This window comes from Plecotus auritus (genome assembly GCF_963455305.1).
Source record: "Plecotus auritus genome assembly, chromosome: 1".
Lineage (NCBI taxonomy): Eukaryota > Metazoa > Chordata > Mammalia > Chiroptera > Vespertilionidae > Plecotus > Plecotus auritus.
The window spans coordinates 68402854-68456803 of NC_137770.1; the positions used below are offsets into that span (position 1 = coordinate 68402854).

General features: G+C 41.0%; 1 protein-coding gene across 2 annotated transcripts; it reads left to right on the forward strand.

Annotated features, from left to right (window-relative positions):
* Positions 1–3710: 3710 nt before the first annotated feature.
* SLC30A4 (solute carrier family 30 member 4) lies at positions 3711–28772 on the forward strand. Of its 2 annotated transcripts, XM_080685316.1 has the most exons (7): positions 3711–4521; positions 10786–10932; positions 20041–20194; positions 21645–21846; positions 22734–22839; positions 23628–23762; positions 24376–28772. In XM_080685316.1, the coding sequence occupies exons 1-7, from the start codon at positions 4131–4133 to the stop codon at positions 24528–24530; spliced, it is 1290 nt and encodes a 429-aa protein (XP_080541442.1). In that variant the 5' UTR covers positions 3711–4130; the 3' UTR covers positions 24531–28772. The 2 variants fall into 2 exon arrangements, with proteins under 2 accessions (XP_080541442.1, XP_080541443.1); XM_080685317.1 differs by lacking the exon at positions 10786–10932 and having other exon boundaries at positions 4014–4521.
* The last annotated feature ends 25178 nt before the right edge of the window (positions 28773–53950 follow it).

A 53950-nucleotide genomic window follows, 5' to 3' on the forward strand; every position in this document is an offset into this window, starting at 1 on the left:
ATCATTGAAGAAGTGCACATTAAAACCACATAAGATATCACCTCACACCTGTTGGAATGGCTATCATCAATAAATCAACATACAACAAGTGTTGGTGAGGATGTGGAGAAAAGGGAACCTTTGTGTACTGTTGGTGGGGATGCAGATCGGTGCAGCCACTGTGGAAATCAGTATGGAGGTTATAGAGTAATGGTTCATTTAAGAGCCAGGGTTCTGAAACCAAACTGACCTGGATTGAGTTTCTGCTATTTGCTAGCTGCACAACATTGGCCAAGTTCCTTAACCTCCCTAGGACTCTGTGTCTTCATTTACTTAAAACAATAGTAATAGCTGGCATTGATTGAGCCCAGACTACTTACATGCTAAGTTTTACATACATTATCTTATTTAACCCTGACCATGGCCCTGTGAAGTAGGTGCTATTATTATCATTTAATAGCTAAGAAAATTGAAGCACAAAGAGGTTCAACAGTCTGCCAGAGATTATATGACTGTAAATGATGAAACTAGGATTCAAACACAAGCGGTCTGTTTCCAAGAACCATGCTTTGAATCACTTCTTTCTTCATTTGAGGTTGTAAGGATTAAATGAGCTAATACAAGTCAGGGCACCTGCATAATGCCTGGCACATAAACAAGCCTTAAGTAAATGTTAACTGTAGTATAATTTTTAGCATTGTCATTTGTTCCAAAAGATATCTGGACCAGAAAACAGGTTTTGACATAGGGTATTTTGCATTCATTGCAGTTAATTGCCCCAAGGTATGTGTCTTGCAATTTAACTGACAAGCCTCTGTTATTACCCAAATAATCTCTGTATTATGGGTTACCTGGTTAAGAGATGGGCTAAATGGCTGGCAACCTTTTTCATTTTCCCATGGGAAAAATCCTTCATACTAGGAAGAAATATGAAGTCACTTATGGAAACAAATGGTGTCCTGAGCAATAGCTAGCGGAACTGCAGGCAGTACCCAGATTGTGAAGTTATATTTCAAAAGTACATTTGTCTATTGTTATAAGCTCTGAATACATAGAAATAAGATTGAAAATAGTGGTTAATTTCCAAACCTATTCACAGAAGTCTATTTATTTAGCACATTTTAAAGTTCAATGATAAAAAATCATGCCCCTAACCCAAAGGTAGGCCTAGGGACAAGAGACCATGTGATTAAAGAATAAGAAAAGTATCTTTTCTGGTACAAAGGAAAGTTGACATAGAGTCTATTAGTTATCTGCTTCTCTGTAACAAATTACCCCAATGCTCACCATATTAAAACAATACATATCTATTATCTCACAGTCTCTGTGGGTCACCTGGGAGTGGCTTACCTGGGTAGTTCTGCTCAGGATCTGCTCAGAATCTGCTCAGGGTGAGGTTTCAGTCAACATCATCCAGACTGCAGCCGTCTGAAGGCTTAACTAGGGGGATCTGCTTCCAACATTGCTCATTCACATGGCGGTTGGCAGGAAGCCTGAGTCTTCATGACATGGTAGCTCTAGCTTCCCCCAGTCCAAGTGATCTTAGAGTGAGAACAAGAAGGCAGTTGCAATGCCTTTTGTGACCTAGTCTTATAAGTCACACACTGTCACTCCTGCCAGAGTCTGCTCATTATGACCCATAGGCTATTCATTAAGAGCAGTCCACACTCAATGGGAGGGGGAAGTAAGCTTCACCTCTTGAGGGGGGGCATATCACAGAATTTTTGAACCTATCCTAAAATCACCGTGGAGTTTTTGGCTGCCCTCCCATCTCTCTCTTTAGGTACCCAGTTATACAAAATAGTTAAAATAAATTGGAATGCAGAACTTCCCAACAGAGTTTACTGTAAATACTAAAAAAAAAAAAAAAAAAAAAAAAAGCTCTCGCCTCAACTTTTCTAGAAAACATCTCTCCCCTTTCTTTATAAGGAATCTCATTTGAAGAATTTATACTGGAGAGCTATCATACTCCTGGAATATTTGCTTCTTCATTTGTATCATTAGAATTTCAGGCAGTACAATAAACACATTAAAAATAACAAATAACCTACTCCCAAATGGGTGGATTAAGATATTTGGAGTTAGGAAAGCAACCTTCAGTAAGCTCTCTACCTTCTGCTGATAATGACCTAAGTGCCATGAGGACTGAATATTTTGGGTCTTGGGGACCATGGAATCTCTGATCGAGGTTTTCTAACCTGACTCGCATTGCTACAGTGCTATAAGAATACTGTGGGCCTTCAAAAGCGAGGGAGTATTCTGGAATCCAAAAGTGGTTGGTACTCTGGCACCTGAGACGCAAAATTCAAAAGTGTCGTCTGAATCTTCACAGGAAAATGATGTTTCATATGAATTTTTGTTGTATTTTTTGTAACTTGAAATTTGGTGATCCATGTAGACTACTGTTAAAATAAAACATTTATACTGGGGGGTGAGGGCATGTATGGGAGTGGGGTGAGGGGGGGCAATGGGGAGATATGGACACATGTAATACCTTAATCAATAAAAAAATTGAAAAAAATACAACATTTATAGCCTTGCCGGTTTGACTCAGTGGATATAGTGTTGGCCTGTAGACTGAAGGATCCTGGGTTCGATTCTGGTCAAGGGCATATAATCGATTTGTCTCCCTCATATCGATGTTTCTCTCTCTCCCCATCCCTTCAAATCTCTAAAAATCCACGGGGGGAAAAGTAACAAACAAACAAAAATACAACATTTATAAACACTGGATAAATAGGAGTTTGCACTATAATTCAACTCCAAGTAGAAGCTAGGGTTTGACCTAAATGATGATTTCTCCTGACAGTGTTTGTTTTTTTTTAATTATTATTGCTGTATTAAATCTTATTTGAGATTTAACCCAATTTGAGAATATGATGAAGCCTAAGGGACTTACTGAAGAAAACACGTATGTCCACAAAATTTTGCTCATATGTTTAAGACTTCCCAAATTCCTAAAATCCATCCAAGGAATCATCGTGGTGGTGGTGGAGGGAATGAAGCGATTGCCATTCCATTAAAATTTAGATCTAAATTTGAAGCTTTTTCTCAGAACTTAATGAATTTTAACTTCTTGTAAACAGAACTAAGGACCAGAACAGATATTTCTACTAGATTTTCTCTGGTTGGGTTTAGTCCATATTGTGACTACTTGGAGGCAAAAGGAAGGTGGAGTGAGCACAAAGAGAACAACGCATATTTGATTTTTAAAAATAATAACTATACATTAGACACAGAGCAGCTGACGATCATATAAACCTTGCCCTCTCCAAGTTGACCCTGGCCAACTTGCCAGAGAGGCAGCAACTCGGGAGAAAAAAGCTGCTTGACTTCCCACTTACAAAAAGAGCTAAATTGGTTTCCTGCTGAGTATCCCCGACCAAGATCCGACCCTCGATTTTTCCGAGGCCCTCGTTCCGTAGAGCGAATTCCCAGCCCTCGCGGGACCGTTCGGCTCGACCCACTGACCCACGGGCTCCATCATCTGTCTCACAACGAGGGGAAGTGGAAGGGCCGCGCGGGACTGGGGCTTCGCCCGTGTGTAGCCCTCGCGCAAAGGCGGGCGCGCAGGGGTCGGACAGACAGGATCCGGGCGAGGGTCCTGGGGACGCGGCGCGCGCCCCTGCCCGCCCCTAGCGGCCGCCGCAGCCCTGCGCGCCCGCCTGCGTGTCCCCGCGCCGACCCCTCCCTCGCGCGCCTCGCCCGCGGCTGCTCCGGCGCAGGCGCGCGGGCTCGTGAAGGGCGGGGAGAGGTGGTGGCCGCGGTCGCCCGGTCGTAGACCTGTCAGACCCGCGGAGCCGGCCTGGAGCTGCGGGCGCTGCAGGCGAGATCGGCCCCGCTCCCTCGCGGCTCCGGCCGAGCCGAGCGGTGGCGGGGAGATGAGCGGCGGCCCCGCGGCGGCGCCCTACATAGACGCGCCGCCCCCTCGCGGAGCCGCGGCGCCTCGGCGCCGGCCCTGCGCCCCCCGCCGCCCGGGCTTCGGAACTTGTGGGCTGTGATGGGACGCCTTTAATATCTAATGTGTTTCGTTTCCCACAGGATGGGGAGGGACGCGCGGCGGCGCCATCGGGAACCGGCGCGCCGGTGAAGTAGGGGCCGCCGGCTGTCCCTGCAGCGAGCCGTTCCGCGCGCGGCGCGCAGCCTCTGCCATGGCCGGATCCGGCGCGTGGAAGCGCCTCAAATCTCTGCTGAGGAAGGACGATCCGCCGCTGTTTTTAAATGACACCAGCGCCTTTGACTTCTCGGACGAGGCGGGGGACGAGGGGCTTTCTCGGTTTAACAAACTTCGAGTTGTGGTGGCCGACGATGGTTCCGAAACCCCGGAAAGGCCTGTTAACGGAGCGCACCCGGCCCTCCAGGCCGACGACGATTCCTTGCTGGACCAGGACTTACCTTTGACCAACAGTCAGCTGAGTCTGAAGGTGGACCCCTGTGACAACTGCAGCAAACGGAGAGAGTTGCTGAAGCAGAGAAAGGTGAAAACCAGATTGACCATTGCTGCCGTTCTGTACTTGCTTTTCATGATTGGAGAACTTGTAGGTGAGTTGTGTTGCCAACTCACTTGCCATTTTCATTTTGTCCAGCTTTAGGTACACGGGATTTGAGGTTTAAACTTTCTTTTCAGGAAGCTTGCTCTTTATCAAGATACTCATCTCTTGTGATGTAAAAAGTCCACACAGTTCCAAAGTGCAGGTCAATCTAAGTACAACATAAATTTATTGTTTACCTTCATTGTACATCATGTAACTTTCTCTTTTCTTCAGAAAGAATTGTGATAAAACACCAGGTTAATTCTTGCAACGTTTAAAATAGTAAAAAATTCTAAAGTTACTTAGAACCATAAAATTTTACGGTATGAAAGGACCTTACTGAACACCTGCAGGCTCCCCCTCTTTTTCATAGGGAATCTGAGGGCCTGAGAGAGGTTCAAGAAGTTGCGAGGAAATAGGGTGGTTAATGGAAGAGTCACACCTACAGTCCCAGTCTCTTGACTTTTTTTCTCTACCTTTGACTTGGGTGGTCTCTATGCTACTTCCTATTAGATTTATATCCAAGAGATTTGCAAAATTAAATACTACCAACTAACCTGAAAGTTTTTCATTATAAGGAGAATCTGAAAGGAACCAGAAAATGGCTCCCCCGGGGTTTATGAACTTGCTTTATTTTTCATTTTTTAATTAAATACATTCTCACTATAAAATACATTCTTTGCTTAGGGAATTTCACAGTCACATTAGTGTAACTGCTAACTTGTCTTAGTGATGGTTTACAACGTGACATTAACACAGAGAGACCATTCTCCCATGGTGTCTCTTAGTGGTGAACCATGATGAGAACAGGTGGCAGTCCAGATTTAAGGTGCTGGTTGGAGGTTAAATGTAGGAAAATTACATGCATTTCCTACCTCATTTCCTACCACTCCTCCCCGGTGCTCACTTCAGCCATGCTGGCCACCTTTCCCCTATAACTCACAAAGCTCTTTCCTGCCCTTGAGGCCTTCACAGATTATTTTGAGGTCACTAGAGTAAGAAATACAGTGAACACTGTGACTCGTGTAGGTGTGCATCATACCTATGTATGTATGTACATATACACATGTATAAATACATATGTATAACTGAAACAAGTTTTATTTCATGTGATGTCTTCTAATATTTTTTCAATTGTGGTTCCACCCCACTTAAATTGATTTCATGGGTCCACAAATAGAGCAGGGTCTGCAGTTTGAAAAATACTGCTTTATGTGGATTGACTTTTCCCAAATCTTCTCTTGGCAGGTTTCTTGTGATTCATGTCTCATCTCAAAAGATACCTCTGAGAGACTTTTCTGACTAACTAAACCTCCCTTCTCCCCTGTTCCCTCTCCAACTATAAAAGCCCTCAACAGCTGAGATTATCTTTTTTGTATATTTCCTTGTTTTGTATTTACTTGTGTAACATCTTGTTTTTCTCCACTGAAATATAAGCTGAATTCCCAGCACCTAGAACAATGATTGGCGCAGAGTAGACACTCATTAAATTTTTGTTGAATTCGTTTTTATTGTGTTAGAGAATAAACAGTTTGGCTGCAATGTAGTAAACAAGAGGGAAAGAGGCAGGGGAACCAGATCAGGTAGGTCCTGTATTAAATGGACCGTATTAAGTGAGTGTAGTTTTTAATTCTAAATACAATGGGAAGCCAGTGAAGGCTTTTAAGCAGAGTGTGACATGTTAGGATTTACCTTTTTAAAAGATTACTCTGGCTCTTAAATGGAGAATGGAATGGAGGGTGCAAAAATGGAAACAACTATTGCAGAGATCCAGACAAGAGATTATTATGGCTTGGACTAAAGTGGCTTGAGAAAAATGTACTTACTGATTGAGAAACATTCTAGAGGTAACATTGACAAACTTGGCTAGTGGTTTGGATATGGTGGTGGATGGGAGAGCAGTGTCAGCAATGATTCTGAAGTTTCTCACCTAAGCAGCTGAGTGTATGGAAATGTATGTCATTTATGAAGCAGGGAGAAAATATAGAGCAGGATTTAGCTATGGTTGTTTTAAACATGTTATCATATGTACATGAAATAGCCAAGTAAATATGTCTAGTGAGCATATGAGTCTACAGTTCAGAAAAGAGGTCAAGGTAGAGATATAGTATGTAATGCCATGAGAATGGAAAAAGTCACCTAGAGAGCCCAAGTCTGGAGGAACTCCAACTTTAGAAATTAGGCAGAAAGCAAACAGGTATCTCAGAATCCAAGAAAAAAGAGTATTTCAAAGTGGCAATAAATAAGTTGAAGCTGCAAGAGGTCCAATAAGATGAGAACTAAAATATCCTTGAGTTTAATAACAGTGTTATTGATTACTTTAACAACTGCATTTTTATTGAAGTGAAAAAGTTTAAAAAGTGAGTGCAAAGATGGTAAAGATGGCAAATGAACTCATTCATCTAATTGTACTCTCTCCTGAAGCCTCTCTTAAACTACTATGGATATGGATATGGATATGGATATGGATATGTAGTAAAGGGATATGTATATCCACACAGATGTGGAAAACTGGAGAGGAGACAAAAACAACACAAATTTGGGAAACTATATAAGAAACTGATAAAGGAGGTAACTGACTTAATAGGTCCAAGGAAGCCAACTCCTAAGCAAGCAATAGGGAAAGCCAAGAACCAATCAAATATATCAAAACACCTAGAGAACTTAAACACAAACTCTGGGCCAGAGTTTCTATTTAAGTAGTTCTGGGATCTGGCCTGTGAGTTTGCATTTCTAACAAGTTCCCAGGAGATGCTGATCTTGCTGCTTTATAAAATAAATTCGGGGGGGGGGGGGGAGAGGGGGAGAGAGAGAGAGAGAGAGAGAGAGAGAGAGAGCTTTTAGCCCTGCCCGGTTGCTCAGTGGTTAGAATGTAGGACCGAAGGATTGTGGTTTGAATCGCGGTCCAGGGCACCTGCCTTAGTTGCGGGTTTCCAGCCCCAACCTCGGGTGGGAGGCAAACAATCGATGTGTCTCTCATGTCAATGTTTCTCCCTCTCTCCCTCCCCTCATCCTCCTTTCCTTCCACACTGTCTAAAAATCAATGGAGAAAATACCCTCAGGTGAAGTTTTTTTTTAATCTTTTAAACTATAAAAACACAAAAAATATTTTTAACACCACAGAAAAGTTGGAAGATGAACTAAGGTAATCTCTGACAAGAGGAGAGCAAAAAAGTAGAAATGGATAATAGGAGAAAAAAGGCAAGAAAATTAGTATATTAGTCCAAACGCCAAGTAATAGGAGTTTGAAGAACAAAGAAAGCAGAAGGAAAGAAATCAGCAACATACAGTAGTCCTCCCTTATCTGTGGTTTTACTTTCCACAGTTTCAGTTACCCGTGGTCAACCATAGTCCAAAAATATTATATGGAAAATTCCAGAAATAATTCATAAGTTTTCAATTATGCGCCGGTTCTGATTAGCACAATGAAATCTCACACTGTCCTGCTTCATCCTGCCCAAGACGTGAATTATCCCTTTGTCCACACTTAACATCCTGACAGTCCCTTAGTAGCCTTTTTGATTGTCATGATATCCACAGGTGCTTGTCTTCAAATAATCCTTATTTACTTAATAATGGCCCCAAAATGCAGGAGTTGTGGTGCTGGCAACTCACATATGCCATAGAGAAGCCATAAACTTTATCATAGGTATCTGTGTATAGGAACATAGTATATATAGGGTTCAATACTATCCACAGTTTCCAGCATCCACTAGGGGTCTTAGAATATATCCCCTTCAGATGAGGGGGTATTACGGTAGTTAAAAAAATGTCCGCAGAACTGAAAGGTATACTTTTCCAGATTGAAGGAGTCAACAAAAGCCCAGCAGATTGGGTACATTATTTTGAAATTTCAGAACACAGGAACATATTGTTATCTATTGCCTCTGATTGTTTTTGCACAGGGCAGAACTCCAAGTCAAGTCAAATAAAAACAGCCTGGAAAGTATGGTCTTCCAGGGAACCATGAGACAAGGTCAAATAAAGACAGTGCTCTGGGAATGGGGCTCTTAAGGAGCTCCAATCCTATTCTATCCCTTGCAGTGGCTGCCCTGCTGAGGTTTTCCCTGGGATTGCCACTTGTTGGTGTTCAAGGTTACCAAAAAGCTACATACAGGGAAATGCCACAGAGCTCACTATTCTTACCAAGATTCAGCCATTTCCCTTGAATAAAAGCTACCTATAACAGCTTTCAGGTAACTTCCAGAGTTTTAAATAAGCTGATTTGTCCATGTTCTTATTGCTTTTATGAAGATGATTTTCAGAGGTCCCTACTCTGCTATTTTTGCTGATGATCACCAACGTGTGGCTCTGTAAATTTAGGTTAATTAAAATTAAATTTAATTTAATTCAGTTCCTCAGTTGCATTAGCCATATATTAAATGTTCAAAAGCCACATGACTAGTGGCTACATATGACTAGTGGACATATAGACTGACATTTCCATCATCTCAGAAAGTTCTATTGGACAATGTGGCTTTAACATATCCTCCTTTTATAGATAATGAGGATCAAAAATGTTAAGTAACTAGCTTAGAATCTCTGAGATTCCAAAGCCCCATGTTATTAACCAACCTGTATTTTCTCTCGGTGATTTTCAGCATTTCATGTCAGGGAATACAGGCAGTCCTTGGGTTACGTCAGACTCGACATACATCATTTCGTGGTTACGTCGCCATCTCCCATTTACAGTATTTATATAAAAAAAAAGTTCCATCATTTCAGCATATGTACATATGTGCTTTATGTTTTTTATTATTTATTTACCACAAGTAAATGTCAGGAATTGTTATCTTTTAAATTTTTTTTACTGTTTCACTTCATTACTGCTGTGTATGTGCTCCATGTGAGTGATGTAGGTGCTTATGTAGATGGGTTCTGACTTATGGCAAATCGCGTTACATCTCGCCATAGAAACGGATCTCCGACGTAACCCGAGGACCTACTGTACATAAAACATTATATTTGTATAGAACACACTGGAGTACATGGATGTGACTACAAAATCACTGCCTTCAGTTCTGCTGCTTTTGGCTCTGCACAATCATCCTAGAAATACGGGGATCAGCAACCCAGCACACTAGTATGTCAAGACACCCTGACCATGAAGTTCCACTATCTATATATATAAAAGGCTAAGTGACCAACTTACCGTCGGTCCAACCATCCAACCGATCAACCGGCCAGTACATATTACACGCACTGGCAATTTAAAATAAACATACATTTACTGATTTGATACATATAAAGCTCTTGCTGGTGCCAGTCGCATGCATGTGTTTCAGTCTGTCATTGTCAATCATGAATTTTGGTTGACATTCTATTATAGAGAAAAAGCAAATAGTGATATTAAAATATTTCTTAATTTTCTTTCAATGTGCACGAACCACTAGTACAGTATAACAGTGATTCTCAAAGTGTGGTTCTAAGCCCAGAAGCATCAGCATCACCTGGGAACATGCTGGAAATGTAAATTCTCAGGTCCCATCCAGACCCACTTAATTAGAGATTCTGAGAGGTCAAGCAATCTGCAGTTTTACAAAACTTCCAAATGATTTTGGTACCCATAAAAGTTTGAATACTCTGTATTATATTATAAAAGCTTACACAATGAATGGTAATAGGAAAATTATATAACCATAATGGAACAACATATATTTACACACAGAGACATATATGTGAAATTATGTGTGTGTGTATATAAAATGTCTAGAAAATCAATATAAAATTTAAAATTGTGTATTTTAAATACCACCTTTTGTCCCTCTATTATGAGACATTGCTGTTGTGTATCCAAATGAATCTGTTATTTGTATCTTTTATTTTAAACTAATGTACATTTTATGAGTTTCTTCAGTTTAATTTTATGTTCAAACTCTCCCAAACAAGTGAGTACCTACCTTTTCTTCAGCTTTATTGTAATATGTAGATATTGTGGTTATTAATTTCACTGTCTAAGAGTAGGATAGTTGGTTGAGTGAAAGCTGCAGTGCTAAAATTCTTCTTTATGTGTTAGCCCCAGTTTAGTGATTCTTAACTTCTTTAAGGTTGTTGACTCCTCAGAGAATCTATTCATGGAAATGGACATTCTCACTAGAAACATATATGCATATTTAATGTTTTGCACAAAATTTCAGTTACCTTGATTTCATTATAATAGGATAAAGATTTAGTTATAAGTTTATGTTTTGTAGGATGTTACATATTTTTGGCTTTATTACTTACATTTATTTTAGTTAACATATTCCTTCTTCCCTCTTATCCTTACTCTAAGGTGGATACATTGCAAATAGCCTAGCAATCATGACAGATGCACTTCATATGTTAACTGACTTAAGTGCTATCATACTGACCCTGCTTGCTTTGTGGCTGTCTTCAAAATCACCAACCAAAAGATTCACCTTTGGATTTCATCGCTTAGGTAGGTAATTGGGAGGTGTTTTTAGAATATAACATTTTATGGTAAACCAACAACGTACTATAACCTTAGATTAGCTGAAATCTTTCTGGTGATAAGCCTGTTGAAATAGATGAACAAAGCAAATGAAAACGGGTGAACAGGATTTATTCAGATACATATCTTCCCATGTACTGAACTTCAGCCCAGTCAGCTGAACAGTTTACACATATAAAATTGTAATCATTAACTTGTAAATGGTTTCCTTATGTCCTAATGATGTTATAAAAGAAGTTTACCTTCAGTTTATTGAATCAAGCAAAATTATGTAAGTGTAATTTATTAATGAACATTAGCTTCTTTCTTTTACTTCAGGTTATTTCAACCAAGGCTACTGTGGCCAAGATTTTAAGTGTTACTGTAATACATATAACATATACTGTGTGGCTGACCTTCATTGAGGCCACTGTATCAACACAATTCTGAAAATGCTGACAAAGATTCTTTGCTTCATCACATTTTAGTCAGTCTCCTGAACCTTCTCCCAAGCCTCCCACTCTCAATATCTTACCAGTTATCCTTCAGGTGATATCTTGCCACCCCAGCCTGTCTTCACAAGAATTCTTTTCCGTCAGTTTTATCAGAATCCCCCTTACTCCTGATGTTTTCCTCAGTAATTTTCCACCCACAGACTCCCAACCTGCTTCTTGGCTATAAATTCCCACTTGTCCATACAGTATTCAGAGTTGAGCCCAAACTCTCTCCCCCACTGCAAAATACCATTGCAGAGGTCCCTATGCCTATTTCAACAGCCTCCCCTCTTGAATAAAGTGTTCTTTACCATGTTGTAACAAGTGTCATGGATTTTTTTTCTTTTTAACAATGAACACATTTTATTTTACTATTTTAAACAGATATTAATATTTAATTAAGGTTAAAATCATATAGTCATATACAACTGCTTCTTGCTATGTTACTATTTTTTTAATTTTTTGCTTATTTTTAAAATACATATAAAATAATTGCCTTTACTATTATGTGAAGTGCCATATGACCACATGTCATTTGCTCAGAACCCAAAAGGTGACATTTAGGTAGCTTCAGCAAAACCTGTCTTAAAGAACCAGAATTAATATATTGTTTTTTTATTTTGTGTAGACACACTCTTGGCTAATATATCAATCAGTTCCTCCCCTTCTGTGTTACTTTTTGACTTAATATTAACTCAGCATCTAGGTCTTCTAAAATGTAATCACTGGGTCTTCTAGTATATAACTTGACATTTTAGCTGAATAGCTATATTCCAAGTAGCTATCCAAGCCATCAGGCTGGGAAACTACCCGGCATCTCCACCCTTCATCACTCTCAACTGCTATACAAGGGAACTAAAGCCCTGAGTGAGGTTTTTCTGTTATTTTTTAAGCCACTACATAATGCATTTGGATGTGTTCCTAAAAGAAGCCCACTACTTTCCAACATATGCATTCATTTGTTAATTGATTGACTTGAGGATTTTTAACAACTTTAAAATTGCCCTGACCTGATGGCTTGGTTGGAGTGTGGTTTCATACACCAAAAGGCTGTGGGTTCAATTCCCGGACAGGGCACATACCTAGATTGCAGGTTTGATCCCTGGTCAGGGCATACATATATGAGAGGGAGCCAATCAATGTTCCTTTCTCTCTCTCTCTCTCTCTCTCTCTCTCTCTCTCTCTCTCTCTCTCTCTCTTTCTTTCTCTCTCTGCCCACACACACACACACACACACACACACACTCCTCTAAAAAAATTTTTTTGTTTTCCAATTTTATTGTGATTTAAACACCTGCAATTTAAGATCTAAAACATAGCATCCTAGAATGGGGATTTTTGCCCTCTAGCACTATTTGAGAAAGTATATTTCATTTAATGAAGTCAGTGGCACTCTATCCCAGAAATATGCAGTAATACAGCATAGGAAGTCCTACATATAATAAAAGCCAATAATCATGAAAATTCTATTAAATATCAAAGAAGTACTTGGGCTCTCTAGTGAGTGCAAACTATATAGTATTTACCTAGATGGTCACTTTGTTTCTTCATAGTTTATAAGCACTGTGAAAAGATGAGAGAAAATAGAACTGACCGGTCCTATTGTATCTCTGAAAATTCCTACAGACTGCCAGATACTTCCCTTTCCCTACAAATACTAAGTTCAGGATGGTGGACTAGATATCAGCATTTGACTCCTGTCTTTCCTGAGAGTCCATTGAAATAAAAAGTATCAAAACAACAAAGAGAAGTCAATGCTGGGTCACCAATAAACAAGAAATTTCCAGAAATCTCTGAAAGTTAGAAAGTAGATGGGAATGGGTTGAAGGAGAAAACAAGCCAAGAAGCTGCAGCCTAGAGTACGCCACGCTAGGAACTGGGTCAGCCCAACAGATCTCCAAAGAAGGCTCAGAACAGAGCATCAGAAGTGAAAATTGGGGCTGAAAACAAGGAAATTAATTGAATGACTATATGACCTTATGGAGAATGATTTAATTCCTCTAAGTATGAGTTTCTTCTATAAAATATGGATGATAATACTTACATTGCAGAATTGTGAAAAATACATAAGGTAAGGTGGTAAGGTATAAGTACCTAACAGGATACCTGGCACAGAGTAAATTTCCAATAAATGTTAGTTTCAGTCATATTTTCCTTCCCTCTTCTACTAGACTTTATATCTCTCAAAATGACCCATGCTTCTAAATTGCCTGCCTTCCCTTCTTTCCATATCAGAATTCTTATTCTCTCAGCATAACTGTCTCAGCTAGGTAGGAGAAAAGCAAAATGATTCAATCTGATGATTAACAATTTTAAAAGATGTGCTTTTTGACTTGGGTCTTTGGTAACATTTTTGGCAATACAACAATATTTTAGCAAAAATCATCCCATCATGGTGAAAGAAAGGTAGTATAGATTTGAAGGGTAAACCCAAGAGGCTGTCCCAGGAATCAGTACCAGTCTGTTGGTATTTTCCTTTCCTTCGTGTGAACTCATAGATTGTGTAAAATCATTCAGGACTTTCTTTTTCTTGTCTTTATTCCTTTCAGTGAGCTACAGTGGCAGCTCTTTTGTGGGAAGAGGGAGAGGAGGGTAGAAACCACATGAGAGTTATTTTTAAGTGCCTGCATTTATTTGACTGTGGGTGGTTTGCCCTCTCATCCTGGAAGTTAATAAAACTTAGAACTTAATGAAACCACACTGTGGGGAGAAATTCCACAAACCCTTAGGCAGAATGGCACTATCTCCCAGATCAAGGGGACATGCTATTCTAAAGAGAACATCCCCTTGCTTGCTTGCTTTATTCCTTCTCTGAGGATTATGAGTGTAGTTGACTTTATTCTTTCATTTCTGGGGCTGAAGAGGCTGGATGGATTAGATAAAGATAGCGATCATGTGAAAGGACTGTAGAAGGCAGAGTTGTCTGCATTTGAAAAAAAAGCAAGATCTATAGTTTGGTAATGCAGCTCATCAGCCTAGGTTAGTGGCAAAGTGACAGTGTGGGAGTCTTGTGTAGTATGTAGTTCTAAGCAAAGGCCTTGGCAGATCTGACTAGATGACTGTTGTTCTGGGATAGGTATATGATAATAATGCTAATTCTACCTAGTTTGTTATTTATTCCCTGATGCTAAAGTATTTAGCAGAGAGTATTCAGCTAAAAATTCTCTTCCCCCAAACATGCAGCCAAAAAAAAAATCTCTTCTCTCTAGTTAGTGATTCATTTTAATAACTTCCTCCCCCTCTTATATGAGTTATGCCTACTCATTAGTCACATCTTAGTGAGAATTAATTCATATCACATGTACATCTCTAGGAAAAGAATAGGTACTTCCTAGAATTCAGAGTTTTTATTGAGGCAGAAGAAGACATGAGTGAGGTAGTCAATGTTGGCTAGCCAAAAGTCAACTTGGAGTACTGGGGGCACCTTGAGTATGGATAGAGGGAGCAGTAAGAAGGTAGAAAATAGGAGATTACTTAGAATAGGAGGTGAGAGGATCCAAAGACCAACTTTGCAGTTTAGCTTGACATTCTGGTGGCAAAAGTGGGCCACTGAAAATCCTATATGATGTCTTTAGCATGAGTGTTGTTGGGTTATCTTTGGCTGCGTTGAAATACAAAAATTAGATTAGTCCTAGGCAGATCCAATATAGCTCACTGATTTTTTTTCTGTTTTCTTCCTATATTCTATTGGATGAAGGTAGAAAAGAGAAATAGCATAAAAGGAAGTGGAGGAGAGAATATATCTCCACTTTCCTTCCCTATTGATTTTTATAGACCTCTGAAATCAGTTTTAGATGTGCTATGTGTAGTTCCTTGAGGCAATAGAAAGACAACATTATGTAATTTAAGGGAAATGTATTCATTATTGTCATCGCAGTGTTAGTCAAGTTAACAGTTAATGTAGGCCAGTGCATCTAGGCAGCACTCACCCAAAAATAAATGTGCGGGGACTGAGTGTGGTTTTACACAGTTGAAACAGATTGCTACTCATTCACTGAGTAGGCACTCAATAGGTACTTGTTCAGTGAATGAATAATAGTATAGTGTGGGGAGACAGGCAGTAAATATGTACCATAAACATAACATAATCATAAATTGTATTAAATGCTACAAAGAAAAGAATAAGGTACTATGATGGAGAATAATAAAGGATGGAGAAGAACTCAATATTTTTCATATGAACATTGAAAACCTCTAGTTTTGGCAATTTATAGATGTGTTAAAATGTACGTAAACATTTTTTGTATTTTATGGTACCAGCAAAACTGAATAATCATCTATGTTTTCTCCTAATTAATTTTTTCTTTTACCAATTTATTGGCCATTCAAACCAAAACTCTTTATTCACACTACTCCAATACTAGTTCAGCTGAGTGTAGTGATTTAATTATTAGTGCATAAAGTAGTAAAATATGTTAGAACTACTATAATAATAGGTTTTCAAGAATTTTCATAAAAATATCTTTTGAGAGTTTTTCGTTTTTGCTAAATTTCCATTTAGTCAAGTTTTCCGAAGCTAATGGGGTAGTAACTTTAACAGAAATCTAGGGTTTTAGTTGTGAAAGTTCCTGGGTCTCCTTTAGAAAATGAATAGTCTGTATATGTTATGCACTCCTTTTGTCTTGAAAAACTTTATTATACATTATGTGACCAGAGACCAACCCAGAGCAAAAATGAGAAGATTGGAGCAAGTCATAATTTCATTGTTGAATGAAAATTTCCCTCTCTGTTAAACGTTGTTGGAGGAAAAAAGCATCTTGCCTATGTTTATCTGCATTGCATCATGTTAAAAATACTAGGCAAAAATGTTAAACACTAATTAGTCCTATTCATATTTCACCAAAGTTTCATTCACAATGAAAGAACTTTTTGTTCATTTTATCAGAATAAAATGGTCATATTACTATTATTAGGATTTTTAGCTATGTAGAATTATATATGCCTTATACTTCTCAATTATAAATCTCAGTCCTAAAAATTTACTTAAAATTCTGTGTGTTTTTTTTTCTTTTCCATTTATGTTTTCTAGCTAGAAGACATTTTTACAGTCAATTAGAATAAAAACTAACAAATGAATGTCTTTGCTTTCACCAAGGGAACTAGATGTGAGGCATATTCCTTATGAATTGCTGGAAAAGGGATATCATTGTTGACAGCATCTTAATATGTCATTTGGGAATTTCTAGGAATCAGCTGAATTCCATTACTCTTAACTGTGGGAAGTCATTGGGATCCCTTTTATGCTACTCTCTGGGTGAAAACTATATTGTGAAAAACTGCATTTTCAGCTCCTAGTAGGCTGGGAATCCTCCTTGCCAAAGAACTCTGTTTATGCTGTAGTTTGACTTTCATTTTACTTTATTCTGAAGGTGGTTTTGCCATATCTGAGAATTCACAAAAAGGTAATTTTAAGTGTTCAGGTAAATTATTACTAGGATGTGGGCTTACCAGATTTAGCTCATGCATGCCACACATTCCCTCTTTCTCTGAAATATTATATGATACCCAATGTGTCAGAAATATTGCATGAGACATAGTTGTATTAAAATAGTATTTGTTTTTTATCTGAAATGCAAGTTTAACTGGGCATCCATATTTTATCTGGCAGACCTACTAGAGTAACTATAGAACTTATCATTTAAATCAGGACACTTTTGAGAGTGAAATGGAACACTTTTAATAATTATGCCAGGACAAAGGCATAAATTGGAACTATCCTGGGAACACTGGAAAGTATGGTCAACCTAATAGTAGGGGGTTTTGAAAGTATTTTAAATTATTGATTATAGATTTTTATAAGCAATCACATCTTTGTGTCTTTAAATATAAATTATATTGCTTTATAATTTCACATTTAAAAATGTTATTGAGGCACCTTTTAAGCTATGGTGGCCTAATTGCTAGTACAGCCTTGACATTGTCTTTTTATGGAAGAATTTGAGTAGGGTTGGTAACTTTTTTAGGATTAATATTTTTTAAATACCAATTTTAAAGAGAAAGTTCTTTTTTGGTGAGTAAAATGAGGCTATCACCAGTACATAAAATTTTACAGTTTAAAATATTTTAATTATTTCTTTTTTCTTTATATTATTTATGTGTGTATTTTACCATCAGCAGCTATAACGTAAGACAAGAAATTCATGTGTTTTATGTCTTGTATTTGGTTTAATTCTTTTAACCTATTTACTTTTTCTTTGGGGTTATATAATAAATAACCCTTATTCATAGAGGATATATTCCAAAACCCCAGTGGCTGCCTAAAACTGTGGATAGTATCTAACCCTATATATACTGTGCTATTTTCTATACCTATATACCTATGATAAAGTCTAATTTATAAATTAGGCACAGTAAAAAGATTAACAACAATAATAATAAAGTAGAAAAATTATAACAATATACTATAATAGAAGTTATATGAATGTAGTTGATCTCTCTCTCTCATAACGGATCTGATAACTGAGAAGGCTATTCAGTGACTAACTGTACCATGGTTTTGAGTAGTAATTGTGTTTATTTGTCTTATTCCAACATTAGTTCTGTTCATGTACAAACTTTTATTGGAATTTCACCTACATTAATGAAATGTCTTCAGGAAATAGTTTCTAACTTCTAGATAATTTTTCTGTATTGTAAGTTAAAGGTTGGAATAAAAATGTATCAAAGTCCAATATACTTGAACTACCTGGAACCTTTGAGCAATGAGTCAACCCAGATAACAGTTTTTCAGATTCTTTTACCTTTTAACACTTAACAGGATTAATGTCTGGTGTCTCTAAAGGAAAATTTTTCTTTAAAAGTATTTTCTTGTTTTGAGTGTCAACATTTGTTTTATGTAACAATGTTAGTTAGTTATTTAATATATATTTTACATCGCCTATTTTTTGTTATTTTGAAAAGATATAAAATTATCTGTACTTTATACTCATATGGTAGAAAACTTATCTGGTATGAAAGCATATATAGTACAAAGCCATCCCTGTCTCCTCACCCATTCTCCTACCAGTTTTTTATCAGTATTTTGTACATCCTTCCAGATCTGCATTTACAGATCATTATTTATGTACTAGAGGCCCGATGCACAAAATTCGTTCAAGAGTAGGCCTTCGTGGCCCGGCTGCCTCGCGGCCCCGCTCCCCGCCCACTGGTCGTTTGGAAGGTCGTTCTGCTGTCCGGTCTAATTAGCATATTAGCTCTTTATTATATAAGATATTATTTTTTCTTTTCACACAATGGTAACACCATACACAGTTGTGTTCTTTGCTTTTTCACTTTGTATTTTGGAACTCATTCCTTGTCAGTACATAAAGAGCCTTACTCCTTTTTTACAGCTGCACAGCATTCCATGTTATAAGGCTTCTACTAATAACATTTTTATTGTTTACAATCATTTGCTATTTATACAGTGCTTGATGAATAGCTTCATAACGTACCACATTTTGCACATGTGCAACCCAATTGGCATGAGTGTGTATGTCCTTCCTAGAAGAGGAATTCCTGGATCAGAGTACATTCATGAATACTTGAATGCATAAAAATTGTTTGTTTTTATTTAGTCTAAAGGTAATACATGTTTGTGGTTAAAAACTTGAAGACATTTTAAATATTACCAAAAAAATAAAGTTAAAAATAAATTCTCCAAGCTCCTCCTCCCACTTCCCAGATGTAATACTTTCTTGTCTATCTTTCCTATAGTTACCAATGTGCCTATTTTTTTCTTTTTTATACATAAATGGTTCTATGGTATCCCATTATATGTATATGCCACCATTTATCCATTACGTTACTTATTGGGGAACATTTAGGATGTCTCCAGATCTTTTTTGATACTACCAACAAAGCCGCAGTGAAAAATCTTGTAGATATCAGATAGATTCCTAGAATCAAGGAATACATGCATTTTAAATTTTGATTAATTTTGGTAACTGCTCTCTGGAAAGATAGTTTTATTTGATCCTTCCATCAGTATATCCTTGCTGACACTGTCTATTATCAAAATTTTTAATCATTGCCAATTTAGTAAGGGCCAATAAGGAATCCTACTGAATTTACTGTATTATGATTGATTTTGATAAATTGGCCATTTCTGTTTATTTTCTGTATATTACTATTTATGCTTTTCACCCATTTTTCTGATGAGTTGTTCACTTTGTTATGATTTGTATATGTACTTGCCTACTAGGAAATTAGTCTGCGGTCATACACGTTACAAATATTTTTTCTCAGGTTTTCTTTTTTGCCATGTGTTTGGTCTATAAATACACATAATTTGACCCTAAAGAGATAAGGGGAAGGTAGCAAGTGGTAGGAATGAGTTAGTGGGGGATTCAGATCAAACGACTAAACCCTTTTTAAATAAAAATATACATAGTATACCTGAAACTAATAAACTATTATATGTCAGCTATACCTTAATTTTTAAAAATGTTTCATATCAAGCTTTTTAAAATAATTTTAAAGAAAAACATGACAAATGATATAGTGCTTTTATCTTCTTAAAGGAAAGGAGATCTAAATAAATAAAAGATTGTACAATATTTAGTTTGTATGAGGTGTAATAACCATGTTCCAAATACATTTGTTTTTTATATTTTCCCTCCAGAGGTTTTGTCAGCTATGATTAGTGTGCTGTTGGTATATATACTTATGGCATTTCTCCTATATGAAGCTGTCCAAAGAACTATCCATATGAAATATGAAATAAATGGAGATGTAATGCTCATTACCGCAGCTGTTGGAGTTGCAGTCAACGTAATGTAAGCTCTATTTTTTTCAAAAAAATTTAACAGGCTTTACTCTATAGAGCAGTTTTAGGTTCACAGCAAATTGAGGGGAATGTACAAAGATTTCCCACATACCCTCAGCCCCCACACATGCATAGCTTCCCCCATTAACAGCATCCCTCACTACAGTGATACGTTGTTACAGTTGGTGAACCTACACTGACACATCATAATCACCCAAAGTCCATAGTTTATATGGTTCACTCTTGGTGTTGTACATTAATGGGTTTGGACCAATGTATAATGTCATGTATCCAACATTTTAGTAGCATACACTCTACATTGTTTTCACATGAAGAGTCTCAAATGCTGTGAACTTAGAGACTATACATGCATTCAGTAATATGCAGTGATATTTTAATATATTTATAAATTATATAGTACATCTGTTTTTCTTATAAATATTAATAAAACACTGTTAGAATTATAAATTCCTCATTAGTTCAGTTATACTGAAGTTTGACTAACAATCAGAAATTTAAGTAGGACAAATTTTTTTTAATTTAAGTTTTATAATACTTTTATGTTGAGATTTTTTTTTAACTACCAACTTTTTTTCCTAGAAACTATGAAGTTTTTAAGTTAAATACGCAATCATTTGGATCAGGGGTCAGCAAACTTTTTCTGTAAAGGGCTAGATAGTGAATATTTAGGATTTTAGAGCCATACAGTCTCTTTCTCAGCTACTCTGCTGTTTTAGAACAAAAACAGTCATATTCAGTATGTAAACAAATGAGTATGGCTGTGTTCCAATAAAACTTTATTTACAAAAACAGGCTGTGGGCCAGATATGGTCTACAGACCATGGTTTGCCAGTCCCCATCTAGTGGTTTCTATTCTGTACTTAGAATAAAATCAAAAGTCCTTATCATGGCCTTTTAATATTATCCTGTGTACCACTCCAACTCATGTCCTAGCACTCTTGCTGACTTTATTCTAGCCACAGTGGCTGCCTTGCCTTTTTTAAACACATAGAGCACCTTTGCATCTTAGGGCCTTTACCCTGGTATTCCTTCTGCTAGAACACTCTTCCACCATAACTTGCTTCCTGGCTTCATTCAAGTCTCTGCTCTGATGGAATCTAAGGGAGGCCTTCTCTGACCACTCTTCTCATCACTCTCGGTCCCCTAGCAATTCTTTACTTTTCTTCAACGCATTCCCATCGTCTAGCAGTACATTAGGTATTTATTTGCTAACTTCTCTGCCTTCCATACTAGAACATAAGCTCTAAAGGGATAGGGATCTGTCTCAGTCACTCTTTTAACCCAGCACCTAAAATAGTACCTGATACATAATAGGTGCTCAAATATTTAGTAAATATTTAGTTCCATGTTGCCTCATTCATGTCTGATTACTCATAAATATTTTTATCAATAGCATTAGGAAGAATAATAATGTTTTCTTTTCCTTTTTTTTTAAACAGAATGGGGTTTCTGTTGAACCAGTCTGGTCACCATCACGCCCATTCCCACTCCCTGCCTTCAAATTCTCCTACCACAGGCCCTGGATATGGGCACAACCATGGGCAGGATAGCTTGGCAGTGAGAGCTGCATTTGTACACGCTTTGGGGGATTTGGTACAAAGTGTTGGTGTGCTAATAGCTGCCTACATCATACGATTCAAGGTACTATGATTGCTAGTTTTTCTATTTTAAAATATATTTAATTTCAACATTAACACTAAAACTGATTGGCCCTGGCCAGTGTGTCCACGTGGTTAGAGCATCAGATAGAGCACCAAAGGGTTGCAGATTCGATACCCTGCCCGGTGGGAGCATGTGGAGGAGGCAGCCAATCAATGTGTCTCTCATATCAATGTTTCTCTCTCTCCCTCCCTCCCTGAACCCTTCCCTCCTTTCTATCCAAAAATCAATGGAAAAAATTGATTAATCGGGTATGGATTAATTTTTTTAAAAAAACCTAAAACTGATTGTCTTTCATCAGTATACTGGACACCAATGCCACTCCTATTCATTTTGCACTTACGCAAACCTAATTGAGCCACCAGTCTATATAGCTCTTTTGTTAGCACTGAACACCATGGTATCACATCATGAGGTAACTTATCTGTAACTGCTAGGTACTAGAATGTGCATGTAGTGAAGTCCAGAGATCTGGGTTCTAGTGTTGGCTCTGCCACTAATGCTTTGACCTTGAGCAAGTCCCTCAAATCAAAATTTGAGGTCCCTCCTCTTTAATATGAGGGGCTTAAATCCACTTGATGACTGCTAAAACTCCTTCTAGCTCTGATGTTCTATGGTTCTGGGTAGACGATCTAGAGAAGGCACAGAGGAAAAGAATAGAACAAACCATTAAACAGCTGAAAATAGATCCCACAAGGAAAGGCATTTAAACAATCCAGGAAAGAGTTTCTCAGATGCAACGTCCCGGTTTCAGAGGTATTCTGCAGTCCTGCTAGAGGACAGGGGACAGAGTATTCCTTAGTTTGCTTTATAGTCTGTTATATGTCTATCAATATTTAATCACACAATTTTGATCTGTCACCTCACAGCCAGAATACAAGATTGCTGATCCCATCTGTACATATGTATTTTCATTACTTGTGGCTTTTACAACATTTCGCATTATATGGGACACAGTAGTTATAATACTAGAAGGTAAGATCTCATTAATATCCCCATGGTGGATGTATTCCTAAGTCAGATTGGGGGTCAGGGAAGACTCTGGGGTAGGAGCCATGTCTTTTCTTGTTTTTACTGATACTTACTAGGCTACAGTAACACCACCTTACATGTATAGGACGTATAAGAATCCGTGAACTCTCCCATATGTTACCTATTTGATCCTTATAATAGCTAAGAAAAGTAGGTAAGGCAGACATTATTATCCCCATTTACCAATAAGAAAATTGAGGTTCAGAGGGGTAGCATAATTTAAGGCCATGCTGTTACACAATTACAGCTAGGACAAGAATGCAACTCTTTGATTCTTAATGCAAGTATGTTTAGTGGTTTATTAATTTATTAATTTCAATTTAACTTGCTGCTTTGTTATATTTTCAGCATTCCTGCCTTACCAATATTACATATAAGCATGTAAATATAAGTTCTCAACACTAGGTTAGCCATCATGGGATGTTCCTTTCCTTTTATTTTTTATTATCCTAGCTTATTTGTTAAATGAAGTAACCTGGGCTGGTTAACATTCCTTTTTAGTGAGCATGAACATTTTTAAAGTATTTATTAACCTTTTGTGTATATCCTACTATATGTGTGCATGGTTTATCTTAAAGTACTAATGTATTGGCAAGTGTTCATTTTAAAATGAATTTAGCAAAGCCAGTTGTTTGTTTGTTTGTTTGTTTTTTGAGGGGAAGTCCCCCCCTAAGATAAATTTTTCCTCTAAGATAAATTTTACTTACAAATGATATATTCTGAACTAATAGGTGTGCCAAGGCATTTGCATGTTGACTATATCAAAGAAGCCTTGATGAAAATAGAAGATGTCCATTCAGTGGAAGATTTAAATGTCTGGTCTCTCACTTCAGGAAAGCCCATGGCCATTGCACACATACAGCTAAGTATGTTGCTGATGGTAAATACTGGGGTTGGTGGACTTCTGTCTTTGGGATTAAACATCTGTGCTTATAATTAAGTAGGAAGACTTCTGGAAAGATTTGTTTTAAGGGAGGGTGTGGGCTTTTCAAAAGATGAGTTGCAGGTCAATGTTTATAGCAGAGCAATAATTTTTATCTTTTTGAGATGAGATGTAACACAGAGATTTTTGCCTTCAGATTAAATGCACTGGGTGTATTTACCATGCTTTTTCTACATAAAAAAGTTAGAACCTATGTTTTTATTTCTTTAAATCATTTCATAGATCGATACTTTTTATTTGATTTTTTTATCAAAATAGTACATACATGAGTTTTATTTTTAAAAGTACAAAAGATGAAAGACTTGTAATTGATGTCTAGATCTCTTTCTCTACCCGAGAGTGGACTGGAGAGATAGGGATAACGAGAAGCTGATCTGGCTTGGCAAACTGACACTTCTCTAACGATAGCTTCAGGAGGGTAGAAATCAAACTAGTAAAAATATGTTCAAAGTATACTAAGGTTGCTTTCTCCCTGGGTCTTATTCACTAATGTGTAATGTACAATGAATAGTAATGATATGTTCTTGACATTGCAGTTCCTGGAAGTTCATCTAAATGGGAGGAGGTACAGTCCAAAGCCAGGCATTTGTTGCTGAACACATTTGGCATGTATAAATGTACTATTCAGCTTCAGAGTTACAGGCAAGACATGGACAGAACTTGTGCAAACTGTCAGAATGCCAGTTCCTAATTGAAGATGTCTGGGGGACTACTGCCTTATTTTACCCTGCAGTCACAGACTTGAGAGCAATAAATGACACGTGAATGGGAGAATGGAATTCCTGACAGCCGTGCCCATGCACTGGCCTCACAGTCAGCCTGAGAGTGCTAGTTTCTGTCGAATGGTAAAATGAGACTTCACCATGATTTTCAGATGAAGATGTTTCCAAAACACTGTTTACAGAATGAGACGTGACTCTACAGATACCTCAGAGAAGACAATCGAAGACCGTACTTCACAATCACAACAGAGTATGTGTCATAAAGGAAGCATCAAGAGTTCTGTATTTGCATTTAAAAATCCTTTTTAAAGCCCATTTCTATCAAGCCAGAGCTGGAAAACTGATTTTTTAATGTAATCTTGATACCCAGCTCTGGAATTTGACACCCAGCTCTCTCTTTTTACAGAAAGTATTTCTCAACAGATTTCAGAAAGTACTAGTAATTATCCAGAGTGGAATAAGCATGTATTCCTAAATGTTTCAGAAATGTTTTATTTCACAAGTAAGTCTCAATGGTATTATTATACTTTATAAACAAAATTTTCCAGATATTACAGGGTTTTGAATCTCAAAATTTTGGGTTATTTGTAATCTTATCAGAACCAAATCTTTACATATTGTGGTCACTGTCATTAAATTGCTTAGGAAATATTTTCAGTATTATTCTGAATGGCAGAAGTTAATCTTAAACTGAAATTACTATATGATAATTTGAACAAAATATAGGAGCAAGGATGGGGTGTGGAGTTTCAGATTTAAGTCTTTCTGAAATCACTTTTATTGTCCATGGAATTTATCTTTGCTTACAAACAGCAAGCTACGCAAAATGTAAACAATGATGCTCTGTCCTTTTAGAAACGGCCTTATGTTTTGTACAGAAAGTTTGCTTGGTACCTTGCTTCCTGCCTCCATACCAGGTCATCTGCCTATGCCTTTCAGGGTAGAGCTGTAGAGGGCCAAGGTTCAATGTTAATACCCGTCTCTCTCATGCAGAGTAACTACATTTCTCCAGAGAGAATTTCTGTATAATGATATGAATTAGGAATCCTCCACGGGCTCCAGAAACCCTAAGATATAGTTTTGAGGCTTTCCAATAATACCATAGCAGAAATGCTGAAAGGGATTGGGGGAAGACATGGTTTTGAGAAGACAAAAATTTTAAGGGTTTTGGAGTGTGTGTGTGTGTGTGTGTGTGTGAGCGCGCGCGCGCGTGTTAAAGCACTGTAATAGGATGGACATTAAATCTGTGTGGTAGGGAAGTTAAGCATAAAGTTTCCAAACAGAAGGCAACCTAACTGGTAACAGTTGTATTAAAGAGGCAACTGTGAATATTCATGTCAACTGTTGGCTTGGGGATTATATTTAGTGCACGTTAGGAGTCCATTTCAGCAGAGAATCAGGATAAAGTAACATGTATCAGACAGGCTGTGAGATGAAGTCCTAGAGAGGCAGGCCAATGACTTAAAATGTAAGTGAAGAATAGGAAACAGATTTCATCTTTCTGCCAAGGACCTCACTATAAGTAAACCTAAGATAAGACCTGGATTCACCTAAAAGAGTGTTAAGAGTTGATGGTGTCCAACAAAAGGTTTGGTGAGTGTTCATGGTACCTAATAAAGCCCAGAATTTGTTGAATTGATGTGAAAATTTTATGAGATTCTTATTGTGAATCCATTTAAAATAATGATTTTAATTTTTAAAAATGTTTAGGAACATATAATAAAAAATACTCTTTTTTATTGTATAATGTCCTGTATTTCAAAAAATAATCTTAAATGTAGAAGGCAAGTGAGAATAAACGAGAGGCATGTCAGTGCACACCTGGGCACTTACGAACTTTGGACACCTAGCAGAGAAAGGAAGAGAATGTGCCTGTGTGTGAATAGGTTTCTCCATATTTGCAGCTGTTCCCATATCTACTGAGCTCGTTTCTTGTAAACTTTCTTTTATCTTAAATAAGTTTATCTGACTTTCCACATCGACCTGTTCCTTGAAAAGTTATTGAGTAAAACAGTCTGAAATCCATTTGAGATTGAAAAAGGATCCTTTTGTAAAATGGAGAAACACTGACAACTTTTGTAAATCTTAATTATGTTCTGTTTAAAATTAGGTACACATGAAGTTTTCTGTGCTTTGTTGTTTTGTGTGGGGTTTTTTTGCAGCAACTACAGATTTTATACTTGTATTTTACTGTGTCTGTGAGATTTGATAATTGATAGATTTAACTCTTTGTAACTTGACAAAACCTATAGAGAAGGATGTGAACTTAGCAGATGGGAGCAGGGGCTGCACGGAGTCTGACACAGAGACACAGAGCGTGGGGTCTGTGCTTCACCCCTTGAGCTGCAGCCACCAGCTACACAGCGCAGCCAGCCCTCAGAGGAAGAGTCGTCCATTGTCCTGTGAAAAGCACAGCTGAGCCTGGATAAACACCTACCATTGTTCACTGGGAAAACATCATAACAAAAACTAGGCAGTTCTTCAGTGCAATGTGTTTTCATTAACATTTGCAAAATAATCAAAGTTAGTTGTGTACATAAACCTGTGTTTCACAAGTCTGGCCAGACCAGCCTTCAGATTTATCTTAGGAAAAGGCCTATTGTTTCGTTGATGACTGTGCTGCCTTAGAAATACACTGTGGGGAATGCAGTTGAATAGGGCATATTTCAGCTTTGAAATTCAGAACCGAAGTTGAAGTCATTCCCATGCATTTTCCATTAGCTCTGCCTGTGGAGCGTGAGCCCAGATTTTCACAACCTGCGGCTCCCGTCAGTTTTATGTGCCAGCTCACTGGATTTCTTATCTTCCTGTTTCTTTTTCAACTCTGGATGCCATATTTCCATTTCTGAACCGAAGTTTCCTGCTCTTAGGAGTCTCAGTGTTCTATTTCTGTCTGTTGAACCCAGAGGTCCTCACTGACAGTGTTTATCTTTGGTAAAATTTTCCCAGAATAGACATAGACATCAGCTTCCCTTTCTTTTTAATGTGAGAAAAAAACATCTTTCAGAAACAAAGCACCACTTTAAAGATGCTTCTGGGTGGGTTTTTCCAGCAGCTGATTGTTCTGATTCAGAATCTCTGCACACAGTGCGGGCAGGAGAAACAGACTACACTGCAGACGCGAGTGAAGGTCATCGCTAATGAATGCCAGGCTGTGCTTCTTGAACTCCCACTCCTGTGGAAGGGAGAATCGTTCCCTTCTGAAACAAGACAATTCGCTAAATTTATTTTCTTCTTATGCATTTATGTTCATTGTTTCGCCATAAGGAATAAGGTGTTCTTACAGAAACTGAGCCTCTGTAATACAAGGTTTTAGGCAATTTTCCTGTTGACTACTTTTCATACAGTAAATTTAAAGTTACAGAATATCTTCCTAAGTATAAGATCAGTTCATTTGGTTCAGTTTGTCTTTGAACCACGCTTAGTTCATGAGTCATTTGGGTATTAGTCACAAATGAAGTGACATTTCGTTATGCTGTGTTGAAGGGAGGCAAGTCTGATCTCCAAGTAACTGATTAAGCTTAATATATTTCTAACCAAAATGCCTAACCACAGATCTGTTACGTGAATCGCCAGGCAGGGCTTCAGATTTTTTTCAGAGATTACCAGGCAGGGACATCATTTGTGGTGGTGGTGGGAGCACAGAAGTTGGAGGGGATAACTTGTGGGAGCTCCTCGGCATGGAATTGTGTGCGCGCGCCTTCGGCCAGCCTGTCATTGAGTTCTGGCTGCAAAGGGGTTAACCTCTTCTTCTAGTTATACTGTGAGGACCAACAGTTTCTGATATTCAGTGAGATGGGAGAACATTTATGGGGACTTTCTCTGACAGTGTCAATTTACTGCAATTACATATTTTCTGAAATAACTACAACAGAAAACTGGGATGTGCCAGTGTGTCTGCTTTGCACATGGAAGATACTGCACATCTGGAAAGTTTGTGCTTTTCTAAATAGATGTTGCTAAGTAAGCCATATCGCAGTTTAACAAGTTGTATGTACTTTTCCTTATACCCCTTCAGAAACCAGTATTTTGCATATGATTGATTTTAGAAAGATTTGGAAGCTGGTGTTTGTCCATGTAATTTAAAATCAAAGTATAGTATACGTACTGTATTTACAATTTTTAAATTGTAATTTCCTGTACCTTTATTGAATAAAGTATTGTTTTGCCATGTGGTTTATTAAAAATGAAAATGTACAGTTCCTTAAATTAAATTTCTGTGTTTTTATTGAGTAAGTCATAGTAGTAGGCCTTAAAACATATCTTCTTAAAAAGCAATGGAAAATAGATGATAACCTATCTAGTTTTATAATCTCAGATTGTAATGCCCTCTTAGATGTTTAAGAAACAAGCCTGAAAAAAATCTTCCAGATAGGATAAAAAGATATTAAAAAACATTCATCTTTTTATTTTATATCAGTCACTTTTAATGTCCCCCCAGCCCAGCAACAACGGCAGAGAGGAAAGAAAGAAGCCCCTGAGAAAGTAAGATTGGTGAAGACACGGTGAAGTTGGAGAGCGAAGGCCTAGTGCAGTGGTCGGCAAACTCATTAGTCAACAGAACCGCAATTTGCCGACCACTGGCCTAGTGTCTCTCCAAGAACGTAGATGGGGGTCAGCAAACCTTACCTCACGGGCCAGGGCCAGCCTGCAGCCTGTTCTGTGTGGCCCAAAGAACTGAGAATGGATTTTACATTTTAAAATGGTTTTTAAAAATCAGAATTATTATATTTTATTATGTGAAAATTCTATGAACTTTAAATTTCAATGCTGAAATCCCAGTTTGTCTGTGACCACTCAATTATGCCTGTTGTCCTGGCATAATTATTAATAGCATCTCCTTTTATTCTCAAAGTGGCCAGTTTATGATAATAAGTGATAAGGTCACCCTAAAAAAAATGTCAGTGTCTGTAAATAAAATGTTAAACACAACCACTCATTCAGTTATGTGTGGTCTGGCCACTTGCATGCCGCAGTAGCAAAGTTGAGTAGTTACAACAATATAAAGCGTGTACCATCTGTCCCTTTTGAGAAGGAGTTTGTCAACCCCTGGCAGCGGTTCCCTGTTGCACCCTTTGAGGCCTGGCAGCATATGTGGATGCAGCAAGCCCTTCGAGAGCCCACTTAGAAGCTGCTGGTCCCTTGGAGGCTACCTGAGTTACCGAAGGCTCTTTTCTTCCCTTGACCTATTTTCTTGTCTTTATCCCCCTTGAAGTTTGGGCAGAAATAAAGGAAGAGAGTAGCAAGTTTCGGATATTACCTGTGCACCATATGCTGTATCGAATGTTCACTAGCAAAGCAGTTTTCTACCCAGAACAACATGATCACCAGAATCATCTAATAATACTTTTCATCATAAAGCTTTATTCACTTGATTTTTAATTTTTTACTAAAGTTATGACAAAAATAAAGGAAATAAAAATGTATGTATGTTGAGTACCTTATGTAGTTTGGGCCAACTGAAAGCTCACAAATGAAAAATAACACTTTATCTGCTAAATAAGATGTTTGTGAGGTTTTTAAAATAATGTTCGTTAAAGTTTTCTAGTTACCTAGGAAAAGACTCAACTATTTTTGAAAATAGTACTAAAAGTTTTAAATAAGTTATTCTAGTAAATAAAGAGACATTGCATATTGTTTATCTACTTATGTACTTAGCTATATTTCTGTTTTGATGTGTCATTTTTTTGTCCACGTCAGATGCTAAAATAAATTCTAATTTGGGGCAACAGCCTTGCAAGCTCTTGTTTATGCTAAACTTTCAGCTTTACGTAATATATTACTAGGATATGTTTTTTATTATAATTTAGTTCCAACTATCATCTATTATAATTGCTATAAGCTATAAAATAGACTAGACAAAGTATAAATAGGAAGCCTTATGACTAAATATCTCCTCTAATCATGTATATAAGATTAGAAGGCTTAAAAATCCAGCCTCAATGAAATATCACCAAAGATCTCATCATTTTAAAGCAGCATTCTGGTTTAAGGCCCTCATGTGACTTTGCAAAACAAACTATAAAGTTGAGCCTATGAGTATTACCCAGTATTCCTGAAGATTATACTCTATAAGTTACCAAATAGCTCTCATGTCTCCTGTCCTTGACTTTTCAAAAACTTGTTCTGATTAGACTTTCAAATTCCTATTGTCTGTGTTTCACTTGCCAATTTCTGCATATTGGTTTATGGGTTGTTGTTTAACACTTTTGGTCACTTTACCAAAATGCTGACACCATGGGAAAAAAAATGGTGATTTTTCTCCCAAAATATATTGAGCTACTTCTTGGTAAGAGAGTAAGTGCTTTTTTTAAGTAGGAGATTTTTAGAGACCTCATGAAAGCAAGGCCAGTCCTAGACAAGCAGACACCTCTGTTCCCTCGACTGGCCTGGGACTGAACATCTATCATCTTTGCCCCACTTCCTTTCCAGAGGAAACCTGCCGACAGGCAAACGGCTACAGGGATATTTGCCTCTGAACAGTGATTACAGTACATGTGTGATCTGTCAAGGCGTGAAGAAGTGAAGACAAGTGTTTCCTGCCCCTCCATTCATTAAGTATCATATGCACCTGTGAATGCTGTAGGGCCTACACAGCGGTTCTACAGCAATGGTTCTCAATCTGTGTGTCGCGACCCACAGGTTGAGAACCGCTATCAGGGTCGCCTAAAACCATCGGAAAACACAGATATTTACATTACGATTCATAATAGTAGCAAAATTACAGTTATGAAGTAGCAATAAAAATAATTTTATGGTTGGGGGTCACCACAACATGAGAAACTGTATTAAAGGGTCGCGGCATTAGAAAGGTTGAGAACCATAGGGCAAAGCCTAGTTCTAAAAGGCTCTTAGTTAAGCTTGACTGGAGTTTCAGAATAATCAGAATATAAACCTATTCCACCCTCTCTGCTTTTTTTTTTTTTTTTTATGGCAAAGGTGGAAATTTATTGAGAAGCACAGACTCCCACTTGCTTTTTTGTGTAAGAATGTTTTCCAACGCCCAGGATTGTTTTAAGCCCCTATGATAAAAATAATACAATTTACAATGTTAACCATTGAAAAATATATATGTCATTCTTGTCTTTTAAATACCATGATATTGAAATTGGGGACATCTCAGAAAGTTGGTTCAATGATTGAAAGTAGTTTTCTCTAAAGTGGACTGAGACTACTTACAAATGCCATTCATTTTATTCAACCACTGAACATGTTATGGAATGAAACATAAAATTCCTATGTATTTATAAAATTAAACAGGAAATGAAATAATATTATGTTTTGGGGGAACATCTTGGGCTATTCTTCACCCCTACAGATAGTTCACGCTCCCATTAGGGGTGGCTTGAGAAACTGCGGCCTATAGGATAAAATCCATCATCTTGTTAATGACATACAAAACCCTTCTGACCTGGTGACTGCTTACTTCTCCACCCACAGTTCCATCCTCTCCACCACCACTATCCTGCCTCCCACATATCAGCCATACCAAACAACAGTCAACTTTTGGTTTACAGAGGAAATATTAATTTTAATATTTATTGAGCCCTTACTGCATTCCAGACACTGTATTGTGCACTTTATATGTATTATTTAATCTTGATGGTACTTTGAAGAACATTATAATCTTCATTTTGCAAATGAAGAAACAGACCAGGAGAAGTTAAGTGACTTGCCCAAAGTCATACAGGTAGAGTTGTACTGAGGAATAGAAAACTCTTAAATATAGTAAAACTGGTAAACATGTTAATACAAAAGGGATCCAATGTAGACTAATATAGTTAAAATCACAACCAATCTTTAGCCCAGCCAGCGTGGCTCAGTGGTTGAAGGTTAACCTATGAACCAGGGAGTCACAGTTTGATTCCCAGTCAGGGCACATGCCCTGGTTGTGGGTTTGATCCCCAGTGTGGGGAGGCGTGCAGGAGGCAACCCATCAATGATTCTCTCTCATCATTGATATTTCTGTCTCTCCCTTCTTCTCTGAAATCAATAAAAATATACTTTAAATAAATAAATAAAATCACAACCAAGTTTTAGATAATAGATGTATAAAAGCAATGGAAGTGTAAAAGTTTAGGAGCACTTGACTTTATACAATTACATTTCACTGCCTCCACTTGACCAAACTACCTCCCCTAAGGACACGGGTGCTCTTCTAAAAGCCCCTGAGCATGTTTTAGCCCTTTAAGCGGTTATTCCCTATGGAGGCCATTCAAGGGGGTTGGGGTGGGGGAGTAAAAACAAAATGTTTGTATAGGGCAAGAATTCTCAGGGCAAAGAAGGAGAGGCAGACCCCTCGGGGAAGAATCTGAAATATGTAGAGATATTTTGCATCCCATACCTGCTTTTAGCCTTTCCTGAGTTTCTATCTTCTTTCCATACTTTTGCCTATATTCTCCTGGTTAGGAATTCCACTTTACCTTTCCACCTTTAACCTTTTTTATTTTTCACTTTACAACTGAAGTGTTATGTGGATTTTAAGTGCTCAAATTAAAGATAAGTTATCAAAAGTAAATATAAGCACCCCGGGTCAAGAATATAGCATGTCCAGCCCCAGAAGGCCTTCTCATGGCAGGTCTCATCTCTGCCTATAGATAATGCTGAACAATTTTTCAGTGTTGTATCAACGTGTGCTCTCACCAGCAGTATATGAGAGTACTCATTGCCCCACATTTTTGCCAACTTGGTATTGTCAGTCTTTTCATTTTAACCATTCTGGAGAGTAGTATATGGTGGTACCTCCTGCATTTCCCTGATGCATATTGAAGTGAAGTGAAAGACCTCCCCCTAGTGGTAAGATCTGAATTACCTGAGAGATTTTTTTTTCACAGCATATGGTCTTCACCATACCTAGGCCGCCCTCCTCCTCTTTTCCTCCCCTGAGTCTCCAAGAATAAAAAGTTGACCATCTTTCATAAACTTATTGTCCATGCAGTGTCCTTTAAGTCTCCTTGCTCATGTTTCTATTGAGTTTTTATATTAACTTGTAAAACTTCTTTAAATCTTGACACAAACTCTCTGCTAGTTACACGTGTTGTTGCACATACCTTTTAAATTTCAAATCAATTCATTTTCACCTGTACAAACAGGAGGCTCAATGCAAGTTCAGTTTTGTCATAATCGGGAGTGACCAGCAGATGGCGCCCTAGCCTTGCTCCTGAGACACAACAAGGGTTTTTCTTGAATTTCCCCTAAATCTCCCCAAATATTTTGCAAATGAGCAATGTTAAAGAATGAGAAAACAAATTTTAAACCATTAGATATATATGGAATACAAATAGACCGGGGTTCTTGGTAGGAACAACACATTAATCTTTTTAGCTCAGAATAAAGGAATGAAAGGTCTTTACCTCAAGGCAGGAAAGCCAGGTGAAGCTGTGGGAAGGTGGGCGGGGCACCAAGCTGAATCCATGGAAATTCCCTCTGAGAGTAACTTGCAGGCTGATGGAAGAAGAGAGTAACTAACATACATTTGGACCAAAGGCAGGTACCCACTAGCACAGGGTGTGCAAGGAGAGCAGAACGGGTTTGGTCAGGGGGTGCAAGTATTTTTCCACCTCCTTTCCCTTATTCCTCCTTTTTATTTTGTGTTCATCAATTATATTTTGTGATTGCTTAAAACTGACTTGGTGAGCCCCAGAATCCTAGTGGGAAACCAGTCCCACTTGCTGGGATGGGAAGATGGTGTTTGCAGGTGGACATATTTGAATCCTGAGGCCCGGAAGGTGGCCAGCAGCCTGCCTCTCTCTGCCTCTCCTTTTGCCCCCGCTTGACCTAAGTTATGTGTCAGTTTCTGAGCCCTAAGGTAGAACTACCTTTGGCTCCTTTTCCATCAGACCAAACAGAGGGACCAGAACAGACCTCGAGCTGTCCTCAAGGCCCAAAGAAGTGATGCATTACCGTTGCCTCACCTCCATCAGTCAGCTCCCAGCGGGACCCCTACCCTAACCCATGGTGTCTTGTGATTTCCCCTGATAATCGGTAACCTACACACCACCGCGGGGGTGGAGGGGGTGTTGAACATCAGCTTCCCATTCTCCTGATGGTGCCGTTTGTAAAATAACCAGTGTTTTCTCCACTGCAACTCTCCGTGTTCGGCGCTGCTAGCGCGGAGTGGACAAACTCTTTGTTCTGTAACAAAAATAGCAGCTACAAAGGGACTCAGCCGCGAGTGGACTTTCCAGCCCGTTCAACAACCCCTGGCCGGTGAGCCTCGCCAGGTTCTGTCCGAGCAGCGGCCTGGACTGACTGGTCCAGGACCAGACCTTCAGTGCTCACTGCTGACAGGCGTGGCTGATCACGGTGCTCTCATTTTTCAGTGAGAGAGGTGGGGTCCTTGGTTTAAGAAACGTCTACAGGGGAGTAACGTGGTGGGTGATAACCCCAAGGACACCCCGGGATCACTTTTGGTTGGGTCCTTGAGAAACTCATTGGACTTTGTTTGGGGCTCCCCCTGTTGGCTGCATTAGGGAAAGGACCCTGAGAGGTTACGATTAGCAACGAGCTTTGATCACTAGAACTGTATCTGTTATTTGTGGAGTCTGTGTCTCAACCCAGCAGTGGAATTTTGTTTTTAACTTGAAATCAGTTTTGAATTTGGTCTAGATCTGGCAAATTAAATTTGAAAGTATTGTATGTTTGGGGCGGAACGTAGGAATGTGACTGAGTGAGATGCTGTTTGTCAATGCTATTTGTTTTACAGCAGCGGTTCTCAACCTGTGGGTCGCGACCCCTTTGGGGGTCGAACGTCCCTTTCACAGGGGTCACTAAGACCATCGGAAAACACATATTTCCCATGATCTTAGGAACCGAGACACCGCTCCTCTATCCGTCTCCAGGCGGGTGGGCCCACATGCAGATACGCCCACATACAAGTACCCAGCGTGATGACATCATCGCGCCAACCCCATCACATGCACCCCGTACAAATATAGGTGTATGTGACAGGGTTGGCGCCATATGTACTTATGCGGACCAGTCACACATGTGTAGAGAGCAGCTACTGTGTAGAGAGCAGCTACTGTGTAGAAAGCAGCTGCTGTGCTGAAAGCAGCTACTCTGTTAAAAGCAGCAACTGTGTTGAAAGCAGCAACTGTGTTGAAAGAAGCAGTATTGGCAGTAAAACGACACTTCATGAATTATAATTACTGGGTAAATGTAAAATCATGTACTGTAAAATCATCAACTACTGCAAAAAAAAATATCTGTACCATGGGAACTTAATCTGGATGCTGATCGGTCTGTTTATATTCAGCTGTGGTTGATGTGAATACTGCCCCCTGTGATAGTAATAGGTATGTAAAAAAAAAAAACCACAGAATGGTAAATCATAGGAAACTTTAATGAACTGTATTGACTGAACTATGCCATGTATCATCTTTTATATTAAAGCTATTGTTATATATTGTTTTCATTAGCAAACCATCCCATGACAATGGATCATGTAGAGAAGAACGTTAAGAAAAGAAAATATACAGAAAACTATGGTACATCTACACAATGGAATACTATGCTGCCATAAAAAAGAAGGAATTCTTACCATTTTTAGCAACCTGGATGGAATTGGAAAACATTATGCTAAGTGAAATAAGCCAGTCAATGAAAGAAAAATACCACATGATCTCACTCATTTGTGGATAATAAAAAACATTATAAACTGATGAACAAAAAGATAGATACAGAGTCAGTAAAGCATCAAACAGACTGTCAAATTACAGCGGGAAGGTTAGGGAGAGGTGGGGGAAATAAGAGATCAACCAAAGGACTTATATGCATGCATATAAGAGTAACCAATGGATGCAAAACATTGCGGGGTGAGGGCATGTATGGGAGTGGGGTGGGGGGGCAACGGTAAGATATGTACACATATAATACCTTAATTTAAAAAATTTAAAAAAAGAAAAGAAAATATAGTGAGGATTTTTTATAGTATGGTTTTACCTCAATAATTATAGCAGGAATTGAGAAACCGCAATGTGTTATTTGTTCTGAAGTTCTATCAGCCAAATCTATGAAGCCAAACAAACTAAAACGCCATTTTGATAGCAAGCATCCGAGCTTTGCCGGCAAGGATACCAACTATTTTAGAAGCAAAGCTGATGGACTCAAGAAAGCCAGACTTGACACTGGTGGCAAGTACCACAAACAAAATGTAGCAGCTGTTGAAGCTTCATATTTGGTGACACTCAGAATCGCCAGAGCTATGAAACCTCACATCATTGCTGAGGATTTACTGTTGCCAGTGGCCAAAGACATTGTTCGAGTTATGATCAGAGACAAATTTGTTACGAAATTGAGTGCAATTTTCTTATCTAACGACACTGTCCACAGAAGAATAGATGACATGTCTGCTAATATTTTTGATCAGGTAATCTAGGAAATTAAATCTGCTCCACTTCCAATATTTAGTACCCAGCTTGATGAATCTACAGATGTTGCAAACTGTTCACAGTTACTGGTTTATGTGAGGTATATTAATGATGGCGGCTTTAAAGATGAGTTTCTTTTTTGCAAATCTCTTGAAACAACAACTACTGCACGTGATGTATTTGACACAGTTGGTTCATTTCTGAAAGAGCATAAGATCTCTTGGGAAAAGGTTTGTGGTGTTTGCACAGATGGTGCTCCAGCTATGCTAGGATGTCGATCTGGATTTCAATGTTTAGTACTGAATGAGTCACCAAAAGTCATCGGAACTCACTGTATGATTCATCGGCAAATATTAGCAATGAAGACGCTGCCACAAGAGTTACAAGAAGTAATGAAAAGCGTCATAAGTTCTGTCAATTTTGTAAAGGCGAGCACTTTAAACAGTCGACTGTTTTCACAACTGTGCATCGAGTTGGATGCACCAAACAATGCTCTATTTCACACTGAAGTGAGATGGTTGTCGAGAGGAAAAGTTTTAAAACGTGTTTTTGAGCTTCGTGATGAACTCAAAACATTTTTTAATCAGAAAGCAAGACCGCAGTTTGAAGCACTTTTCAGCGATAAAAGTGAACTGCAGAAAATAGCTTACTTGGTTGACATCTTTGCCATCTTAAATGAGTTAAATTTATCACTGCAAGGACCAAATGCAACATGCTTTGATTTGTCTGAAAAGATACGATCATTGCAAATGAAACTTCAGCTTTGGCAAAAAAAAATTGGATGAAAATAAAATTTACATGTTGCCTACCTTATCTGCTTTCTTTGAGGAACATGACATTGAACCAGACAAAAGGATTACGATGATAATTTCTGTGAAAGAACACTTGCACATGCTTGCAGATGAAATTTCATCATACTTTCCAAATCTACCTGACACCCCATTTGCACTTGACAGAAGCCCATTCACAGTCAAAGTTGAAGATGTTCCTGAGACAGCACAAGAGGAGTTCATTGAACTTATTAACAGCAATGCAGCAAGAACTGATTTCTCTACAATGCCAGTTACAAAATTCTGGATCAAGTGTTTGCAGTCATATCCTGTTCTGTCTGAGACTGTGTTGCGCCTTCTTCTTCCATTTCCAACAACATATCTTTGCGAAACAGGGTTTTCCAGCTAGTTGGTTATCAAGTCTAAATACAGAAGTAGACTTGTTGTGGAAGATGATCTTCGTTGTGCTCTTGCAAAGATTGCCCTGAGAATTTCTGATCTGGTGAGAAAGAAGCAATCTCAACCTTCGCACTGACATTGGCTTTTTACGCATACTGTCACAAAATGTAGCAATGTAGTTTACTGTTGTTATATTAAGACTGTTACCCATGCTACACCATGCTTCAAGACAAAATTTCATTTATTTGTAATTAGAAATAAATATTTCACAATATATAATTACATATTGTTTTTGTGATTAATCACTATGCTTTAATTATGTTCAATTCGTAACAATGAAAATACATCCTGCATATCAGATATTTACATTACGATTCATAGCAGTAGCAAAATTACAGTTATGAAGTAGCAACAAAAAAAAATTTATGGTTGGAGGTCACCACAACATGAGGAACTGTATTAAAGGGTCGCAGCATTAGGAAGGTTGAGAACCACTGTTTTACAGCATGCAAAGCTTTGGTCATCTTGGCAAAATCTTAGATTAGTACATCGGCCAGAGACATAATCTGGATCCAGTTTCTCCTCTGGGTTTTGAATTGTACCTGGGACACAAAAGCTAGAGATTTATTTATTTTTAATATATTTTATTAATTTTTTACAGAGAGGAAGAGAGAGGAGAGGGATAGAGAGCTAGAAACATCTATGAGAGAGAAACATTGATCAGCTGCCTCCTGCACACCTCCTACTGGGGATGTGCCCGCAACCAAGGTACATGCCCTTGACCGGAATCAAACCTGGGACCTTTCAGTCCGCAGGCCGACGCTCTATCCACTGAGCCAAACCGGTTTCAGCAAAAGCTAGAGATTTAAAATGAAGGCTATGAGATCTCTGTTTGTGTTTATCTGTATGTCTTTGTATGTATGTTCCAGGTATAGCATATTTCTACCTCTGAATGGTATTGCTAATTTGTGATGTTAAATTGGGTGAAACAAACAAGCGCTTATATGAAAATTCTCAAAAATAGAACAGACTAAACCATGTGCTTTTTAGAATCACATGATTCGGGAAAATATTTGATATTAAAGCTGGTTCTGAGTTTGGTTTGGTTAAATGGGTATATCTTTGAAATCATCAACACTAAATAATACTTTTATTTTACCTGTGTTTATTAGTCAAATAAGTTCACGTTATCTATCTCTGTTGCAAAATTTGTCAGCAAGAAAGATAACTTGACACAGTAAAAGTTTCACAAGTAATCTAAACTTAATTGTTAGGAGCAAGTAAATTAAATAAATGGGATTATAAAGTTTTTTAGGTTAACTCTTTAGCAATAATTATATTGTATGTGTACTTAAATGATTTTCTAACTCTCTTTGGTAACTTGAAACTTTAGAATTTTACTAAAAGATAAAAAATATTGAATATCTAGATATTTCCAAATAATCTGAAATACTGAAACATTAATTGCTAGTAAGTCTATATTTACTTACTTTTGACCCCATTACAGATGCACTAAGAGATAAATTTGCATCAGTTAACAAAAAATGTTGTGCTTTGCCAGGAAAAGAACGTGTTTCTAAAGGTTACGAAATGGATTCATAAATTCGCTAACTAAAGAATGCTGGCTGATGAATCTAAGGAATGAGGAAGGGAGAGGGAGAAACATGGATTGGTTGCCTCTCCATCAGGATGGAACCCACAGTCTGGGTATATGCCCTGACTGGTAATCAAACCCATGACTTTTTGGTGTTGGGGACTATGTTCCAACCAACTGAGCCACACCAACCAGGGTGATTATTTGCATTTTAGTTGGCGGTAAAAATTAAGATTCTAAGGGTTATTAATTATAACTAATATGGAAGGAAATGGGTGTGTTTTCAGTGAAGAAGGGTATAGAGTAGGAAATACATTTGTGAAGGAATTGAGAGAAAGTGATTTGTCCTAAAATAAGCTTGGTTATTTCTGAATGAGTAAGAAGAGACAAACTAAGAAGGCCTAGATTTTCCTATATTGTTCTGTGCCAGATAAAATATTATAAGATGTTGTCTACCTAGAAAGCAAATATTCTATATTTTATAAGAATAGATATTTTCTCTCATAGTGTCTTAATCAGCTACTTGATTTCTCAAGAAAACAATCTTCTCAATCCTAAAAACTCAGGTTTTGAGTTAATAGGTAACTTGTATTAGTGTCTGACATCTCTTACTTTCATTTTGAGAAAAGAGAGCATTTCATATTGTTTTAAAAGGATGTATAATCCTTTGGTCAAGCATGTTTGACAAACTTCTAAGGGTTCAGAATGTAAAAGGAGACTTATTTTAACCTGGAAATGCCTTGGAGTTATTCCAGTGGGCCCTAAAAGATTTAATCTCTCTCTCTCTCTCTCTCTCTCTCTCTCTCTCTCTCTCTCTTTCTCTCTCTTTCTCTCTCTTTTAAATATACTAGAGACTAGAGGCCCGGTGACGGATTTGTGCACTGGTGGGGTCCCTCAGCTGGGCCTGTGGGGATTGGGCTGAAACTGGCTCTCCAACATCCACCAAGGGGTCCCAGATTGCGAGAGGGCGGTTCTTGGGTGACGCACCCTGGAATCGGGCTCCCTTCTCTCCGGTCGGAGCATCTGCCCTCTGGTGGTCATTGCGCATGATAGCTACCAGAGGAACGGTCGAACAGTCAGACAGTCTCTTTTATACATGTACTAGAGGCCTGGTGCACGAAATTCATGCATGGGGGGAGGGGTGTCCCTTAGCCCAGCCTGCACCCTCTCCAATCTGGGACCCCTTGAGAGATGTCCATGGGATCGGGCCTAAATGGGCGGTCGGACATCCCTCTCACAATCCAGGACTGCTGGCTCCCAACCGCTTGCCTGCCTCTGCCTGATTGCCCCTAACTGCTGCTGCCTGCCAGCCTGATCACCCCTGCCTGGTCACCCCTAAAGGCCCTCCCCTGGTAGTCTGGTCGCCCCTAACTGTCCTCCCCTGCAGGCCTGGTTGCCCCCAACTGCCCTCTCCTACTGGCCCAGTCACCCCTAAATGTGCTCCCCTGCAGGCCTGGTCACTCCTAACTGCCCTCCACTGCAGGCTCTGCCCCCCACAACTGCCCTCCCCTGCAGGCCTGGGTCCCCCCCCCCCCCAACTGTCCTCCCCTGCAGGCCTGGTCCCCCAAAACTGCCCTCCTCGGCTGGCCCAGTCACCCCTAACTGCCCTCCCTGCTGGCCTGATCGCCCACAACTGCCCTCCGCTGCAGGCATGGTCCCCCCTGCCCAACTGCCCTCCCCTGCTGACCTGGTTCCCCTCAACTGCCCTCCCCTGCAGGCCTGGTCCCCCCTCCCCCAATTGCCCTCCTCTTCTGCCCCGGTCACCCCTAACTGCCCTCCCTGCTGGCCTGATCGCCCAAAACTGCCCTCCCCTGCCAGCTTGGTCCCCCGCAACTGCCCTCCCCTGCCGGCCTGGTACCCCTACCCCAACTGCCCTCCCCTGCAGGCCTGGGTCCCCCCTAACTTCCCTCCCTTGCTGCCCTGGTCTCCCCCAACTGCCCTCCTCTGCAGACCTGGTCTCCCCCAACTGCCCTCCCTGCTGGCCTGATCACACACAACTGCCCTCCCCTGCAGGCCTGGTCCCCCCCAACTGCCCTCCTCTGCTGGCCTGGTCACCCCTAACTGCCCTCCCTACTGGGCTGATTGCCCACAACTGCCCTCCGCTGCCTGCCTAGTCCCCCCCAACTGCCCTCCCCTGCTGTCCTGGTCTCCCTCAACTGCCCTCCACTGTAGGCCTGGTCCCCCTCAACTGCCCTCCCCTGAAGGCCTGGTCGCCCCCCCCCCCAACTGCCCTCTTCTGGCCCGGTCACCCCTAACTGCCTTCCCTGCTGGCCTGATCACCCAAAACTGCCCTCCCCTGCTGGCCTGGTCCCTCCCCACCAACTGCCCTCCACTGCATGCCTGGTCCTCCCCAATGCCCTCCCCTGCAGGCCTGGTCCCCCTCAACTGCCCTCCACTGAAGGCCTGGTCCCCCCACAACTGCTCTTCCCTGAAGGCTTGTCCCTCCCAACTGCCCTCCTCTGCCAGCCCGGTCACCCCTAACTGCCCTCCCTGCTGGCCTGGTCCCCCCACAACTGCTCTCCCCTGCACGCTTGTCCCTCCCAATTGCCCTCCTCTGCTGGCCCGGTCACTCCTAACTGCCCTCCCTGCTGGCCTGGTCCCCCCCAACTTCCCTCCCCTGCAGGCCTGGTCCCCCCAACTGCCCTCCTCTGCAAGCCTGGTCCCCCCAACTGCCCTCCCCTGCCAGCCATCTTGTGGAGGCCATCTTGTGTCCACATGGGGCAGCCATCTTTGGCCATCTTTGATTTCAGAGAGGAAGGAAAGGGAGAGAGAGATAGAAACATCAATGATGAAAGAGAATCATTGATTGGCTGCCTCCTGCAAGCCCCTTACTGGGGATGGAGCCCACAACCCGGGTATGTACCCTTGACCAGAATTGAACCTGGGATCCTTCAGTCCACAGGCTGTTACTCTATCCCCTAAGCTAAACTGGCTAGGGCTCTCTCTCTTTTTATAAAAGAGAAAATTTAAACTAATTAGGCCTATTTTATATACTAAAATTACATGGGAAGCTTTATCAAATAAAGAAATAATTGTTTAATTTGTATGCATATATTCTTCTTACTAAAAATGAATGTTTAAGAGATTGTAATCTCCAAGAGTATGCAATGTCCTGATATAATATTTTCATTTGTAACTCTAGTTGGTCTCTTAAAATGTTATGTTGCAGAGAAAAATAAATTTCTTTGTCAATTGTATTATAATCCAATCTATAACCATGTCATTTAAAGTTTTTGTCATTTACAGAAGTTATTTTACCCCAACACTTTTGCAAATATTTTTCATCTTCAGAAAGATAGATAGGACTCTGACTTATTCCAAAATATAAGCCTCTGAGAATAAACTTTTGGATCAGACCTTTAAAATGGATAAAGATCCATAGAACTATAAGGAATAACAGTATTCATGAAATGCTGTCAATTGAGCAAAATAAATAAGAATTGATTATATAGCCGAAACCGGTTTGGCTCAGTGGAAAGAGCGTCGGCCTGCAGACTGAAGGGTCCCGGGTTCGATTCCGGTCAAGGGCATGTACCTTGGTTGCGGGCACATCTCCAGTGGGAGGTGTGCAGGAGGCAGCTGATCGATGTTTCTCTCTCATCGATGTTTCTAGCTCTCTATCCCTCTCCCTTCCTCTCTGTAAAATATCAATAAAATATATTTTTTTAAAAAAGCATTGATTATATGGTACTGACTGAACTGATATGATTATATTTTTCATGAATTTTTGTTTAAAATATTGCTGATATTTTTAATATTTTATTTTCCAGATAAAAGGAAACTTGTTTCTCTTAAACTACTATGACTTAGCACTGATGGTAAATTACACCTTTATAAACAGAAAACTTTTTTTCTTTCTATTTGATCCCCCCAGATTTCAGAAACTTTTATTTTTTAATTTGATTTTTCAGTTACAGTTTGCATTGAACACGTTTTTGTATTAGTTTCAGGTGTACAGCACAGCAGGTAGACATTCATATGCTTTACAAAGTGTTCCCTGCGATAATTCAAGTACCCCCCCGGTATCCTACATAGTTATTACAAAACTAGTGCCCTAGTGCATGGATTCATGCACATTGAAAGGAAATTAATTAGAAGGTGGCCAGTGGGATGGGATGGGATGGGGCAAGACAGGCCAGACATGCCCTGGAGCCAACCTCCTGGGGCCCCTCCCCGGCCGGCCCACCTGGGGTGGTGCTGCAGCTCAAAGGGTGTCTGCAGAGTGAGTGGGGTCCCTCCAGCAGGTGGGGTCCCTTGGCCTGGCCTATGGGGATTGGACCGAAACTGGCTCTCTGACATCCCGCAAGGGGTCCCAGATCGCAAGAGGGCAATTCTCGGGTGACGCCCCCCGGAATCAGGCTCCCTCCTCTCTGGTCGCGAGGTTGCATCACCCGAGAACCACAGCTGCCAAGTCACCGCATTGAGCATCTGCCCCCTGGTGGTTAGTGTGCGTCATAGCTACTGGTTGGATGGTCTATGGTAACTTAGCCTTTTATATAGAGAGATTATTGACTACAGTCCCTATGCTTTATCTTGCTTACATCCCCATGACTATCTTGTAACTACCAATTAGTACTTCTTAATCCCTTCATATTTTTTCACCCTGCCCTCCATCAGTCTCTTCTCTGTATCTATAAGTCTGTTTTATTTTGTTTGTTCATTTATTTTACTTAGACTCCACATACAAGCAGAATTCAGAAACTCTTAAGAGTATTTTTACTTTCATGGCAATATGACTATTTGCAAAGGTTCAATAAGCATATATTTTATTTTTTAAAAAATTAAATCTTTATTATTGAAAGTATTGCATATGTCTCCTTTTCCCCCCACTGACCCCTTCTAGCCCACTCCTGCCCCCTGCCCCAGGCCTTCACCTCCCCATTGTCTGTGTCCATGGGTGATGAATATATGCATACAAGTTCTTTGGTTGATCTCTTCCCACCCACCCACCCACCCACTCTCACTTTCCCTCTGAGATTTGAGAGTCTTTTCCATGTTTCTATGTCTCTGGATCTATTTTGTTCATCAGTTTATTTTGTTCATTAGATTCCACATATGAGTGAGATCATGTGATACTTGTCTTTCTCTGACTGGCTTATTTCACTTCACATAATACCCTCCAGGTCCCTCCATGCTACCTCAAAGGGTAAGAGATCCCTTCTTTTTTACTGCTGCATAGTATTCCATTGTGTAAATGTAGCACAGATTTTTTATCCACTCATGTACTAATAGGCACTTGTGCTGTCCAGATCTTAGCTATTGTAAATTGTGCTGCTGTGAACATAGAGGTGCATACATTCTTTCTGGTTGGTGTTTCAGGTTTCTTAAGATATATTCCTAGAAGTGGGATCACTGGGTCAAATGGCAGATCCATATTTAATTTTTTGAGGAAATGCCATACTGTTTTCCACAATGGCTGCACCAATCTGCATTCCCAGAACATATTCTCTTTATAATAGGATATAATTGAAAACTGGTTGTTATCACCAAACTTTTGACTGGAATGTCATGTTTGAGAGAAATGCTTAGGCTTAGATACGACCACACAGCTTTAAGGAATTAAGATTGACTTGTGAAAGCCAATAAAAACCCTTGGACACATTGGCCAGATACCTTCCTTACTATGTGAGTGAAGAATGTCACTTTTTGGCATGTGCAGGCGACTGGAGATACTTTGGAGACTTCAAGAAGAGAGGCACTCACCCAGAACCCATCGGTATTGCATCCAGTGTCTGATGGCAGGTCCTTACCTGGCTTTTCCGGCCTTGAGAGGCCTTTTAAGTTTAACCTGGAAATTCCTTATGGAAGATTCCAGCAACACAGAGTTAAAATGCCAATATGGTTAATTAACATTCTTGCTGGACTTACACAAATAATCCGGCCAAGTTTATTAAAATTAATTTATTTTGCAAAGAAATGAGTCTTAATTTGCCTATCTTTGCTAAAAATAGGGCTGATTTTAGAGAGAAAAAAAATTGTTTCGTTAGAAACTATAATATAATATTTGTAGATAATAGATTCTAGTGTTGTCCTTTGTCTTTTGGGTTTTGTTTTGTTCTCTGCTTGTAAACTAGATTGGATCCTGAATTCTTCCAGTTTCCTCCATTATCTGCCTATGACTCTCCACACGTTTCCAATTTTTTTGCATTCTTTGACCAGGAATCACTGAGAACTAAAACTGCCTTCTCCCAAACCATGTGAGCTAACAATGGACAACTTGATAAAAAAAATTTTTTTTCAGAAAATCGCCACAACAGCCGATGCTTAAACAATCTCGGGGACTGCTGCTGTGTAAGTCACGCAGAGAGTTCACATCATTGGAGACATTTCCAACTACAGACTTTCCATCCACAAGTCTCAACTGACGGCCTCACACACTCAGAAGCTGGGTTATAACTTACTCTGACCATTAACTTTTGCTGTTCTGTTGTTTTCACATACATCTCTCTCATTAAATGTTATGGAACTTACCTGGATGGTCAGCCCTTTGGCCCATTCTACTGTTCAAGCTCTAGGATTCCAACAGACCACCTTAGAGTCCGCAGCACGTGGGTCCTTGGCCAATAGGATTGCCTTCGATCACTACCTGGCAAAACCAGGAGGAAGGAGTCTATGCAAGTAGCTAAGAGAACATGCTGCATCTACACTTCTGTTTTGGGAATTTGAGACTCAGAGAAAGAGAAAGACCCACAGACGATCTCTTTTCTTGGCTACCTTCTGGAACGGAAGGGCCATTTCGTGGGTTATTACAGGGGTCATTACATTGATAATCCTTACCATATTGTGTTTTCTAACTGTGAGAGGCTGTATATTTTTTACTAAATATATCATCTTTAGGACTAAAAGCAGGGATCCCATGGGGAAAAGCAAACATTATGGTAGTACAGAATGTTTATTTATTTATTTTAATTGATTTCAGAGAGGAAGAGAGAGGGAGAAAGAGATGGAAACATCAATCATGATAGGCTGCCTGCATGCCCCCAACCCAGGCATGTGCCCTGACTGGGAATCGAACCGTGACGTCTTGGTTAATAGGTCAACACTCAACCACTGAGCCACGCCAGCCAGGCCAGTAGTGCAGAGTATTCATGGTGAACTGGGAACTAAAGAATATTTTCCATTGAATGTAAGACAGCTTCATTCCTCTAATCCCATACTCCACCCCTTTTCGGCAGGAAGCAGTCAGAGTGGCCTTTGCCCTTTCCCCCTTAAAATGAGGAATGATCAAAAGAAAGGGAAGAATTGAAACCAAGGGTCCTTATGACTTCGATTAAATTCAGTTTTAAGTCCTACCTCTACAAATCATACCTCTCTCTCTTTCCCCACCCCCAACCTAGTCTTTACCCCGGATAATCAACAACCCCTGAGGCAGCAGACAGTAGCTGCCCTGACTCATGGTCACAGGGTCTGAACCTCTGGCAGCTAAAGGCAATACGTTGACCTAAGTTATGTTTTAGTTCGTGAGTCCTAACGTGGAATAACCCCCTCTAATTTGCCATGAAACCAGACAGAGGGACACCAGAACAGCCCTCAGAGCTGTCCTCAAGACCTGAAGAAATGATTCATTACCCTTACCTCACCTCCAACCAGTCAGCTCCCAGCACAACCCTGAGCCCCTAACCTATGGTGTCTTGTCATTTTGCCCTATACAGTCTGTAACCTACATGCCATGGGGGAGTTTGGGCGTTTGAGCATTAGCTTCCCCTTCTCCTGGACGGTGCCATTCATAATAAATTAGCCAATATTTCTCCACTGCATTTCTCGGTGTCTAGTGTTCGGGTCTGCTGGCGCCAGGTAGGTGAACTCTTTCTGTTCTGTAACAGACTCGGTGGATGCTTCCCTGAGCTGGCCCCCCACTAAGATGTTTCATCTCCTTCCTCCTCCCCAGCCCCCTCCCCACTGAGTGAGTAAATGGATGAGTGAGTGAATGGATGAATGAATGAATGAATGAATAAGTGACAGGGTGCTAGCCTTCCTGAGCTTAGAAATCAGAGCACATAAACCCCACACTCAAAGGAAGACCCCAAGGGAGAATCCAGATGTATTGTAGGTAGAGGTAGCAACTCCAAGCGGGAGCTGGGAGGGGCCTGGGATGATGGGTTAGCTTGTGATCAGCTGTGATTATGAGCAAGGCAAGGGGTCCTTTAATTGAAGGGAAGTCATAAACCAGGGCCCGAAGCATATTTGGGATACGGAAGGTGAGGGGATAGGGGATGGGGGGACGGTGGGGTGGGGGTGAACTTCACCATGGTCATCAGCAGGGACATGAAGCTGGAGTTTCACTGCTGTGGGTCACTACCTCTGATATCTAGATCTGGCACAAAGACTGGCTCTTTTAGAATGTGTCAAATGAACTGACTGGTGCTTTTCATTCTTACTGTTCAGAAATGACCGCAGGTTGAGTTGTACCCTTGAAGCTCCCCACCCCTTGTAGCCCATGGAAATAAAGGCTCAGGAAGAGGCTTGTTCTCTTGTTTTCCTCATTTGGGATGACTGGTAAACCCGCTTTCTGAGCAATGTGGAAGTTCCAGCCCTCACCGGATTTCACACCTTCAAAAGGCAGAAGACATTGCACCACTGCAACTTCCTGGTTCTGGGAGGGCGGGGGGGGGGGGGGGGGGGGGGGGGAGGTGGTGCGGGGCAGATGCCCTCAGGCTGGACCCTGGGCAGGCACGGGAAAGGGCATGTCTGTGGGGTGGGAAGGGGTGCCAGAGCCAGGCTCTGCTTCTCGCAGGGCTGACTACAAGTGGGGGTGCGAGACTTGCTACCTGTCACCTGCCACCCACGCCTGGGTAGGAAAAGGGTGCTGGGTGAGAGTGCGCACCAATATAACCAACATAAACGTTGTCCCCTAAACTTGGGGTGTGGCGTCTCCCCCTTCCCTCCTGGCCGGGCGGCACTTGATGGTTTGCTGGAGCTAACTCATACAGTTTGTAAGAGCTAATTGTAACATTTTCAGAAATTTTGCAATCAGTTTTTAAACAGCCGTTGTTTTAAAATATAAATTGTTAAACTCTCCAAGAAAAATAAGTTATATTTTTAAAGAGCAATAAATACTCAAAACTCATCACTTCCTTATTTTTTTACTCCATTTTGTGATTACACCTGGTCTCGAGGCTGTAGCGCCCGCTGTGTCTGTATGGAGGAAATGCACAGCGCGCTGCACACAGCTCTTCCCAGTCCTAGTTCAGTGACTCAGGGCGGGCCACCTGCAAGCAGCACAGTCCCCACAGAGATCAATAGTGCTGCCAGCCAGGGCTTTCTGCCCCAGATGCCTGTTCACTTGTCGGCAAGGACGTGCACTGTCTGTGAGGACAGCCAGCCCGGGTGTCCTACCTGCAGCTACCAGCTCTGGGCCCTTTTCTGGGCCAGACCAGAGGTTAGAGGCAAGGGAAGCAGGGAGGAAGTGGGAGGGAGCTGGCCAATACCCTTGACACTCCCCTCCCCCCACCCTGCCCCCTACACACAGTAGGAAGAGCCTGGCTCCCCGTGGGTGGAGGCATTCAGGGGGAGAGGCCAGGGTGTGGAGGGTAGCCAGGGTAATACTCAGAAAGGAAATCGGTGACTGAGCTGACGAGAAAGCACAGCAGTCCAGGAGGCCGGTCTGTGAGGACACAGAGGGAAACCACAGAATGTTGCGTCTTGTGACCACGGAAGGGAAGTGCGCCACGCACGTACAGCTGAACCCTCTGAAGCTGGGGCTTCTATGAGGCTCCCCTGCCGGTGCCTCTCCCTGACCACAGCGATGGGTTAAGGAGGAGGGTGGAGGGAGCAGCCTCACAGCCTTGAGGGATCTCAGTGCTCCCGGACTCACTCTGCCCTCCTCTCCACGCCCTGCCACACACTCACCCTGTGTCTGCTCACTCACACCTAAGGGTTCCAGATCTTCTATTGCTGGTGACACACCAATTTCTATCTCGAGTTGGGTGTCCCACAGGTACCCAAGCTTATCACCGAGTCCTCCAAACCTGCTACTACCCTCAGGCTCCCACCTCAGGGAGAGGCACCCAGAGGCCTCCTTTGTACAGCAGCCCTCAGCGCAGGGAGCCCCCTCGCCTCCCCCACCCCTCCTGCCCCTGCACCTCACCTCCCAGGTCTCTGACCACTGCTTCTCAAACTTAAATGATGTTTTCTCCCATGTTTTGAAAGATGCCTAAAACATTGCATACATTAAATAATATCATCCACCCTTAAAGTTTTATATACCATTTCCAATCAGAATTTCATCCATTAAACTTGTACTGAGCAGTTGCTACGTGTGTGTGGGGCGCTGTGCTATGCAGGAGGGATGCAAAGGTGACTAGGGCTCAGCCCCAAGGTCAGGACCACCATGGAATGTGCACATGGTCCTACAAGACCTTGGAGGTAAACCTGCCAAACCCGAAGACTCAACACCCTCCTTGTGCCTCAGTCTCCCTCTCCTATGTCTGCTCACTCCCTGGACCCCAGGAGCACATCCCCTTAAGCTCCCAATCTGCGCAGTCCCCTCATCTCCTTGACTTCAGGTCACCAGCCCCTGCTACCTGGACTCTCCGTCTCCAGCCGTTCGCCACACCTAAGCCAAAAAGGGTTCCCAGAACACAAAACGGACCGAGCCATTCCCTTACTTGAAACGTCAGTGGTTCCCTATTGTCCTTGTGATAACACTCAAACTCGTTAGCACGGCTCACAGCCCTTTCTGATAAACTCACATTAGCACAAGAATCATCTCCCATTCACTTGCATGCTTAACGCCAATTTAACTGAACACTTACTATGTGCTCGCATTGGGCGGGTACTGGAATCCTGCAGAGAACAATACACACCGTTCTCTCTCTCTCAGAGCTCATGGCCTGGCAGGGGATAGAATATTAAATGGTACTTATGCAAATGATTATTTGATGAATGCAAAAGGAACAGTTCCTTGTCAACTCCCTGCTTCGACCACAATCACCTCTTCGCAGCACCTGCCTCCTGGCCCTGCCTGGATTTTCCCTCTCCCCAGCTGCCTTCCAGGTTCTCGCCTCCTGGGAGGCTCCCCTGAACCTCCCATGATTCCATGGGTGTGAGAGCACAGAGACAGGCCCCGTGTCCTCCAGGCCTAGGTAGGACTCGAGCTGCAAACCTTCAGGAAATGTTTGTTGTGTGAATGACTGTTAGGTCCTCTGAATCCACGTGTGAGCATTTGCATTTGAAAAAAAATTAATTATAAAATTATTTACATCGATTTCACGTATTCAGAAAAGGCTGGCACTGAGAACTATGTCCTCAAAGGATGCTGTGAACCGGAGGGCTTTCGGGTGACTGTGACTGGAGTGTGTGGCGAGCTGGTGTCCAGGCGGCTGGGGTGTGGTGCGGCTGCCCAGGTGAGGTGGACCGGCCCCCCGCCCCCACCCCCGTGTTTGCTGGGGACACCATCTTCCTCCCCCCACCCCCACTGGAGCCTGGTACCCGCCTCTGGACTTGACTCCTTGGGCGCACTTTGCTGGGGGAGAGTGGCTGCAGCCTCGCTGGGTCTGGGGGAACTCCACTCGCCACCTCCCATGGGCACAATCCTCACGGGGTAGTGGGTGGGTGCCTGGGCCTGTGGCTGAGGCCAGTCTAGGAGCAGCAGTTGGGAGGCAGCCCTGTCACCCACCTCCACTGAAAGCCTCCTGTCCCGTCTAGAAGAGGCTTTGTCTGTCCGTCTGTCTGGGAGACCCCACCCTCAGCCGCTTATCCACCAAATCCCACACTGCTGCCCTGAGCTTCCTGCTTCCTTGGAACCGGAGAGTTGGAGGATCACCTGGTCCACCCCCTTCATTTTACAGCTGATGACACTGGGCTCCTGACAGGGAAGTAAGCGCCCATGTACCATTCATGCTTGAAAACAAACAGAGAAGGCAGGTCTCCTGACTCTGAGTCAGCCAAGGGCCTTTCTGCTAATCGCCTGTTTTCCCTAAGCAGCCCCAATGTTTCCAGCTGGTTTAAACCGAAAGTTGTGCCTCCAACAATGAAACTCACAGGAATGGCTGCCACCCCCCCCCTCCGCCCCCCTCCACCCCCCTCCACACCCACTCCCGGGCATCTGCCCTTCTGACCCAGAAGTGGGGACACAGCTGGACCCAACCTGAAGGCCCCTCCCAGGCCGGACCCAGGAGCAGGACTCACCTGGGTAACGTGTCTGCCAGGCCGCCCTCAAAGAAGGAAAGCAAGCACAGGTGTGCTCTATTTACCTGCCTGGCTCACAAACAGGGCTGGACTCTCCTGACAGGTTAAAGCCCCAACCTCAGCATAGCCCTCAAGCCTCTCCCATTCTGGCCACAACCTGGCTGCCACCCCTCGGACCCCACATCACCCCCTCCTCAGGTTGCACCATACCCTCCGGGCCTCTCAGGCTTCGTAGGTGCTCTTCCCTCTGCCTCCAATGCCCTTCCCTGCTTCTCCACAGGACAAGCACCTCCTCATTGCTAAGGTCATTCTCAAGGTCATCTTCCATCTGTGGGAATGTTTCCTTCGCTTCATCCCCTTCCTTCCTCCCCTTCCCTTCCTCAGTGTACCCGGAGTGCTCCTGTGCCAGCTTTATCGCATCAGAAAGAAAATACAAAGTCACGGACGGGTCTGTGGCCCCCCCAGACCCTCAGCTCCTCAATGACAGCAACTGAGTCTTTAAATTCTTAGAGCCCAGCACATCATGGACAATTAAAAATAAAAAAGGAATGAGTTGCCACGTGAAATCAACATATGGACTCTGGATATATTCTAGATCAGTGGTTCTCAACCTTTCTAATGCCACGACCCTTTAATACAGTTCCTCATGTTGTGATGACCCCCAACCATAAAATTATTTTCGTTGCTACTTCATAACTGTAATTCTACTGATAATGAATCGTAATATAAATATCTGTGTAATGTAAAACTGTTAATGAATCGTAATATAAATATCTGTGTAATGGGAGGGGCTCCGGCAGTGTGAGCAGGACTGTACTTCCTCCTTCTATATTAATGAATCGTAATATAAATATCTGTGTAATGTAAAACACAGATATTTACATTACGATTCATTAACAGTAGCAAAATTACAGTTATGAAGTAGCAACGAAAATAATTTTATGGTTGGGGGTCACCACAACATGAGGAACTGTATTAAAGGGTCACGGCATTAGAAAGGTTGAGAACCACTGTTCTAGAGCTAAATTAGGAGCAAGTCTTAACATTACACAAGGATCCCCTTCCAACTCATTTACTCGACAAATATTGATTGTCGCTCTGTGCAAGCACTGTACACAGAGTCCTGGGGACTCAGAGCTGGAGCAGACACAAGGGGCCTGTGTTTGGAGGCACAGAGAAGGCAGCGAGGAACACAAGTTCTAAGGGAATGGCCAGCACTGACTGACCACAGCTGTTAGAGGCAGATCACTGCATTTACTCCTGCATGGGCCCTACGAGGTAGGCGCTTTCATTATTGTTCCCACTTCACAGGTAAGGAGATTGAAGCTTTCAGAAGTGGAGAGACTTGCAATGGCACAACTACGTAGTAACAGAGGCAGGATTTGAACCCAGGCTGCCCCCAGCCCCATTTGCCCAAACAGAAAGATCGGCTCCAGGCATACTTCCTTTTACAGCATTTCATACTTTTTCACAAATTGAAGCCAGGACCCTCTACCAGCAGAGAGATTACAGTTTGCTTTATTGTGATACTTGCTGTATTGTGGTGGTCTAGAACCCAACCCGCAACATAGGGTATGCCTCTGTAAGGGTTTTATTTTCTTAACTAGTGACCCGGTGCATTGATTCATGCACATTGAAAATAAATTAATTAGAAGGTGGCCAGTGGGACGGGATGGGCCAGACATGCCCTGGAGCCAACCTCCCACAGTCCCTCCCTGGCGTCTGCAGAGTGAGCGGGGTCCTTCGGCAGGTGGGGTCCCTCGGCCTGGCCTGCAGGGATGGAGCTGAAACTGGATCTCTGACATACCCCTAGGGGTCCTGGAGTGCGAGAGGGCACTCTGCAAAGTTGTGGAATGTAAATGCAAGTGTGCAGTAAGCCAGACTCAGGCCGGGCCAGTGGTGCTGGTCTGAAAGTCCCTGGCCTGTTCTCTGGAGATTGGACCTGCAGGACTACTGAGGGAGTGAGTGGCTGCCACCGGGCTGGTGGGCCACCAGGACAGGTCAGTCAGCTGAGGGGCACTCCCACTGTGGGAGCGCTCCTACGTTGAGTGTCTGCCCCCTGGTGGTCAGTGCATATCATAGTGACCAGTCGACCGGTGGGTCTTTCCGTCACTTAGGCTTTTATG

Excerpts from the sequence above, each read along its gene's own strand:
- SLC30A4 (XM_080685316.1), top strand. The coding sequence starts at position 4,131 with ATGGCCGGATCCGGCGCGTGGAAGCGCCTCAAATCTCTGCTGAGGAAG. Across the intron at positions 10,933-20,040 it reads CTTTGGATTTCATCGCTTAG|AGGTTTTGTCAGCTATGATT; the intron begins GTAGGTAATTGG and ends TTTTCCCTCCAG. Across the intron at positions 23,763-24,375 it reads CATTGCACACATACAGCTAA|TTCCTGGAAGTTCATCTAAA; the intron begins GTATGTTGCTGA and ends TTGACATTGCAG.